This window comes from Miscanthus floridulus, chromosome 2 (assembly GCF_019320115.1).
Source record: "Miscanthus floridulus cultivar M001 chromosome 2, ASM1932011v1, whole genome shotgun sequence".
Taxonomy (NCBI): domain Eukaryota; kingdom Viridiplantae; phylum Streptophyta; class Magnoliopsida; order Poales; family Poaceae; genus Miscanthus; species Miscanthus floridulus.
This window is the reverse complement of record NC_089581.1, coordinates 181,702,931-181,774,497: the sequence shown is the minus strand read 5'-3', so window position 1 is coordinate 181,774,497 and position 71,567 is coordinate 181,702,931. Positions and strand designations below refer to the sequence as shown.

At 46.1% G+C, this 71,567-nt stretch overlaps 3 protein-coding genes and 1 long non-coding RNA gene across 8 annotated transcripts; 2 read left to right on the top strand and 2 right to left on the bottom strand.

The window, feature by feature from the left end:
* Positions 1-23,999: 23,999 nt before the first annotated feature.
* LOC136540902 (uncharacterized) lies at positions 24,000-26,958 on the bottom strand. Of its 4 annotated transcripts, none has more exons than XR_010780042.1 (4): positions 25,807-26,240; positions 25,647-25,738; positions 24,558-25,540; positions 24,000-24,432 (listed from the first exon to the last, which is right to left on the bottom strand). It is a non-coding gene; the product is annotated as an uncharacterized lncRNA (long non-coding RNA). The 4 variants fall into 4 exon arrangements; XR_010780040.1 differs by adding an exon at positions 26,259-26,958 and having other exon boundaries at positions 24,001-25,540; positions 25,807-26,100; XR_010780041.1 differs by adding an exon at positions 26,259-26,952 and having other exon boundaries at positions 24,002-25,540; positions 25,807-25,992.
* Positions 26,959-27,615: 657 nt separating this feature from the next.
* Positions 27,616-35,673, top strand: LOC136535956 (probable BOI-related E3 ubiquitin-protein ligase 3). The gene is made up of 4 exons (XM_066528407.1): positions 27,616-27,815; positions 27,921-28,018; positions 28,110-28,399; positions 34,978-35,673. The coding sequence occupies exons 1-4, from the start codon at positions 27,724-27,726 to the stop codon at positions 35,509-35,511; spliced, it is 1,014 nt and encodes a 337-aa protein (XP_066384504.1). The 5' UTR covers positions 27,616-27,723; the 3' UTR covers positions 35,512-35,673.
* A 3,578-nt stretch (positions 35,674-39,251) lies between these two features.
* Positions 39,252-50,616, bottom strand: LOC136535955 (ASC1-like protein 3). Of its 2 annotated transcripts, XR_010779061.1 has the most exons (8): positions 50,183-50,616; positions 49,237-49,445; positions 48,109-48,264; positions 47,184-47,369; positions 46,918-47,096; positions 46,188-46,568; positions 39,865-39,950; positions 39,252-39,776 (listed from the first exon to the last, which is right to left on the bottom strand). XR_010779061.1 is itself a non-coding variant. In XM_066528406.1 (6 exons), the coding sequence occupies exons 1-6, from the start codon at positions 50,279-50,281 to the stop codon at positions 46,549-46,551; spliced, it is 849 nt and encodes a 282-aa protein (XP_066384503.1). In that variant the 5' UTR covers positions 50,282-50,616; the 3' UTR covers positions 44,878-46,548. The 2 variants fall into 2 exon arrangements, 1 of the variants encoding a protein (XP_066384503.1); XM_066528406.1 differs by lacking the exons at positions 39,252-39,776; positions 39,865-39,950 and having other exon boundaries at positions 44,878-46,568.
* Positions 39,989-43,586, top strand: LOC136535954 (uncharacterized TPR repeat-containing protein At1g05150-like). The gene has a single exon (XM_066528405.1). It carries the CDS (start codon positions 40,862-40,864, stop codon positions 43,382-43,384), a length of 2,523 nt encoding a protein of 840 aa, XP_066384502.1. The 5' UTR covers positions 39,989-40,861; the 3' UTR covers positions 43,385-43,586.
* Positions 50,617-71,567: the final 20,951 nt, after the last annotated feature.

The following is a 71,567-nucleotide window of genomic DNA, read 5'->3' as shown; positions in this document are numbered from 1 at the left end:
TACTTCTATGCTACACAAGCAAGAAGGTAACTAGCAAGCTACACAAGCTAACTAATTACAAGAGCAACTACACAAGCATAATGTAAATGAAGTAAATACAAGCTTGTGTAACGAGGATGCAAACCAACGGGAATACAAGGATGACATGATGATTTTTATCTTGAGATTCACATGCTTGCCAACACGCTAGTCCCTGTTGAGACAAGCTCCAAGGTTACCGTCGGTCCTCTTGCTAGTGGTGGCCTGCAAGTCACACTCTCCCACGTGGAGTGCTTACCACAAGCTCTAGCACTTGACCTGGTCGAACCACTTGTCGCCCTTCGTGTCTCGCTCTACTAGAGTTGCTCTTCATGGCTCCCATAGGGTGAGCACAATCCCCCTCACAATCACTTCTTCGGAGCACCGCATAATCTTCTTTGCGAGCTTCAACGGAGACCACCTCCAAGTCATCTAGGAGGTGGCAACCTCCAACAGTAACAAGCACCACCAGCCTACAACTCGATCACCTAGTGTCACTTGATGCAACCTCATGATGCAATCGTACTAGAATCAATCACTCACTCGATCGGATGAACACTATCAAGCTCAAGTGAGTTAGAGGGCTCCTAAGCACACCTACACAAGCCACCAAGGCTCAAGGGTGCTCAGCTCTCATCAAAAGGCCGACCAACACTTCTATTTATAGCCCCATGGGCTAAAATAGTCGTTACTCCTTCACTGGGCAGATTTCGGGATGACCAAACATGCAGGTCGTGTGCACCGGATGCGTTCGATTGCTACGTCCGGTCACTGCTTGACCGCCACGTGCCCCATTTAAACGAAGTAGTCGTTGCCACCCAATGGCCCTCTCTAACATGCTCTGACGCAACGCATCGGATGCACTGTAGCTAAGTGATCAAACGCGGGAGGGGCAGCGTCCGGTCAAATCTAGAGAGCTCCTAGAGCCGCTCAACTACGACCGGACGTGTCTGGTGTGGCCGACTGGACACGCCCCTATGTCTAGTCCTCTCTAGACCAACACCCGTGCCCCACGTCACCACGACCTGACACTAAACAGTGATTGCTCAGCGTCCGGTCACTGCTATGAGCCAGAGTCTGGTCATCTTGGCAACTCTGCTCACGCCTAGCCAAAATACTGGATGCGTCCGATCATGTCAGGAACACTGCTGCCTGAGTCAGATACCGGACGCGTCCGGTATTCATGTCGGACGCGTCCGATCACCCCGTGACTAGCGCATTCAACTCCTTTTCTTCACCAACTTCTTCTCCTTTGCAAATATGACAACACCACCAAGTATACAACACCTTGTGTACATGTGTTAGCTTTTCACAAACATTTTTCAAGGAGTTAACCACTCAACTTGCCGCACCACTCGATTCTAGCAACGATGCAAAGTTAGATCACTCGAGTGGCACTGGATGACCAATATGCAAACAAGTTTGCCCCTCTTGACAGTATGGCCATCTATCCTAAACTCGGTCAAGCACTTCTCTATATAACCTATGACCGGTGAAATGAAATGCCCTAGGTTATACCTTTGCCTTACACATTCCATTCCAACTCCTCCATTGTTGATGCAACACATGCACCAACCAATCACCAAATGATATGATCCACTTCATATCATCATGTGACCATATTGGTTCATTGATCTTGACCTCACTTGCTTTTCACCGTTGCCTTCATCCATCGACGCCAAGTCTTGCTCAAGCTTCACCACCAAATGGTCCATCGCTCCAAAGCCTCCAACTTGCCCTTCACGCTTGCAACTGATCCATCAAGCCAAGTCTTGTCTTGATCTTCTCCGCCTTAGTCACATGACTTAATGTCATGTCTCATATGCAATGAGCTCCTTCATCACATGTATGAGCCTTGCAACATATCCAAGCCACCTTCACCGTCATGGCATATGTTGCTCACACACATGTACTTGTGGACTAATCACCTGTGTATCTCACATAAACACATATTAGTCCACCTAGGTTGTCACTCAATTACCAAAACCAAACAAGGACCTTTCACACGGCAAGGCTCAACAGTCACGTACCGCGTCGTCGAGGCGTCCTGATGGGGCAAAGCACAACTGCCACCTACCGCATTGAACGTACCTACCCATAAGGGATCGAGCGACGAAGCTCGAGTAAGTTGAGACTACGAACCCACGCTCAGTGCACATGCACCTCAGCGCTTTCACAATCACTTTGTGATTGCAAAAATGCTCGAGGGCTACTATCGGGGTTATAACCCTAGGGTGTCTCAAGGCACCAATTAGTTTGAAGGCCATGTGGCCCACAACATATCAACTAGTGAAGGCTCGAACGATCGAGGCCTAGCTAAGACAAGCAAACCAGGTTGGATGATAAGGCCAGGGTCAGCCACGACCCCTTCCTCCTGTCTTAGTTGCATGGCACTAGAAAGGCATACGACCTCTCCCTGTCATGACCCTAGGAAGGAATGGGGAGAGGTTGAACCTAGCCAAGCGTGCCTACTCTGATAGGAATAAGCACGCCGCACTAACCCTGCAAGGATTGAGGGGACAATAGTCACCTTGATCCGGTCAGATGCCATCCTTGTGCCACACTGAACAGACAAGACAACACCGCACGACGATGACAACTAGTACAGAGCCCACCGTCCAAATATGGAGTTAGTGTTGGTCAATATAACGCGGACTAGCGTGCTGGCAAGCATGTGATCCTTGGGAGAAAAATCGTGTGTCGTTCTTGTGATTGGATTTCTCCCGGTGATTGGTTGACATCATATTGTGATTGTGTCATTCCTTGCAATCTAGTTGTCAAGCTCTTTAGTGTAGTTAGTCTTTAAGAGCATGTTAGTTTGGTTAGTAGCTAGTCTTTGAGAGCACACAAGCTTAGTGAGTAGTGACCTAGCTTGTTGTGTGCTTAGTGATCATAGCAACTAGAATTATTGAGATAGGTGGCTTGCAACCCTTATAGAGCTAGAACAAAATTGCATTAAGTCATTTGTTGTACTAATCAATTGCTCTAGTGCATTGTAGACTTTTAAATTGGCTATTCACCCTCTCTAGCCATATTTGGATCTTTCATCAATGCAACACACTAGAATCACTCACTTACAATCGAATCAAGCTCTTCCAAGCACAAGTGAGTTAGAAGGCATCCAAGCACTCTCAAGCATGGACACAAAGTCCCCCAAGGTGCTCAACCTCAGCCATGCCCGAGTATCCCTTCAATTTATAGCCCAAGGGCTCAAAAGAGCTATTGCTCAAAAGTTGCTTGGGGAGGTCCGAACTTGGGCTTCATACCTAGGGTCCGGACCATGAACAATGAGGGTCCGGACCATAGGATGCTGCCACATGTCCCCATGTTCGAATGCCGACCGTTGGAGCTTCAATGGTCACTTTTGCGCGCTCAGACAACAACCAAACCATCTCATACCTCGGTCCTGCTCAGTCTAGAGAGCTCCCGAGAGCTCCCAAAGCAACCGAACTAGGTCCTGTTGCTACAACCATATCATCTCAGGGTCCTGTCTCTCCAAACACATGTAAAAACACTCAACCAGACCTAGAGAACATGGTCCAAACCCTAGAACCGAACCCAAGTGACATGGTCTGGACCTAGGTGACATGGTCTAGACTCTAGAACCAGACCCAGGTGATATGGTTTGGACCCTAGAACCGGACCCGGTCCTGAGCCAAAGTCCTGAGCGCTAAAACGACTATAACTCTTAGCTCCGAACTTTGATTTCGATGATCTTGGATATTTAGGAAAGCATATGCAGAGGGCTACACATCCCACATGCATATTTGTTCCAAAGCACACTAGATCAACACAGAATTCCCATCCAAGAACCATCAAAGTTCAACACAGACCAACATGACCATCTCACAATGGTCTTGTTGTCCTCACCACCAGGTCCTATTGACCTTCTCAACTCCAAATCAACTCAAACTTCTTATTTGCAAATGTGCCAATACCACCAAGTGCACACCATCATGTGCAAGTGTGTTAGCATTTTCACAATCATTTTTCAAAGGATTAGTCACTCAATTCACCACACCACTCGATCCTAGCAACGATGCAAAGTTAGATCACTCGTGTGACACAAGATGACCGATATGCAAACAAGTTTGCCCCTCTTGATAGTACGGCCATCTATCCTAAACCTGGTCATAAACATCTCTACATATCTATGACCGGTGAAATAAAAATGCCCTATAGGTTATACATTTGCCTTGCGCATTCCATTCCATCTCCTCCAATGTTGATGCAACACATACACCAACCATATCACAAATGGTATAGTCTACTTCATATCATCATGTGACCTTGTTGGTTCATCAATCTTGACCTCACTTGCTTTCACTATTGCCTTTGTCCATCAGCGCCAAGTCTTGCTCAAGCTTCACCACCCCGCGGTTCATCGCTCCAAAGCCTCCAACTTGCCCTTCACACTTACAACTGAAAGGCGTGATGAACGATGTCTTGATCTGGTCTTCTTCCTTGAGGGACATCTAGTGATAGCCAGAGTAATAGTCGAGGAAGGAGAGCAGTTCACAGCCGGTGGTGGAGTCTATAACCTCGTCTATCCGAGGCAGACCGAAGGGGTCTTTAGGGTAGTGTTTGTTAAGATCAATGTAATCAACGCACATTCTCCATTCTTTATTCTTTTTTTGAATGAGAACAGGGTTTGCCAACCACTCAGGATGATACACTTCTTTTATGAATCCGGCGGCTAGGAGTCATTTTATTTCTACCCTAATAGCCTCCTTCTTGCCTGGCGTGAATCGTTGGAGTTTCTGCTTGATCGGTTTGGTGATCGGTGAGACATTCAAGGAGTGCTCAATCTTTTCCCGTGGTACCCCTGGCATGTCTGCAGGTTTTCAAGCAAACACGTCGACGTTGGCACGTAGGAAGGAGATGAGCATGCTTTCCTATTTAGGGTCGAGGTGAGCCCCAATCTTCATGGTCTTGGAGGGGTCGTCGAGGCTGAGGCTGACCTCCTTAGTTTCCTTGGACTTGGCGAAGGCGTGAGGAGGCTCCAGCGATGGGATCTCCAGGTCATCGGCGGGCACCGTCTTGGCATCGATGACCACATTGGCCATCTAGATGGAGAGGTCGGTGGCTTCAGCAAGGGTGAGACTCTTTGTCTCACAGGCATAGGCGATAGAGAGGTTGGCCCGTAGGGCCAGGGCTCCTATAGGCGAAGGCATCTTCAGCACCAGATAAGCGTAGTGCGGTACAACCATGAACTTGGCCAGAGCTGGCCGACCAAGTATGGCATGGTAGGTGGTGTTGAAGTCAGCAACGTAGAAGTTGATGTGCTCGACACAGTAGTTGCTTGCCGTGCCAAACTGTACTGGTAGGGTGATCTCTCCAAGCGGTTTGGATGCCTCGCCAGGTACCACACCCCAAAAGGAGGAGTCAAAGGGTGTGAGATCTGTTAACCCGAGGCCTAGCTCCTTTAGGGCTCCAGCGAAGAGGAGGTTTAGAGTGCTCCCACCGTCGACGAGCACTTTTATAAAGAGCACTTTCTAGACGGTTGCATCGAGGACGAGGGGGAAACGTCATGTGTAAGGGATGTCCGCCCACTGATCGGCCTTGCTAAAAGTGATGGGGACCACGGACTAGGGGTGATAACTAGGGTTGGCGGCAGCGTCTTCCACGTTGACGGCGAGCACTCGGCGAGCGGTGAGCTTCTATTTTCTTCTGCTCTTGGTGGAGGCGAGGCCCCCGAAGATGGTGGCGACCACCTTGTCGTGATCCTAGAAGGCATTGTTGTTGCCCCTAGGTGGTCAGTGGCCTCCGGCTCCATCGTTGTTGTCGTCGTCTGGCTTTTTGGCCTAGAACTCCTTAGCCAAGCCAAGACAGTCCTTCACCTTATGCTTGGCATTCTTGTGGAGAAAGCACAGACCATCGAGGATCTTCTTGTACTACTCGTCATAGTTGCGCTTGGCGCGAGGTTCATCAACGGTGGTGATGATGTGGTCTGACCGGTGGTGGCGATATTGACCAGACTTGGATCCTTCTGGCCGATCACAGCCACTGTCCCGATGATGACTGTGGTTGTAGTAGCGGCGGTCGCTGTGGCGTTGGTCGTCGGGGTGAGTTGTGCGATGAGTGCCCGCATCCTTGTTGAAGCGCACCTCAGCTTGCTCAGCGTCGGCGTACTGGTTGGCGGTCGTAATCATCTCGCCAATCCCTGTTGGCGGCTTACGATTGAACTTAGAGCAGAGGTCACGGTGATGGAGTCCTCGGATGAAGGCGGTGATGACCTCAGCTTCCATGATGTTAGGAATAGAATTCCTCATCTCGGAAAAGCATCTGATGTAGCTACGGAGGAGCTTGGACGGCTTCTGGTAGATATGGTTCAGATCATGCTTGGTGCCTGATTGAGTACACGTAGCCATATAGTTGTCGGTGAAGACTTTTTTTAGCTCTTCCCAGGATCCGATGGAGTCCAGGGCAAGGCTGGTGAACTAGTTCATCGCGATTGGAGTGAGCATGATGGGAAGATAGTTCGCCATGACACTGGTATCTCTGGCGGCGCACATAGCAGTGGCGTAAGCCTATAGCCACTGTGTATGGTTCATCCTTCCCTCATAGGGCTCGACCCCAGTGATTTTGAAACCACGGGGCCACTAGAGTGTTCCGAGTGCCCTCGTGAATGCTGGGAGCCCTTTGGGGTTGTCGGTGCCATGATCTGCAGTGTTGCCAACGCTAAGCGGATCGAGAGCTGAGTCTGGGTTACCGAACTCTTGCTCGTACTCTTGACGGCGACGTACTTCTTCATGGCGACCGAAGCGGCGCTCGTCGATACGTCGTCGTGCGTCTCGAAGATTATTGAGGTGCACTCGGACGTCCTAGTCGACCTCTTGGTCATGTTGGCAAAGGTCTTCAATGCGGTTGCCCCTAGCTCCCCCCTAGAGGGGTTGTCTATCGTTGCGGTGCTGGTCGGTAAAACAACTTGGGTGGCGATCGGATTTTAGCGTGGCTGATTGGCGAATCGAGCTTGTGGAGTATGAAGGTTTCTGATCCTGGTGGATCTCGTTAACCTGATAGTGCGCTGCTTTAAGCATGGCGACGACCTTGGCGACCTCTGGTGTCTACAGGAGTCGGGCGAGCTCATTGGTGACCACAACTAGGTTGGCGCTTGGGGTCTTGTAGACGTCATGGCCATCAACATGGACAAATTCGTCGTCGAGGTTGCGGTGGAGTTGGCATGGCCTTGCTTGTGAGTCAAGCTGTGCCTCGGCCATTGCAAGGGCAGCCTCGTTTGCTCGGCGCTGCGCACGGTTGGTGTTCCTGTTAATGCAAGCGGCGTGATCCTCCTTGGTTTCCCTATTCCGAGAGGGGCTATCGACGCTGACATTAAAGATTGCGCCTCCACGGAAGGGCAGGAAAGAAGGTTGCATAGTGGTGGTTTCGACGATGGTCTCCGTAGAGCCCTAGGACTCGAAGTCCGGATTCTCCTCTAGGATGGTCTGGAGGGATGCTCTGGGGCATCGGCCGACGTGCAACATGTTGACAGCCGACGGAGGCTGGTCGGAGATTTGGTTGGCGAGAGGTTGGACATCTCCAACCTGGTCGGCGAACTTGCCCCTTAGGGCATCTTGGTAGGTGGCGGCGACATTGGTGAGCCCGAAGGGTAGGGCCATGACCCATGGAGTTTCCCAAGCAGCCTTCGATAGATCTGGATCGAAGGGTGGTCGGTGCTGAACCAGAGTGGTCAGAATCGATTCTGTGATGGAGAGGCAATCGATGAGCTTCTGACCGACCCGATCGATGGATGCGATCAGATCATCGTTCTTGATTCACCTCCTCTGTTAGTGAGGAAGCGAGCGACGAGTTGTCGATGAAGGCGACCTCGGAAGCGGTTCTGAGATTGAATCTGCAGTCACAGGTGTTGGGGTGATCGGTGTAGAATTGATCTACACCGGCTCGATGAGCTCTCTGACTCCGTCAGCGTTGATGATCCACGAAATCGATCCGACCGTGAAGATCTGGCTAGGCTGTGGGAGGGACGAAGAGCCTGTGGAACGTACCATCTTGTTCGATATAGAAACAGCACGCACACCCCTACCTGGCGCGCCAACTATTAATAGAATATCGTTGACAGTCCTCCAAGGAGTATCCCATGAAGGTAGATTGATCAGCAAAGATGCGTGTAATCGAGAACAAGACAACAAAGACACATGAGTTAGACAGGTTCAGGCCATCAGTATGACGTAATACCCTACTCCTGTGGTTTGTTGGATTGTATTGGTTATCGTATGATATTGCATGAGTTTGGAGGGGGTCCCTGCCGCCTTATATAGTCTGGGGGTAGGGTTACAAGTCGGTTAGATCTAGGAGATAACCAAAAAGTAATAACATATTACAGGAATCATGGGATCATACGTATCCTAACAGATCTTGTAGTATCTTCAAGATATCGTCCCGGAGTCTTGCGGGAGGCATCGAGCAGTGTCGTTGTGGGGGTATTAACCCCTATACCCTTACGGCTAAGCTTAGGCTGGCCCGGATCGATGGGTCCGGTCCATCCGAAAGACGACGTGCGGCCCAGCCAACCTGATGGAGTCCCACGCAAGGAGTCAAGGCGGATTTGGCGATCAAGCAGGATCCTGGTCGGTTAGAATAGGAATCCTTATCCGACCACATATGGCAATTGTAACTAACTAGGATTAGTTTCCAGATCTGTAACCCTGCCCCCCGGACTATATAAGGCGGGCAGGGGATCCCTCTAAAAAACATCTCTCATTGACATACAGCAATACCAATCAGACGCAGGACGTAGGTATTACGCCTTCTCGGCGGCTGAACCTAGATAAAACCTCGTGTCTGTCTTGCGTTACCGTCTTGTTTGTGGCTTGCGCATCTGTCTGCCGACAATCTACTACCTTGGGCATACCCCTAGGTAGATTGTCGACCATATTTCATCGACAGTGGCATGCCAGGTAGGGGGTGTGCGTATTGCTCTCCAAGCAAACAAGATGGTCATCATCTTCGGCTCCATGGCTACGCCGAACGGCCTCACGTTCACCGTCGGCCAGATCACCTGGACCACCGGCTCCGACGACGCCATCACCATGATTACGGAGGAAGCATGGATTCAGTCTGCGCCGACCACTACTTCACTTGCATCGGCTACGGCTCCGACCACTATGGATACGGCTCCGACCATAATGGATCTGGCTCCAACCATGGTACATCTGGCTCCGACCACGCCTACGTCACCTTCAGCCACACCGACAACCCGTCATCCGCTTCCCCGCTACAAAGGGAAGCAGATCGACAACACCGACCTGCTCGACTCCATCGATCAGGTCGGCACCAAACTAACTGAAACCCTAGCTCTGGTAAGTACGATTCAAAGTCAACCTGATGAGCAGGTAACCGCTACCCATAATAGATCTATCCGACTAGCTCAGACCAGTCATCCTACGTGACTCGAAACAGATCTCGTGGTCATATCTACTCCTGAGGGGCGCTCCGCTCGTCGCCAGCCGACCTTCGTAATGGGTCTCCGGCTCTCCGAATACGAAGCCTCGATGGAGAACCACCAGGTCCAACCCTACGGCCTGCGAGACGCTACTTCCATCTACGCGTACAACCTACAACGCCGCTCGGATCTATACTTTATGCACCAACCTCAGCCAAAGTCACACAACTTCGTCAATATGGTTTGGATTGAAGATTATCAAGAAGGATTCGTCCACACAGTCCGAGAGGGTGACTCTAGCTCCTCGTCTGGCATCGCATCTAATGCATCTGTCCACACCAAGCTTCAACATCACATAGATGAAGGCGTCAAATACGACCTGGGTCTGCCAGACCACGCCCCGGGTTTTCCCCAATTTCCGTCTTTCCTGCCAAGACGAGGGGATTTGATCCATGTTGTCAGCAATGACAAGCCACCAGCAGTTGGCGAAATAGAACAAGAAAGAACTGCTCGCGAAGCATGCAATATAGACCGGTTTAATCGCCGACAGATCGAAGCTGAAGCAGACCAGGAGGCACGACGCATAAGGGTCCAGCCGCGTGACCTCAACAATGCTTTCGATAGGGTGGGGGACAAACAAGTCTTCAAGACTCCAAGCGCCAACATAGCCGTCGCCATGGTGACAATACAGCGGCTACCCAACACTCCCGAGACCCAGGTAGTTCGTGACGACATACAAGCTTATCTGATGGCTGCTATGGCTTAGACTACAGAGATGATGAACCAAGCCCGGGCTCCATCCATTTCAGTCGAATCAAGCCACAGCCGCCAATACTCAAGTCGCTCACAGCCACTCAACCAGCGTGGCTCGTGCAACAATGACCCATCGGACAATCGGCAAGGCAAAAACGATGGTCATGATGGTGGTCGGGACAACAACCGCCGCCAGGAGGATAACCGCCACGACGTTCGAGATGACAACTGCCGAGAAAACCGCGACAATCATCGTGATAACCATGGTCGCAGGGCTAACCCAGATGGCAATCGAGATCGCCGCGATGGCAATAACAATCTCCGCCATTACCTCGGTGTACGTGACCTACGCGCTCGCATAAACCAGAGAGCCAACGATCGTGCATCTCATGAAAGCTATCGCCGTATGAAATATGACACTGCCCACGGCCTGCCGGGTCTAAAGTAGTTTACTCCATACCTTCGCCAAGTCATATGGCCCAAGAATTTCAAGCTCAAGAAACTCCAGAAGTACGATGGTAAGGAAAACCCTGAGTTATGGGTCATGCTCTATGAAACTACGTGCCGATCAGCCATGGCTGATGAGCACATCATGTCTAACTACTTTCCAGTCGCTGTTGGTCATGCAGGTCACCAATGGCTGGTTAGCTTGTCGGCAAACTATTTTGATTCTTGGTAGGAGCTCAAGCAAGCCTTCATCGACAATTTCATTGCTACTTGTGAACAACCCGGCAACAAGTACGATCTGCAATAGATCCAAGATCGGAAAGACGAACCACTACGCGAGTATGTTCGGCGTTTCTCGGAGATGCGCATCAAGGTCCCATCAATCTTCGACAACAAGGCAATCGAGGCTTTCGTCACCGGCCTCCGCTTCCACGACGCCCTAAGGGACAAGCTCCTCCGAAAGAGACCTGAATCAGTCACAGCGCTCCTGGCCACCGCCAAGAAATATGCGGATGCCGACGACGCTAAAAAGATAATTGTTGAAGAAGCAGCAAGGGTTCCACGTTCCGATCACCCCCCACACCACGACGATTACCGCGGCAGTCATGGTCGGAACGACAATTTTGACCACCGCAACCAGTGCAACGACTCCCACGACCACCGTGACCAATGTAATCAGCGGCGTAACTGCCATGACGATTACAGGAGCAAGCGTGCTCGGGAAGATGACGGCGAGGTCAATACCGTTAAAAAGGGGGGCGAACGTCGTAACTACGAAGATGACTACGCCAAAGCATTGAAGGGGCCCTGCCAGCTCCATCCTAAGTCAAACCATACCATGGAGAATTGCCGCATCCTCAAAACTATCTACATGCGTCAACAGGTTCCGGATACGTCCGATAAGCCTAACGATGCAGGGGAACAGCACAACGAGGATAACAACGACGACGATGCAGACCCTTGTCATAAATACGTCAAGCCAACTGATCGTGTGCACACCATCATTGGCGGCAAGGTGTCCATTGAGATCAAACAAGAACGCAAGCTGCTCGCCCGCACTTGCTTGAACAAGGCAAACACCGACAACCTTCTCACCGATCCGCGGCTCCCTCCGTGGTCTCACCGTGAAATCTACTTCAGCAGGAAGGACCAATGGGCCACCATACCTGAGCCAGGGCATTTTCCCTTGGTCCTCGATCCTTGTATCAACAAGGTTCAGTTCGATAGGGTACTTATCGACGACGGCAGCTCCATCGATATATTGTTCAGGAACAGCCTGCCCGCCCTCAAAATAGCCCAGGCGGACCTGAAGCCGTACAAGGCACAGTTCTAGGGCGTTCTCCCCGGACAGAGCTCTACACCTCTCAGGCAGATCACGCTACCTGTGCAATTTGGGACTCTGGACCACTTTCGCATCGACTACATCAATTTCGTGGTCGCCGACTTCGACGGCACCTACCATGCTATTCTCGGTCGACCGTCGCTCACCAAGTTCATGGCCATACCTCATTACAGGTATCTGGTACTCAAGATGCCTATCGAGAAAGGAGTCCTAACCCTTAAGGGCAACGTATACGCAGCTTACACCTACGAGGACGACAGCTTCAAAATAGCAAAGGCCCATGACCTCTCTATTCGCATGGCCGAGACCGTGCTCGACGCTAAGAAGGCCTCAGCCGACCACCTGGAGATCCCAGACCTCGAGACTCCATGCAAGAACATCAAGTCAAAGGAACACAAGGTGATCCAGCTGGTCGATGGCGATTCCAGCAAAACGGCCCTTATCGGGGCCAACCTAGATCCCAAATAGGAAGATGCGCTCATCGGGTTCTTGAGGAGCAACGTGGATGTGTTCGCATGGAAACCTGCCGACATGCCCGGTGTACCTTAGAACTTGATCGAGCACTCCTTAAATGTCAACAGCAAGGCCAAACCAATCAAGCAGAAGCTACGATGGTTCGCTCACGACAAAAAGGAGGCGATTAGGGTAGAAGTTACACAGCTTTTGGTAGCCGGATTTATTAAAGAAGTATATCATCCGGAGTGGTTAGCCAACCCGGTTCTTGTACGCAAAAAGAATAATGAATGGAGAATGTGCGTTGATTACACTGATCTCAACAAACACTGCCCTAAGGACCCCTTCGGCATACCTCGCATAGACGAGGTCATAGATTCAACCACTGGTTGCAAGCTGCTTTCTTTTCTCGATTGCTACTCTGGTTATCACCAGATCGCTCTCAAAAAGGACGATCAGATCAAGACGTCTTTCATCACGCCTTTCGGCGCCTACTACTACATGACTATGTCGTTTGGGCTCAAGAACGCCGGGGCTACATACCAACGCGCCATTCAGACCTACCTCGCAAATGAGATAAAAGATGACCTAGTAGAGGCCTATGTGGATGATGTAGTTGTCAAAACTAAGGAAGCACATACCCTTGTTGACAACCTAAAACGTACCTTCGTGGCCCTCAATACATTCCAATGGAAGTTAAACCCAAAGAAGTGCATCTTTGGTGTTCCTTCTGGTATATTGCTAGGCAACGTCGTCAGTTACGACGGCATACGACCTAATCCAGAGAAAGTCAAAGCTGTCTTAGACATGAAGCCCCCCAAAAAGGTGAAGGATGTCCAAAAGCTTACCGGATGCATGGCCGCTCTAAGCCGTTTCATATCAAGATTAGGAGAAAAAGGGCTACCGTTTTTCAAACTGCTTAAAGCATCTGAGAAGTTTGAGTGGTCGGAAGAAGCAGACGTTGCCTTCATGCAGCTAAAACATTACCTTACATCACCTCTAGTCCTCACTGCTCCTAGAGAAGATGAAACCCTCCTACTTTACATTGCAGCAGCCAATCGGGTGGTCTCCACTACCATGGTGGTCGAGCGCGATGAGCCGGGCCACGCCTATAAGGTACAGCGGCCAATTTATTTCGTTAGTGAGGTACTCAATGAATCTAAGACCAGGTACCCATAGATTCAGAAACTGCTCTACGCCATACTGATAACATCCCAAAAGTTGAGACATTACTTCGACGGATATCATGTGGTGGTCATGACCGAGTACCCTTTGGGGGACATCATCCGCAATAAGGATGCGAACGGGTGCATCGTCAAATGGGCAATGGAGCTATACCCCTTTTCCTTGGAATTTGCAAGCCGTACTACAATCAAGTCTCAGGCACTCGTCGATTTCGTCGTCGAGCGGATAGACTTAAGCATGCCTGCCTCCCCGGGATCTGACGAATATTGGACGATGTACTTCGACGGCTCTCTCAACATTGATGGTGCGGGAGCAGGAGTTCTTTTCGTGTCACCATCCAAGGAGCAGCTCCGGTACGTCCTCAGGATTTATTTCCCGGCATCTAATAATGCTGCCGAATATGAAGCATGCCTTCATGGTTTGCGCATCGTGGCTGAGCTTGGTGTTAAACGTCTCTACATCTACAGAGACTCGGCTCTGGTCATCAACCAACTCAACAAGGACTGGGACATGACCAGCAAAAAGATGGATGCATACTACAAATCGATAAGAAAGCTGGAGGGTAGGTTCTATGGCATCGAGTACATACATGTGGTCCGAGACAAGAACCAACCAGTGGATGCGCTGTCAAAGTTAAGATCATCCCGAGCCAAGATCCCACATGGCGTATTCGTCCAGGACCTGCTCACGCCTTCCACTGATGACGAAGATTTCGTGGTTGACCAAGCTCCAGACAAGCAATTAGTGGCTACGGTTCCGACGCCGAGCACAACTGAGTCACCTCCGACCACTCATGAGCCAGACTGGAGAACACCTTTCATCAAGTACTTAACAGATGGCAGCGGTCATACTGATCGGACAGAAAACGAGCGCCTGATGCGTCGTAGTAAACAGTATCTGCTCGTCGATGGCAAGTTATGGCGCAAAAACGCAAAGGAGGAAATCTTGATGAAGTGTATAACCCAGGAGGAAGGCGAGCATCTCTTGGACCAAATCCACTCTGGCTCCTGTGGCAACCACGCGGCCTCAAGAACACTGGTCGGTAAGGCTTTCCGAGTAGGATTCTATTGGCCGTCAGCAGTAGCCGACGCAGAGAAGCTAGTCCGCCACTGTGAGGGTTGTTAGTTCTTTGCCAAGAGAATCCATGTACTAGCACATGAGATCTAGATGATTCTAGCCTCTTGGCCCTTCACATGCTAGGGACTAGATATGATCGGGCCTTTCAAACCGGTCCCTGGGAAATTTACATGTGTCTTCGTGCTGATTGACAAATTTTCTAAGTGGATAGAATACATGCCTCTGGTACAGGCATCCTCAGAAAAGGCTACCATGTTCCTCGACCAGGTCATCCACCATTTTGGCGTACCCAACAGCATCATTACTGATCTGGGTACTCAGTTCATTGGGAACGCTTTTTGGGACTTCTGCGATGAAAGGAGCATAGTAGTAAAATACGTCTCGGTGGCGCACCCTAGAGCTAATGGACAAGTCGAGTGGGCAAATGGCATGATCTTGGACGCACTAAAGAAGAGGATGTACAGAGAAAACGACAAAGCTCCCGGAAGATGGCTCAAGGAGTTACCAGCCATGGTCTGGGGCCTCCGAACTCAGCCCAGCCGTAACACTGGCGTCTCACCATACTTTATGGTTTACGGCACTGAGGCAGTCCTCCCACTAGATATAGCTTTCAGATCAGCACAGGTAGAGAACTTCGATGAGGGCAAGGTCAATGAAGTACGGGAGCTAGAAGTCAACAGCGCAGAAGAGAAAAGGCTCGATTCTTGTGTACGTACGGCCAAATACCTTGCTGTTTTGTGCAGGTACTACAACAAGAATGTTAAAGAACGGTTCTTCATGATCGGGGACTTGGTCCTGAAGTGGAAGACGAACCAGGCTGGTGTACACAAACTCACAACTCCATGGGAGGGACCCTTCATGATCAAGGAAGTCACACGACCAACGTCTTACAGGTTAGCTCACCTGGACGGTATGGACGTACCAAACTCGTGGCACATCGACAAGCTCAGACGTTTCTATGCTTAACTACTGAGATATGTAATCCTCTTATATTTTCGATTTAATTCAATAAAGCAAATATGATTTCTCCGAGCACTCTAATGTGTCACTTCGAGTTTTATGGTTATTCTAACTTAGCCAGTAAAAGCCGACCACCACTCCTTCTACGGTTTTCGGAGCAGGCCCTGTCTCTAGTTCCTCCCAATACGTGCATGGGATCTGCTCTCTACGTTACGGGTGATCGGCAGGTCCCCGTTAGTTTAACTTGTCTACGTCTACATGTGCATAGGTCACCAGACCTCACACTCCGACCACATGGAAAACTAGGGCCGTACAAACTTTTCAGGATGATGTGTCGAGAACGATGGTACAACTAAATAGAACGTTAATATGTTCTTACTTAGTTACGCCAACATAAAGTATCAAGCTTAAATACGCTTTATACAAAGCAAACAAGCTTATAATAATATACAGTTACGTTATTACAAGCTTGCCTGAAGAGGCTCAAGTTCACAATAACACAACTATGTCCTCCTTCTACAGCTCTAAGCCTATTACATTGGCTGGTTGGGGCACATGGCACTTACTGCTCGCCGCTTCTGATACCCTACTTGAGTCTCGGGGACTCTTATGCTAGTCGAGCTAAAGGGGATGGCCCCGCCGGTGCCTAGCTGGTTGAGACCGCAGGCTTCGTTGGTTGGCTTGCAGCTAATGGCATTTCCAGCTGGCTCGTCGATGGTGTATCCTGTACAGGTGCTGTCCCACCTCCACATAGGTTAATATCGTCAATTATCTTTGATGACAAGTCTAGCTGGGCCATCCGAAGCTCCTCTGCCTTGTCTGGGTCTACCTCCTTCAGGTACCCAGCCTCCAGGCGCTTGAGATCGATCAGGGGGTAGTGGGCACGCACCATGCTTAGTACATGGGCACCCGTGTACTCACCAGCCTCCTTCACGAACTCTTGGAACCATCCCCATGCTTGTCTGCATCTCTCGACCAGTCCGAGCTGGGGCATCCTCGGCTCTTCCTCTGTGAGCACTGGGTCGATAAGGTCGAGGATGGGCACAATGCCAGTTGCCACTTCTTGGCACCGGTTCTTCCACGTGTCCCGCTCCTCCGTGGCCTTGAGGCACCGTGCTTTCCAGTCGTCGCGCTCTTTGATCACGGCCTCTAGGTGCTTCTTGGCATTGACTTTCAAAACTGAACACAGTACAAGACATCAAATGTGATAACACGGCAAGGCAAGGTGGGCAACAGAATGAGAAAGGTGATCTGGAATACTTACTTTTTAGTTCCTCCTTCATTTTGTTGGTGTGGTCTTGGAGTTGAGACTGGCTGCGCGCTAGCTTCACGTTGTCCTCCTTCAGGCGACCACACTCTGTGGTCACACGGCTATTTTCCCCTTAGAGGCGGGTCACTTCAGCTTCTAAACCTACATTACAGCCGTTATTGCTAAGAATACAACAACACAAGTCCTGCACTTGCTATGATAAGATGAAAATTTACTTGTTATCTCCAGCTCTTTGTTATTGAGCTGGCCGACCAGGTTTTGGTTCTGTGTTTCTCGCTCTGTCCTCTCCTGGTCGGCGGCTTCAAGTTGGCGCCGCAAGCATTCCACTTTGGCCGCTAGTTCTTTATTAGTCGCCGTGATCCCTTCAATCTAGTCGAAGCACCTCTTTCGGTATTTTGTGGTTTTCATCAAGTCCTTCATACAGACAAGCTAAGTCAGATAGTTTGACTACATAAGAGGGTCAAGGATTCAAGCCAAACATACCTAGACTTCTGTCACTAGACGCTTGGCCGCCCGTTCGACTCTTAAGGTCTCTTCGACCTCTAGGATTTCTTCGTGCATAACCCATTCGTCGTTCCGATAGCGCGACACATATACGTGCTGTCGCCTATCTTGGGGACGGCTCAGGACCTCTTCTACTTCTTCCTCTTTAGCCTCCTGTTCGGGAGGCGGCGCTGGTCTGGCGTCTGTAGACTCCACGACCACTAGGGCTTTTCCATGAGCCATCGTGTCAGCAAGAATGCTCTGTGCCACTTCTGGCTGCTGCTCCTCGGCTAGATCTGGTTCCCTTGGTGCTGAGGTATCCGCCTCAGCAGGGTTTGTGCTCGGAGCACTTGTACTCTGCTCGGCTGTCTTCTCGACTAGCCGCTCGAGGACTGACGTCTGGTCATCCGCCTGCTGAGGTCCCGGCGGAGTTCCTACTACAGGCTCCTCCACGGCTGGCTGCTGGGTAGTTTGTCCCGCCATTGCTGGCAAAGTTGTGCCGCACCCAGCCATCTGGTCGGGGTTCTTGGTGGACGCCAACCTAATGTATCAGACACAAGTTCAGAAGATAGTAGTATCCAATGCAAATTACAAGCTTACATCAAAGATATAGATACTTACATCTTCGATTGCGGAATGATGTGGTGAAGGAGCGTCTCCTCGATCGCCCCTGCTCCGCGTGCTCGGCAGTTTCCACTGGGTCTCTTTCCACCTCCGGTACAGGCGTCAGGGTTTGATGCTCGACGTTTCCCTCTCTTGTCCTCTGTGTCGCAGTGGTCGGTGATGCGACCACTCCTAGCATAGAGGAGCCTCCCTGCTCCAACAACCCCATTTGTCTTCTCCTCTTTCGAGGGATGAGCCGAAAGATGTCCGCATCCTCTGCTTCATCGTCCGACAGGGGGAAGATGGCTTGGCGTCGTTTGCTGGCCGCCGGACGCTTGCCAGCGGCTCTGGTCGATGCGTCCTCCACAGTCTCGAGTGCCACCCAGTGGACATCGTCGGTCCTAGCGCTGGTCTGGGCGGCTAGGCCGGCAGCTTGCGGCCAATCTACACCGGGGGGAGGCGACACAAACACTGTTGCCCGGTCACGACCATTACACTGAGGCACAAAGCAGGGACAATAGTCAATTTCTGGTCACAACACGACTCTACAGTTAAAATGAGGCATCATTTACCTTTGGGGGAGGTTGAGCCAGCTTGAAGGCGTGCTCGATGTCATTCAGCCGGACGTAATTGGGATCGGCCAGGTTGAATAGCTCCCCAATACTGGCCTTGATTTCCATCTTGTCGAGCGGCTCCTTCCTGGTCCTTGTTGGATCGGTGCTCCCCTGGTACTCGAAGCCTGGATGAACCCTCTTCTGGCAAGGCTGGATCCTTCGGCTGATGAAGTTCCCGACCACACTTGGGCCATCTAGTTTTCCCCACAGGATCATCCCGAGCAGTTCGGCGATCTGCTCCAGGTTCTTGGGCTTCTCTGTCCAGCTATTCTTCTTCTCTGGAATCAGCCCAACGTCGCACAGGGTGATGGTGTTCGGCTCTTCATGAATGTAGAACCACTTCTTGTACCACTCATCCAGCGAGGTGTTCCAGGGGCAGTGCAAGTATTGTGCTTTCATGCCGTCGTGTAGATTCAGGTAGATGCCTTCGGCTATCTTCGAGCCACCACTCCCCTTCTTCCGAAGATAGAACAGGTGGCAAAAGAGATCGAAATAGGGCTAGAAGCCACCATAAGACTCGCAGAGATGGATGAAGGTGGAGATAAGACGAATCGAGTTGGGATGCAGATTGCAAATCCCAATCTCGTAATACAAGCAGAGACCCTGAAGGAAAGGGTGCACTGGAATCCCGAAACCCCATTTGAAGAAGTCTTCGAAAACCACAATCTCACCTGGTTGTGGATCGGGGAAGCTTTCTCCTTCCGGCGCACGCCATCCCGCGAGTGCCTTGTTATGGAGCACTCCCATGGCGACGAGGTCCTCGATGGTCTGCTCATTGCTTCACGACTTCCACCATTCCTTCGCCATGACCCCGCCTTTCTTCTGGGCGTCTCTCTTCGCCATTAGTCTGTCCTTACTAAGGGGGTGGATGCGGTGGCGAGGGGATTTGCGATGATTTTCGAAGGACTAGGGTTCAGCAGGAGGAAGAAGAAGGTTGCGGCGGCGAATGACAATGGAGAACGGTGTGAGTAACTTACCAGATCTACATTATATAAAACAAAGAGCCCCGTTGTTTCGTTTGCCCGAGATTATTGGGAGTCGTGCGCACGCGCCATGGACGGTTGTTCACACAACCTCGAAATCTATGCCAATAAATGCGCTCCTTTGTTACCAGTGTACACGCCTCTTCGTTGATAGTGTAAGAGGGCCCACACTGACGCACCTTCATATAGGTGCCAAGCGACTGTTTGCCAGAAAAGAGTAAGAATACAGGATGACGTACTATACCCATTTGCTTTTTTGACCAGGCGTGTCAGACTGGACTTGGCAGAGAATAGAGATAAATAAATAAACCGAATAAATACATTAATGGCATTCGAGTTTTCGATGCCTGTTTCATGCTCAAGGATGGATCAGATTCTTACAATGCTCTGGGACCGCCTAGACCACTGCCATGCTCTGGGACTGCCCAGATCACTAAAGTGCTCGGGGACTACCCAGACCACTGCCGTGCTCGTGGACCGCCCAGACCACTGCCGTGCTCGGGGACTGCCCAGACCACTGCCGTGCTCGGGGACTGCCTAGACCACTGCTATGCTCGAGGACTGCCCAGACCACTGCCGTGCTCGTGGACCGCCTAGACCACTGAAGTGCTCAGGGACTGCTCCGACCACTAACGAGCTCGGGAACTACTCCGACCACTATCGTGCTCGGGGACTGCTCCGACAACTGATGTGCTCGGGGGCTATACCGACAAATGATCGAAGAATCGTTCTCCTCGGCTACATGTGATTTGTACTCACATATAGTTGAGAGATATTTATTTAGACCTTGCTACAAGGCTCATACTTCGCCTTTCAGCAAGCTCGGGGACTACATCGGTACGATGCACCTGCCGGTGCATCTCGTATCGCCTGTACGACGATTGGGTTCTCAACTTAACTGGGAATTCTTTTTAGACCCTGGAACCACGTGCCTACTTCACCTACTACCAGGCTCGGGGACTAAGTGGGCACACTTTACCTTGCGGTGAATGTGTTTGTTTTTCGACCACTACGCCTCTGATGATCAAAGATGCTACGCTTCAAGATGTACTTACATTTCTTTTCAGAAATACAAGTGGGCACACTTCCCGGGACGGAAATCTTTTTCTTTTTTCTTAAGAGCACCATACATTCTTCGGACAACCTATTTCTCCGGCGATGACGGTGGTTGAAAGATGTCAAGGACTCGGCCATAACTTGTTGGAGAAGGTCGAAATGGCATGTCGCAGCATAATGCATGGTGCTCGAGGACTAGCTGTGGGGGTATTAACCCCTATACCCTTACGGCTAAGCTTAGGCCAGCCCGGATCGATGGGTTCGGTCCATCCAAAAGACGACGTGCGGCCCAGCCAACCTGGTTGGAGTCCCGCGCAAGAAGTCAAGACGGATTTGGCGATCAAGCAGGATCCTGGTCGGTTAGAATAGGAATCCTTATCTAGCCACATATGGCAATTGTAACTGACTAGGATTAGTTTCCAGATCTGTAACCCTGCCCCCCGGACTATATAAGGCAGACAGGGGATCCCTCTAAAAACATCTCTCATTGACATATAGTAATACCAATCAAACGCAGGACGTAGGTATTACGCCTTCTTGGCGGCCGAACCTGGATAAAACCTCGTGTCTGTCTTGCGTTACCGTCTTGTTTGTGGCTTGCGCATCTGTCTGCCGATAATCTACTACCTTGGGCATACCCCTAGGTAGACTGCCGACCATATTTTGTCGACAGTCGTGCCCCGCAAGGCTTCGTCTTGTGAGCTGGGCTACCCCTGGGGGCACAGCCCATGTGGTCTACCGTGAGTATCCAGGGTCGTACCCCCCCCACACACATGTCTCATATACAATGAGCTCCTTCATCATATGTGTAAGCCTTGCAACAAATTCAAGCCATTTCACCTCCATGGCATGTATTGTCACACATATGTGCCTGTGGACTAATCACCTATGTATTTCACTCAATTACCAAAATCAAACAAGGACCTTTCAGTTGCCCAACTGAGAATTTGGCCCTTGCTAGAGGCTCCAACGAGTACTAGAGGAAAACGTGAGCTTCCCTATACCTTAGGCAAAACACTGTCGAGTGGGAGTCTGCATTCTTAACTCATTTACATTTTGCATTTGCCCTTTGCATTCATTAGTATGTGCTTTACCTTCCTAGTTTAGCTTGTTAAGTTAGTTGATAGAATTGGATCCTAGGGTGCAAAACTCTTTTGTGTTAGAGATAGCAACACTTAAAAAACATAATGCACATTTAAATGTAACTTACATAGGTTTTCATAAGTGTTTTTGGCCTTAGTTTTTAAGTGGCCTAATTAGACGTTATAGCCCTTTCACGTGGGACACCAAGTCACGCCGTGGGTCGAGTGAGGCAGTGGAAGGCCAAGTTACCTAAAATGTTCGTAGGTGCAACATAACAGGGTACTTTGTATCCCATGTTTAAAGAAATCGAGTCGGGAAAGTAAAGTTATTCATGATTGTAGATATATCAAAATACAATTCAAGTATAGAATCGATGTAGTTGTTCAACATTCCATGCGTTGATAGTGATGTTGCAGTGCTGATCCTCAATTCGATAAGCCCCTAGTGATGCGACAAGACGTTGTGGGTTGTCGTGGGATGCTGCGTGTCGCAGCGGGATGATGGGCTGCTAAATGTTGGCACAAGATGCTGAGTCACGCTATGTGTCATCATGGGTTGCCGAGTGCTGCAATGGCCCATCGCGTGTCGCCACGTGCCATTATGTGATGCCAAGTGATGTCGTGGGCCAATGAAGGTCATAATGGGTCTTAGCCGGCCGTCGAGTGCCATAGCAGGTCGCAACGGGCTATCATGGGCTACTGAGTGCTGTTGTGGGATGTTGAGAGACTCCACAAGACGTTGAGGACACCGTGACATGCCAATCAACGTAGTGGAAGGTGTTGGTGAAGAAACCCATCTGATCCATCTAGATGAATCTATGCGCGATGGCCCCTACTCTACTAGTAATCGATGTATCATGTGTAATAGATCAGAGGGGTAACACACGAGAAAAAGATTTATACCAAAGTATGGGGTACTCTATGTCCAACGTATTGTGGGTGTTTTGTGATGCTTATGTGCCTTATGTTGGTCTCGACTGCGAGTAGGGGATCACAACTAACGTCTATTGGGTGTCACTATGGGCTACGGTGCCGATCAGGGTGTCTAGGAGGTAGGGTTACATATAGAGCGTTGATTGGTTTACAAGTTGGTTTCTTACTCCACTACAACAAATGAAGTCAGATTCTACGTATGTTTCACCTATGCGTTGTCTACTAAGTTGGTGAGGCATTCCGGGTTAGATTCGACTTAGCTAGTCAGCCTGGTTTACCCCTTCTTGTGGGGCTAGTTATAGCTCAAGTTATAGCTCAGGAGGGTATCTGAGGCCTATATTGTCGACAATGGTTGTGTCATCAACGTTGAGGTGGTGGTACTCTATCTTATCTAGTTCCGTTTATGCGTCTAGTGAGCATTGAACTCTTTTGACAAGCGCAATGCTTCTTTATCAATCAGTTAGACGCTTTATACAAGGTTAAAGTTGAAAGCAACGATGCCAGTGCCTGCCGATCTTCCAAGCCCTCAAATATCGAGAATAGGGTGTCATGTTGCCTCATTTCTGGTCTAGGTGTAATAAAAGGCTCTCCCCAACTAGAAGGATCCATGGACAACGACTATTTCCTCCTGAAATATTGGCGGTAACCGAAATGATCGGAAACCCAGATAGCAGTCCTACTGTTCCGTTCCTTGGTGGCAACGTCAATGGCTTCGGTGACCCTTCTGATTGTGGCGCTAACACCAACTGTTCTATGCATTGGGAAAAAATAACTAGGACATTACGCGCGCGGACGTGAAGTGAAACGGTGATTGCTGTGATGGAAGCAAGCGGTGTCAGTGCTTGGAAGGATGAGGTGCTTGCAAAGTGACTTTTTTTTTTGAAACAACTGCAATGTGACTCCATGAGCATGTCAAGCTGCTGACCTTGTTGAGTCTGTTCGCTCATAGTTGGATGATGGCCTAGAGGCTCGAAATCCTTTGGTGCCAGATGAAGCGGATATTTCACAGCCCTAATAAAAGCACACTTAACGTGCAATTACAGTGTACAAACGCATGATATGACATTTTAGGCTGTGGAACCAGAGATGAAGGAGAAAGAACGCAGGCAATATTAACTCGGCAACCGGGGGTTCACACACACAAGTGCAACTACAACGGCGCAAATACGGCTAGAATCACACTACTTCAATAGTGTTTTAGTTACACTGATTCCGTGAACATCAGTGGAACAATGCAGTAATCGGTGCAAGATAGTCTAATTCAACATAAAAGTAGATTGACATTTCAAGTATAATATAAATAAACAATCAACTAATTTTGGTACAATGAAGAAACAATTTGTAACTATCTTTTCACTATGAAAGGATAATAAACAAACTCATCTTTGACTGGTGTCGACATAATCTAACAGGAACAAACAATTTACATATTATTGTAAATCATCCGTTCGTCAATAATTATAGCAACTTGAAAGGTCACATCTGAAAACATTAGCAGCATTGATTCTGACAATCAAAGAGAAAAATATCTTATCAAACATTAAGAGTGAAGGTACAGATATCTGAAGCACTGAGCTAGACACAGAACAAAGAAGCTTTGAATTGAACAGCATGGATGTTTTCTTTTCTTTTGAGGTGAAATGACATAATGTAAAGTTAACTTGGAAGCACATAGCACAATTGGCTTTCTAGCACAGAATACAGTTGTTTCTTCATTCTTACAAATCTTTAGTTTCAGAGCCTTAGACAACATGTTCAGAGTTCAAGAGCCTGAGAGCAACATTCAGAATTTCAGAGTTCGAAGCCTAAGCTAGAGGAAATGGAAGATTGTACTAATATGTATCTAGAGCAAAGGCACCACATATTGAATTTGAGAATGCCTAAATCAAACTTACATGCACAAGAATCAGCTTGCATCCATGGCGTTTATCACGTCAGTACTAATCCACCTCCATCGTGGGTAGAAAGATTGTGCAGATTGTGCCTGTAATCATGTGCTGCACATCGCAGCCAACCATCAAGTTCAGGTTCTTTAAAAATATGATGGATAAAACAATTATAGATTAATACTGGCCAAACAAAGCCATAGACCATATGTATGGTGTAATCCATAGAGCATCAGAAGTAAACAAACCTGTAAATCTGAAAAAGGACACTGTCATCACAGAACTTGCATACTGGATTGGGCATGTACAGAACTATCTTAGGATTATCACTTAAATGTGCTGCTCCAGCAGGAAGGAGATTGCCATTAACAGAACTTGCATAGTTGAGTTGGCTAATAACACTGAAATAATCAAAGCAAAGGACAGAACTAAAGGAAGCAAGAATAATTCTGGACAGCTTAGCCTATGATCATACTCTGCACCTATGAATCTATGATCATCAGCCTATATTCGCAAGGTATTTGGGATGTGACTTTAATGACAGGCTATACATCACCCTGCATCGTTGCCACCTGTGAGTATCATATCAGTACATAGCACATCTGGAATAACATGGTTGGACCCTGTCACTTTGAAGTCTAAGCTGCAGTGCAGTCAAATATGCAAGGGTTGTAAAGTATAAAGAAGCATATAGAACAAAGCTCCTGATCGGTAAATGCACACATCAAAATCAGCAAAGTAATAATATAGTTGCGGTCGTAATAAGCATATCTAAGTTTCATCAAACAAGGGATAAAAGAATTGCATACTGGTTGGCTAGTGGACTACTGTCACAATACCAATACCAATGGACATGGTTATTTGCTTAATTACTGTGACCGACAGTGTATCACCTTGGTAGTGTCATGCAAGGCGATGATAGCGTGGTGCAGCAGTGTGTGACCAACACTCCAGCCAGCTAGCACCAAGCAATGCGTCCGGAAAATGCCTCACTGCCAATGAATACAATAAAATTTAGTAGGAACCAGTCTATTGGTTGGTCAAGGGAAGCAAAAGACCAAACAGGTGGTGTGCATGAACAAAATGAAAGAGAAGCACCTGTTCGTGATGCGGTGCCTCACGTAGCGAGGTGGAATTCTTGGATTTGCTTCGGTCCAGCTCTGTAGAGCAGGCCGTGCAACTGTTTGACCCTAAGATTTGCAAAGATGGGTGAAGCAAGGTAACCGAACCAAATCAAAGGCGAGCGTTGGGTACGTACCTAGGCTTTGGTTCTAAGCCTGGGCTCCAATTGCCTGGATGGACAGCTGCCTGGTCCTTGCCTGTGTACCATTTGGTTGCAGCCTGGAACCTTGCCTGCTCCAGGCAACAGATTCCCCAACCAGGCAGACGATATCGAGCGCCTGGGTCGAGCACACTTGCCTGGGCTAACGGAAGTACGTGTGGCCTGCTAATCACATGGTTTCATCGTCTTTTTTTTTCATAATCAAGGCATGGTTTTGCGGACTTGACAAACTAGCAAAACAATTATTTCCTTCAATCTCTCGTGCTCCCTCTAATTAATATAGAAAAAAATAATTATTGTAAATAATATTACGAGCTTAGGAAAAGACTAATACAAATAGTTTATCTTGATACGAATAATACAAATAATATTATGTATGTTTTAAAGATGGTATTATATCTTTATTAGTCTATTCCAACCAAACGTACCTTCTTCAAACTTGCCCGGCCTGACAAAAATCAACCACTTTTCAGACAACTCTCGGGCAACCCTTTTTCCCCCTAGTGCCTGGCCGCCTTGGGTCGTCGCTGCCGCCACCCTGGCTCTGCCCCCGGCCGTGCCTGCCTCCGTCCCGTGTTCGAGCGTAGCCCCGCCTCCCAGATCTAGGAGAAGGATAGAGAGCGGGTGGGAGAGAAAGCAAGGTTCGGAGGCGAAGGCGGATGAAGGCGCAGTGGCAGCGCCGCCGATGTGGATTACGGCAACCGCGGGCTTGGCACGAGGAGCTGGAGGAGAGGGAGCCCGGTGAAAGAAGGGGGAGAAGCGGAGGACGCGGCGGCGTGGAGAAAGGAAGGTGGCGGCAGCCGCCGGCCGGGATCTCGGTCGGAGTCTGCGAGGGCCGAGGGAGGTGGAGCGCATGGAGAGCGACCGGCGGAGGCAGCAAGAGAAGGACCCACGTGTGCGCAGTGATTTTTCGGCGCCGACTAGTGGGCCCTATGGCTAAGCGGTTGACAGCCTCGGTTAGCACGGGCGTGCCTGGGCCGCAACCGGGTAAGGCCGCCCGCATGCACAGCAGCACCGGCACTAGCCGGTCCCTGGCAGACACGTGCGAGGCGGCCATACGCAGACGGGCAGGAGAGGCCCTCGCTCGTGGAGCGTTTCATTACGCGTTGAGGGATCAACTATTCCTTTCCTTCTTATGGCTGAAATGTACCTGAGGTTTCTTTTTTGTTTCTCGTTGTGATTATATATATTCAATATATATGGTTAGCTTTTAGTTCAAAATTATTGCTTAAGTTTAGCTTTTTGCTACATTGTGGATGCCCGTATGCCATCTCCTTAACTACTCATGTTCGAATCTTGGATTCAACATGATGCTCATACTTAAAAGCTTAGGGCTAATTGTTGTCCCAGTAATAGGCAATGAGATGTTATTGATGACTTTGTCAATCGTAAAATTTAACCATTTATTTCCTTATAGGATTAGGCATGGTTACATACGTACACTTACACGTGAGCGTCTACGTGTGGGCTCCATTTGGCAAACAAAAGAGCTGTATTGGGGATTTGGGGACAAATATTGCGAAATAAATAGGCAAAATCTTGGAAGTATCTCATTTGTCATATGTATTTTGACGAAAGTACAGGGGTGTTAGCAAAAATCAGTAAACCACCCATGTAGTACCTAGTGCATAGTCAGAGACGACTATTTCCTACTGACCTGTGGGGTCACTAAACATGGCCCAGCATGTCAGTCACAGATCTAATAAGTTATGTAATGCCTAACTCTGTATTCCTAATTCTTCCTCTCTCTCTCTCTCTCTCTCTTTTCCATTTGCCACCCCCAACTCCTGAAGGCCCATTTCGTCGTCTCTCGTCTCTGCTCCCTCGGTCCCTCCCCCCTTCTCCCCCGGCCCTTTCCCCTCACCTCGCCATCTCCTTCCTCCTCACCTCGCCATGTCGTTCTTCTCTCACCACCATCTCCAGCAGCCACACCCGCAGCAGGCGCCGCCGCCGCATCAGCAGCAGCCGGTGCTTCCTTCCTTCAGGTGAATGCTCGACCTCAATTTTATTTGCACCCGTTCTCTCGAGAATTGCTGTTTAAGGTGAGAATTGCGCTGAATTTCCTCTTCGGATGCCGTAATTCTGGGCAGGAACGCGCTACCGGTGCCTGTGGATGGCCAGATCCCAGCGCCCCTCACCTTCTTCAACCCGCCGCCTGCCTTCCCGGAGCAGCCCGCGCAGGCACCGCGTGAGTTTTCTCCGCGAATCCTCTCTCCGCTTCTTGGAATTCCGCTTAAATTGGCGCTGATTTCGGAGGAGTTTCGCTCTGTTCTGGGCAGTGGTGGATGCGATGGGGCTGACGGCAGCTGCGGGGCTCGGGTGGAGGCAGCCGAGGGAGCAGGAACTGCTTGGGGAAAACTCCCAGATGTCATCCATCGATTTTCTGCAAACGGGCTCGGCAGTGTCGACGGGGCTGGCGCTGTCTCTGGAGGACCGGCGCCACGGCAGTGGCGGGGCTGGGAACTCCTCCGGCGATTCACCGCTGCTCCTGCTGCCTATGCTGGACGATGACATCTCACGCGAGGTCCAGCGGCTTGACGCTGATATGGACCGCTTCATTAAAGCTCAGGTGACCCGCTCATCTTTCTTGCTAACAAACGTAATTGTTGATGCATTGCAGTGCCGGTGTGCAACTGTGTGCTGTGTGCTGTGTGCTTTGTGTGGGCGTCCTCAATCTAGTCATGTAACTGTTTTGGGAACTTATCGAAGGCCTAGTGTTTGCATGCCGTGTTCACTAATCTGGGTGTACATAGATAGTATTTGGTAAGGTTGCCAAGGGAGCACATAGATAGTCTCTAGATCGAGCTTTGACATCATTTCCTCTTTTATGTCTGATTTAGCATCCAGGTTCCCTTCTCGCTCATTTCCATGTTTTGGTATTTAGTCTTTGTTCAGCGTCACAATTAATATCAGGTTAAACTTGATGCCAGCAGAATAGGAGTGCAATTTGATAACACTAATATCTATGAATGAAGCATGCTGGGGTAGATTTTGCAGTTTCAAGTATAAGACAGTAACACATCAGGAAACTGAAGTGCAAAAGGAGCATCCCCCCCCCCCCCCCCCCCCCCCCCCCCCCCCCACCCAGAACAACGCAGTTTGTGTCATTTCATTAAGAAGAGAAAATATATATATAGGATGATTCTCAGTAGAAATGAATCTGGATATTCTTCACGTATGTTGCACAGGTGTAGGGACCCTCCGTGATCCATGACCAAAAGTGCAAGATATTTGTATTTACCTAATAACTACAAAACAAAGTCTTATCTGTGCCATTATGTATTTTTAGGCCTTATGCTTGATATGGTTGTATTATTATTGATGCATAAATAAAATTTTTATTAGTGCAAGACATCTTTCATGTGCGTTGGGTTTCTTAGTTCATATCTAACTACATCATAGCCGCACATTGCTGCAAGAATTTTATAGACTTTTTAGGATGAGAATTCATGGAGTTAGAAATAAAGGGATTTGTGGTAGAAAATCATTTTGTAATATAGTTGTGCAATCGTCTAAACTGGTAGGACAAAAAAATGTTGATTGTTTAAAGAATGTTTGAGGGCAAAAATTAATTGGAAAAGTATCGTCAATGCATAAACCACAGTTGCACTTATGCCTCAAAAGTACTAATTAGTAAGTGGCATCAAAAGATGTTAAACAAAGCTGCATGTCAGCACTCAGCAGTCATGTCTGCCCAAATGAACACGCTAATGCAGATGGAAATGATGCTACTTGCCTGCATGCCATTGTCATTCGTCATCATGCTCCACACGATCGGATCAACCCTGCAGATGAGCCTTCAGGCACTGAATCTCAGCACCAGCCACTTCTCTGGCCCTAGGACCTCATCTCCCGCATGTGCCATAGCCGCGCTCTGGCCCAGGCACCAGCATAACCACACACCAGCTCCCAGCCGACATGGCACTGCCGCATCTGCACCGCACCACCTCCAGCTCACCATGCACTTCCACCATGGCCTGCAGAACTGTCGATGCAATTACTAGTTTCACGCCGAGGATGCCCACTTGCGCACAGGCCACAATGACGATGAAAATCCCGTTCAGCTTGCACGCGCTCCATGTGAATTGCGACCAACAGATGCACGGGTGGAGGAAGTGTTCAGGGAGAGCTGAGGATGTTGACAGAAAGCTCGGGGAGGCTGCGCTGGGGGTGCCAGGCCTCCTGCTCCATCATGCCCATGCGGTGGAAGGCGTGCTGCTATCGGAGGCTTTGGTTGATGACGCGCAGCTGTGGGATCTCACCCTTGGTGAGCCCTGAGATGGTGCCAGGCTGCCGGCACCCTTCTCGCCCAGCAGCTCGCCCATGTTTTGCAGCTGCGACACGATGGTATCCTTGAGGCACCGGAAGTGCCGTGACATGGCTTTCTGCGCCAGCGCTCTGTATAGGGTCATCGCGCCAAACCCCATCACTGAGTTGAAGAAGTTCACCGCCATCTGCATCTGGATCATGCATATCAAACCAAACAAATAAAAATTACTTCTTCCATCCATCAGATAATTTATTTACGATTCATCCTTAGTAAAGCAAAGTAATTGAGACATGAAAAGGAAACCTTGGAAAGGGGAGATGAATGGCTCAGGCCATGTGAATTGCGACCAACAGATGCATGAAGGAATATAAATACCATCATCAGTCGACCGCTCAATTGCCTGGCAGCTCCTGATGCATCAATTGCTGGGAGTGGGAGTGGTTTCCTCATGCATCAGTTGCTGGGAGTCGGTGCGCCCGTGTCTCTTCTAAGTCCGAGGAACGAAATATGCTAGTGGGGGTCTCCTATTTAGGTATAGTAGATTACAGATTGCAGTTACATGATCATAGGATAATTGATCAATTAATGAGTTATATATATAACGTAACATGAGGCCATTGTAGCGTATCTTCACCAATTTCCCTAATGACCTAATGATGTGTCCGACTATGATTTTGCTCCTGAGTTGTCATTTTGGTGTGTGACTTCTTGGTGTTCAGGTTTCAGAAGAAGTCATTGTTGTAAATGATATTAACCTTGTGGGTTGCAATTCTTCCCGATAGTGTTTAACATCTTCATATTGAAAGGTCTTTTTTCTATTCGTTTTAAGAAGGATGACAAATGTTATGAATGTGGTTGCTGTGGCGACAACCCTGCCACCCCTTTTATGATTGAGGAACAGCAGTTAAAAAAGGAGAGGCTGTACCCAGTTCTAAAACCTCCCACATATTGTGGGACTGGAGGAGGGAAATTTCTAGGCAGACTTACCCTCAATTTTTTTTAACAAGGAGGCTGATTTGAACCAAGACCTCCAGGACATAAGTAGAGAAACTATTGTACAATTTGGTGCCCAAATTCTCCATGATCTCCCCCTTACTATATCTCTGGATTTCCTCCTGAAATGTTAATTTTATCTAAGTAGACACTGTATAAACTCCATATTACTTGATGGCACTTATTTCTAGCTGAACTACCTCCAAGTGAATTGTTTCCAATGATTTTCTTGAGTACAGATTACTTGCTTGTTGAGTTGCACGCACCCCTAATCTGCACCACTGAGGATGCAATGAGATTCATGCTACTGCTAGTACACATCCTGACAGGGGCAGACCCAGAATTTTTCCATGGGGTATGCCGCACCAAAATTTTCACATGCAACTTGATAAAATACATTTAGCGATTCGATAATCAATCTTAAAATTGCTGTGCAATTTGGCATACAAGTACTAAATAACACAATAAATCTCAAATTGAACAGTTAAATTAACTTCATCGATTACAATAAAATAGTTCAAACAACATACTAATGGTTCGAAATGTGTATAAATATATCTACATCTAGATATCTAGTCATCTACTGTCACCTAGGGGCTAGGGTTTGCATATATGTTGGGGAGTTGCCAAGTTGGGGACTTGGGGCAGCCGCACAGGGGCTGCTGCGGTGATGCTGCCAGCAGGATTTGGTGTGGAGAAGTGCACCGGTCTCCAGTCAATCCACCACCTCCGATTGCGCTTCAACTGGATTTGGTGAGGAGAAAAGTTAGGGACTGGAGTTTGGAGAGGAGGCTTGTGGGGGATTTACAAAGGGCGGGCAGAGGATCCTCACTGGCAGGAGGCACTTTGATTCTGGCGGTGGCCGGCGATGGGCGGAAGCTCTGGGTCGCCCACTCGGCCTTCGCTTCCAGCGTTGCGGGCAGTGGAGGGGACATAGCGCTGTGTTGAGCGGAGGAGACGAGCGGCTGAGCGTGCGGTAGATGTTTTTTGTACCAAGTGATAGATGGGCCTGCTGCGCTTTCTTAGGGTATGCTGGGCCATGCCCGGATAGCCCACTGGATCTGTCCATGCATCCTGATGCAGCTTCAGTGGTGTATGGATGCGCATGCCCCTGGGGAGACATGATTTTCCTGACTTAATGGAAGTTATATGTTTGAATCCTGCTTGGTATGAAAAAAAAAATCTGTTTTTTCGGCAAAAAAAAAGTTATTAGTACAATGGTGTTGCATGGGCTTCACTTTTGGATGATAGCTTGTGGGGATTTGGTCATCAGCCTTCACCATTGAAACAAGCAAGCCAATGCTATATCATGATTGTTTGTGCATTTCGTTGAGGATTTCATATGTTATTGCAAGCATTAGTTGTGAATGCTTGTGATTAGTGATCTAGCTGTCCATATTTTAATATTAGAGATAACCTTGTAGCCTCCCTAGTGCTTAGACTGATGGCTAAAGGATGAGTATAAAGCCAATCCCAGTTTTATTTCTCATGTTACTGTCCTTTGCCTGTAATGCTGACGCTGAATGCATTAGGCATGGATGGGCCAAATGAACTGGTGTATGCAACATGATTTAAAAATCTAATGAATCCTCATTGATGGTAGAATACTTAGTCTTTGAGCAGATCTGGACTTCTGGAGATGGAGGTGTGTTCATGTACTTGTACATTGGCTGGTGTGAACTATTTTTTAAAAAGTTTGCACAATTGGTCATGATGGTTTCATTTGAAGTAGGTACTTAGCAATGGAAAAAATGCTTTATGGTGGAAATACATGTGTTGATTTTACTTTAAAACCACAGCATAGAGTTCAATAATTGAAGGGGAGGGGATAAATAAAAAGAGGGTATGGGCAATAGTGTGGAAACCAGGAAAGTTGGGAAGCTTGGTTGCATGTACTTCAGTTGAGGCGTCAAACTTTACATCTCGTAGCAATGCACTCAGAGCACACGCGTCTGTATGTGGCAATAGAGTTTCTCAGGCCAGTAGGCAGACCAGTAAAACACACTCAGGCCCTGTTTGGATGTTGCAGTATTATAAAACTATAGTATCTAGAAACCACAGTTTTAAAGACCACAGCCATGTAATACCATAGTATTTAGAAACTAGAGTTTTTCTCTGTTTTAGAAAAAAACTATGACGCGTAATGTGTTTGGCTGTTGTAGTATTGTTGCCGGCAATTTCAAATGGTCCGGCTGCCGGCGACGTACAAATATAAGAGCATCTGCTCTTTATACAGCAAGAGAAATCTATTATTTAAAAATAATGATACTATGAGTAGTCAAACTTGATCCTTAATGCATGCATCTGGCTTAACTGCAACTGCCATGCAAGGTTATCCACGGATCACAATTATTTCTATTCCTACTAGTCATGCCGTCCTTGTCTCCACTTGCCATGGAAGCGTGGGCGATTTGTTCCCTGGTTCGAAGAAAGGGAAACATGGAAACAAAAGGACTGTGCGCATGGAAAGAAAAAGGGCGCGAAGTGAAAATGAGACACACGCGGTGGACGCCCGTCGCGCGCGCAGAACCTCCGTCAAAAATAAAGAGGTCTGGGACGGAGTTTTGTGGACTTCAAAAAAACTGCGGTTTTGTTAATACTGTAGTTTGTAAAACTCCAAATTATTTACATCCAAACACCTTCTTTCTTTCAGATACCTGGGTATTTTAAAAAACCACGGTATTGATCTAAAACTCCAAAAAAAAATGAACATCCAAACAGGGCCTCAGTGACATATTCTTATGCTTTCTACATTCTGAGAATGATGTTGTTATTTTGAAAGTTTTCCAAATCCTTCAAAGGAACTAGAGTAGGAGAGGACTTTGTGAAACTTTGAAAGAAATGAGATACACTGGCAGAGGAGCAAGTATTACAGATGCCAATATATGTCACTTCAACATTCTATTCTCATTTGCAGCATTCCAGTTTTATTATTTAGTTCTACCTTTTGATACAGTATTTGGTTAATTGTTCTATCCAAAGTCCGAACTTGGCTATCAATGCCTAGAGTACTGGATGCCTGAACTATCTTGCTTTTAGGAAGCAATGCAAGATTTTTAAGCCTTGATGAATTAGTTATGCACTGCTTTATTTCTTAATTCTTGCAGTTTGGTCCCCAGTAAGGTATTTTAGGTCATAGCACTGAGGTTACTTTAGGTCGTAGCACTAAGGTTTGTTGCTAAATAGGATTCTGTATCAGTTTGTTTGGGTTGAACACTTATGTGCAGCGTTCACTTAAACTTGTTTAAACCGCCCTCTACACACTAGACACTAAACTGTGGGTATACGTGTAGTTTATGCTTTAAACGGTGAATTAAACAAAAAATCTTTAAATGGTCAAAGCATTAAAAACAGTTTAAACAGTGTGTTTAAATGTGATTTAAACGTTTGAAGCGTCTAAATGACTGTCTTGGTGATAGAGAACTGACTCGTTAAAACTATTTGATATATTTGATTCTTGTTAGAACTTAATGTCTAATGTAATGTTATTGTGTAATGACACCTAACCATTAACTAGTGAGAACTACATGTGTACTATCTATGTCATTATCCTGTCTAATGTCGATGTCTTATTATGTAACTGTGTGCATGTCTCAAGCCACATTTAAAAAATTTACTATATGGAATTATAGTTTTTTTATGCATATTTATTACTAAAGTGCAAATTGTTTAAACCATCTAATTTATCGTCCACATTGACTAAACGCTAAACGAAGGGTTACCTACCGACTAGCATTTTGCGTCTAGGAAAGCACTGCTTATGCAGATGTCTAGATCTCATGTCAAACCTTACCTGGGTGATTATTACTGTTAAAAAATAAGCTTGACATTCTTTGTTTGATACTTGTTTTAGAGTTCTACTTCTAACGTTCTTTAATTTTCAGAGTGAACGGCTGAGGCAATCTATACTGGAGAAAGTTCAGGCAAAGCAATTTGAGGCACTGGCCTCAGTTGAGGACAAGATACTCAGAAAAATACGGGATAAAGAGGCGGAAGTGGAGACCATCAACAAAAGGAACTCTGAACTAGAGGACCAGATTAAGCATTTGGGAGTAGAAGTTGGTGCTTGGCAGCAAAGGGCCAAGTACAACGAGAGCATGATCAATGCACTCAAGTACAACTTGGAACAGGTATGTGCTCATCAGAGCAAGGATTTCAAGGAAGGCTGTGGCGATAGTGAGGTAGATGACACGGCGTCCTGTCGCAATGGTGGTGCTGTCAATTTGCAACTGACGCCGAAGGAGAACAGACAACAGAAGGATTTGACGGCTTGCAGGGTCTGTAAATCAAGTGAGGCATGCATGCTCTTGCTGCCTTGTCGGCATCTTTGTCTATGCAAGGAGTGCGAGAGCAAGCTGAGCTTATGCCCCCTGTGCCAGTCATCCAAGATACTTGGCATGGAGATATATTATGCGTAGAATAGAATTTATGTATCACATGAGTATCTTACGAGATACTGCTATGTTAATACGTCAATGTATTTCAAACTTTAGAACCTATGTACCACTATGACTTGCCACTGGATCTAAAAAGACTGCCGTTTATGGTAGATTTACCGCAGCAAATTTCTTTGAGAAGCTCATCCTTGATTTCTGCTCCTAGTAAACTTCTTGGCAGAGTCTGTCTTGCGCGACTAGTTGTTACCATCTATGTATTTCCATCAGGGGACCTTTTCAGGAAGACCCTGTTTTCCGGAAATTTCCCCGATTCCTGTGTTTTCGCTGCTAAATTGAATTGATTTCTGTTAAATTTCTATATGATTTTTGTGAAATCCCTATAGTCCAAACATGACCCCAAAGTGCGGCTGTCCTCTCCTCTCTTTCTATGGGGTTAGTGCTATATAACTCGAAAGTAAGCGAAGTTGTCTTATGCCATAAGGTTTTGTAAATTTTTAAATACCTGTAAAATAAGAAGTCTAAGTGCTGTGTGAAATGCAAAGCATCTTCCATTGAATTGATCATTTGGATATTGAACAGACCAATCTCTTAAAAAGAGTACGCTGCAGCTGCTGCTTTCAGATCTCGGGTCCCTGGCAATGACTTGTACTTGCAAGCTCATTCTACCAAAAAGAACTCGAAAATTTTGTTTGCCGTACACGCATAAACTATGCCATTTGATTACCTATCTTGGGGCGGATTCCGGCAATTATGACCTGGTAGTTAGCAGAAAGCACCAATAGCCTTGTCTTTCAAGCCCAGCAAATCAATTGCTTAGCCACTCAGACCCTCCTCCCCTGGTGCCTGTTGACCCGGCTATCTCATCATAGGTTAGGGTAATGGCATGGGTGTATTCAGTAGAGGAGAAATGCATAGTGCTTGCTAGCTCGAGAGAACTCGATTCTTCAGATACGCCCTACCAATATATCTTTTGTTTAGATTCTGACTCTAGCTCTACACGGACTATAAAAAACCACAGACAGTCAGACATAAATCAACACAAATCGCCCCCGTGCCCCAGATGAGATGGTATTGTTATTCGCCCACAATCCCACAAAAATAGTGGTAGACGGCGATGCCTTGGACAGCTGTACTCCCGCCCAGCTTGTCCAGTTGCGCTTTGACGCATCAGAAATCCAAATCAACGGTCCCAACAAAGGTACCGGGGCCCGGACCACGCCAGCTTTGCCGGCACCACCCCCCCAGCTCGGGCGCCCCCCTGCCGCTGTCGCCGCAGCTGTACCATACCGCCACTCGCCCACTCTTCCACCAGTCCACAGCAGCACAGCGACGCGCCCCGGGCGCCATCGGCGAGCTGCTAACGTATCTTGTGTGGCTCCAGCCCAAACCCTATATATGGCCATGCAGCCTGAGCTCGTCGGCCCGGCCTAAGGCCTGTTTTTTTTTTTTGCCCGGACCAAGCACGGCCCGGCCCAGCGGCGAGTGGGCCCGGGCTGGCATGGCCCATAGGAACAGGCCGTGCCTGGGCCTTACCCTAGGCACGTGGGCCGACACGGCACGGCCCGCTCCTCAATGGTAGGCCCGCCGGCCCTGTCCCTGCGCCCCCGCTCGAGTATATAAGCGGGGAGTGTCGGCTGAGCCACTCGCCCGCTCCCAACCCTAACACTAATCTCCACTCGGTCTCTCTCGCTCGCCGCGACGCAATCTCTGCTCTTTCACCCGCATCGGCCGCATCCACAGTCTGGTAAATCTGAGCTCTCTCTCGTTCGTCGTCCCCGACTCCGGTGACCTCGATCTGTCTGTTTGACCCTGTCTCCACTCTCCTCCCTTCTCCCTCTCTCTCCTCTCGACCTCTCGCTCTCGGTGAACTATGTGAGTTCGTGACCGTGTTCCCGTCCGTCCCCCCTTCGCCGTTCGTCGTCGTTTTCTAATCGGTGTCTTTCCTCTGGGTGGCCCTTGTCATCTCCGGCACCAGGCTCCGGTTTCGCAGGTAGTCCATGAACCCTAACATTAACCCTAGATCTGTCTTCTTGTGTCTCTGAGACTGAGTGACTGACCCTGGATCTCTATCTCTCTGTTTTTTCCTCCGCGCAGGTCGGTTGTCGATGCCTCGTCCTCTTCCTGTGGCATAGACCAGGCACGGCGGTCGCTCGCACCGTTGAGGAACGGTGCTGGAGATCAATCGCCCGCGGTCAAGGTCACCATGGCGGATGATGACGATGTCGTCTATCCACTCATCGGTAGCGATGACCTGATCGCGGCAGGTCTAGCCCCCGAGGACGACAACGACATCCATGACGACGTTGTTGCGTTGTTGGGTATTGATGTCAGTAGCGGCTCTGCTCCGGTCGATCCGGACAGCGGCGACGATGGTGGAGAGGCGGCGCCGGCGCCATTAGCAACGGCGACAAGGACGTCGGTCGTCTCCAACAGCACAGATGGTATCTCATCTATTGATAAGCGTAAATCTGGTGTCTGGGTTGATTTTGACGAGATCTATGAGATTGTGAATGGTTCACAGATTTAAAATGCTGCTATCTATAAAATGTGTAAGAGTAAATTGTCTACTAGATCTTCTGCTGGCACTAGCCATTTGATTTGGAACCAGAAATCTTGTAGGAAAAAGGTTGATCACGCTGATAGGGTTCAGTCTAGGCTTTCTTTCAATCCTAATGGATCTATACATAACTGGGACTACAATCCTATTGTTGCTCGATCTGAGTTGTGTCAGTTATTGCTAGGCTTGACCTTTCATTAGGTATAGGTGAGACACAGGCCTAGGAGGATTACATTGTTCTTGCTCATAATCCTAGGTTTGCCAAGGTTTCTAGACAGACCACCACTAGAGATTTTGGTAAGCTGTTTACTGAACATCGTGATATGCTTAAGATTTTTGTGTTGCCTGCTGCTTCTTCTGTTGCTTTGACTTCAGACATTTGGTCTGGTAATGCTAAGGAGGACTATATTAGTGTTGTTGCTCACTATGTGAATACTGATTGAGAGTTACAGAAAAAGGGTTATTGGTCTTAGGCTGATTGAGGTTAAACATTCAGGTGAAAACATTGCTGAAAGAATTGCTGCTGTGGTTGAGAAGTATTGTCTTATTAACAAGATTTTCTCTGTCGCTCTAGACAATGCTTCTTCTAATGCTAAGGCTATGAACACTTTGACACCTCTATTTGCTGGTTACTTGGGTCCTGATCCTTCACCTGATCCTTTGGATCCTAGTAACTATAAGTACAGTCTTGTACATCAACGTTGTGTTTGTCATATCATTAATCTCATTGTAAAATCTGGATTAAAGAGATTGAAACCTTACACAGAAGATTTTAGAACTACAATTAACTTCTTAAATTCCTCTAATCAAAGAATTACATTGTTTAAGGAATACTATAATGCTAAGGATGTTAGACCTAGAAAGTTTGGCTTTAATATGGATGTTAGATAAAATTCTACTTACCTGATGCTTAAACACTTGCTTCCATACAAGAATGTCTTTTCTGTGTTCATTAATTCAAATTATGGTTCACAATTGTTGACGATAAATCATTGGTATGTTGTTGAGAAGTTATTGGAGTTTCTGGAACTCTTCTATGACTCCACTGTTGTTCTATCTGGTGTTTATTATCCTACAAGTTCACTTGTTCTGCACCATATCCTATAGATTGCTTCTCATTTGCATGCATATGAAAAAGATCAAAATCTGAGAGCTATTGTATATCCTATGAAGCTTAAATTCCTTAAATATTGGCAGGACTTACCTCTGTTATATTCATTAAGATGAGAGGTTTCTTTAATGTGCTGCAATTACTTGGTGAATACACTGGTTCTGAGTACAGTTCATACTATGTTGATGTCAAAACTAAATTGTATAAACTGTTTAATAAATATGAGAGCAAGTTTGGTGCAGCTAGGTCTCAAAGGGTTGCACAACCATTAAATCATACAGGTGAGAAAAAGCAGGCATGGGGAAGAATCTTTGGCCGTGGATCAGGTGTTGTTGGTCCTTCCTCTCTCCCTGCCACTTTATTTTCATCTACTTCTGCTGTTTGTGAGCTCTCAGCTTAGTTAGGCAGTGACAATGTCATTTCTTATGAGGATGATTTTGACCTACTTCTGTGGTGGCGTGACCACAAGCTAAACTTTCCAATCCTGTCTATAATGATTAGAGATACCATTTCAGTTTCTGTATGTACTGTCTCTTCGGAGTCTTGTTTCAGTTTGACAGGCAGGATAATTAAGGAACGGCGGCGACGCTTGTCACTAGAGACTATGGAGATGCTGACCTGCATAAAGGACCGGGAGTTAGAAGAAAAAAAGGAACAACATGTTGTTGACAACCGAGAGCTGGAAGACTCATTCTAGAACTTGTACCTCGATGAAGATGAAGCTGCTGGTGGTGCTCCTGGTACTTAGTGAGGTTGAGACTTGACTCTTGAGAGTGTGAATGTGATCTATGACTGTGGAAGAGTAAGTGTGAGTGTGATCTGTGATCTGAGACTTGTCTATCATTTGAACAATGATTTATAAGACTTAATTAAGAGCTGACTGCACTCTTTTTTTTCTTTTTTAGGGTTTCTCACAAGGATGAGTTTTACCTAAAAAGATTTTTAATGAGGCAACATTGCACTAAGCAGCTCATTTTGGTTATTTCTGTTATCTATTGGCTTTGGAATTTGATATCTCTATTGAACTCTGAATGTATTGGACTTTAATTATGTATCTCTATGATTATGGGAATGAAATGAAAGTATGAAACTATAAATGTATTGGACTTTGATTATGTGAATGCAAGGGTAACGGACTGTGGGCTGTCACGGTCCATAATTCTGGTCGTGCTTAGCGGACCGACACGGCACGAAAAATAGCCCATAGTACCGTGTCTGGACCGAAGACCAAGCCCGTAGCCCTAAAAAACACGGCCTGGGAGGCCTGACGTGTCGTGCCATGCTTTTACAGGCCCGTGCCGTGCCAGGCCGGGCCGGACCGTTGGCTATCTATACCAAACCCGCGCCGATGTTGACCAGTGGCGGGCGGTGAGCTAACGAACGTTGCGAGCCAGGCTTGCCAACGCTGCGGTGCCACCCCTCGTGCCGCCCCATCCACCGTCATCATTACCATCGCTCCCCTCGTTAGCAATAGCAAAGTAGCCAGCCGAGCCAGCACACGGCTCCGCCGCCCCCTCCGCTCTGCCATCCCCTCCTCTGAGTCCTCTCCATCCTGGCCGGGCCCACCCGGCATTCCTGAACTCCCCCTCCCCGCATCCATCAAAATCCCCCCACCCGTGTCGTCGCTGCGCCCGCCCCGCGTGCCCAAATTTCGCCGTAATCCGGCTGGTTTTTCTCGTGCGCAGCAGCGGGCCGTACCCGTAATGGCGCTGTCCGCGTCGGCGGCGTCGGCCGGCCGGGGGTCGCGGGCGGAGAAGGTGAGGAGGATCTTCGAGCGCTTCGACACCAACGGGGACGGCGGGCTGGACCGCAACGAGATGTCCGCGCTCGTCGTCGCCGTCAACCCGCGGGTCAAGTTCAGCGAGGACCAGATCTCCGCCATCCTCGACGAGGTGTTCCGCACCTACGCCGAGTTCATCCTCCCCGACGGCAGGGGCCTCTCCCTGCCGGGGCTGCTCCGCACCTACGACGACGGCGCCGGAGACGTCGACCGTGACTTCCTCGCGCTCTCCCTGCCCGCCGTCGACTCTGACGCCTCATCCCCGGAGATCGCGGCGGGGGACGCCACCGCCCACTCCTCCCCGCCCCCCGGCGCTGCCGCCGCCGCGTCGCTGCTCGACGACCACACCAAGCCGCTCGGCGCCGGCGCCGCTCGGCCGTCGGTCAGCTCCCGCGCCGCGGCCGCCGCGCCGGCGTGGGCGACCTCGCCCAACCATGGCATCGCCTTCGACTCCTCCTGGGGTCTCCTCGACGACCTGGAGATACTTGTCAAGCGCCTCCGCTCAAAGCAGCTGCGGAAGGGCTCCATCGACGGAAGCGGCGGCGCCGGCAACAGCAACTTCGACTCCTTCTCCGAGGCCGGGTGGTCCAGGGAGATCTCCGGCGCGGCGGATTCGGCATCCACCGCCGCTCCGTGGGACGAGACGAGCCGCGACTACCTCACCTTCGTCAAGGAACTCGCCGTGCTCCGCACGCGCGCCGACGCCTCCCGCTCGCGCGAGGAGGCCTTCGACAACCACATGGTCATCGGCCGGGCGCTTTCTGAGCACCGCCTCTTCCGAGACGCCCTAGCCAGCTTCCGCCGCGCCTGTGAGCTGCAGCCCACTGACGTCCGTCCCCACTTCCGCGCGGGGAACTGCCTGTACGCCCTCGGTCGCCATGCAGAAGCCAAGGAGGAGTACCTCCTTGCCCTTGAGGCCGCGGAGGCTGGCGGCTCACAGTCCGCAGACATCCTCCCGCAGATCCATGTCAACCTTGGTATTGCCATGGAGGCCGAGGGGATGGTTCTTGGTGCCTGTGAGCATTACCGAGAAGCCGCCATATTGTGTCCATCTCATGCCAGGGCACTCAAGCTCCTGGGGAGCGCTCTCTATGGCGTTGGGGAGTACCGAGCTGCTGAGAAGGCACTGGAGGAGGCCATCTTCTTGAAGGAAGACTATGCTGATGCGCACTGTGACCTTGGGTCGGCCCTGCATGCAGTAGGGGAGGATGACCGTGCAATCCAGGAGTTTCAGACAGCAATTGATATCAAACCTGGCCATGTTGATGCCTTGTACAATCTTGGTGGATTGAACATGGATGCAGGACGCTTCGTACGGGCTGCAGAGATGTATACTCGTGTGCTGAGCATCCGACCAAACCATTGGCGTGCACAGCTAAACAAGGCAGTGGCTTTGCTTGGGCAGGGTGAATCTGAGGAGGCCAAGAAGGCACTCAAGGAGGCGTTTAAGATGACACAGAGGGTGGAAGTGTATGATGCCATCTCACATTTGAAGACATTGCAAAAGAAGAAGCCAAAAGGAAAAGATGATGGTCAAGGGGAGCAGGCTTATGTTGTTGTGGAGGCATCCAAGTTCAAGAGGGTTGGCAGGAAGACTACCTTGCGGCAGGATTTGGCCAATGCTCTAGATATAAGGGCCTTCGAGAGGATGACGAAGCTAGGCCATTGTGATGTGGAGCTTCTTAGAAAAGAGATGAATGAGACTGATGTCCCTGTATCTTACTCAGGCACCGGCATCCCTGAGAAGTCAATACGCAAAGCAGCTCTTGAGGTTATTCTCCGCAGGCTCCTCTCTTTTCTCAAGCCAGATACCTTTCAGGGTGCTATCAAGGCAATCAACGAAAGAATTCTCTCTGTCCTTGATGCTCCTGGCTCTGGTCGTGTTGATCTGGGTATGTTCTTCGCCATCATTGCTCCAATCTGTTCTGGCCCTGTGGATAGGCGCAAGCGTATTGTCTTTGATGCGCTTCTTTGGCGTCCTGCTAGCGAAGGCAGCAATGGTCAGATAAGGAGGAGTGATGCGTTAACCTACATTAAGCTTCTTCGGGCTGTTTATATACCCACCCATGGGGCTAGTGACATGCTCGAAATGCATGGGGAGTCTGACCCTACCATGGTATCATACACGGAATTCTTAGAGATGTTCAATGACCCAGATTGGGGATTTGGGATCCTGAGCACTCTGGTGAAACTTGAAGAGAGTGATCACATACGTCATGGTGGTCACACATGCTCCATCTGCCGGTACCCTATCATTGGATCACGGTTTAAGGAAACAAAACACTCATTCAGCCTGTGCAACCGGTGCTACAGTGAAGGGAAGGTTCCGTCAGCGTTCAAGTTGGAGGAGTACAGGTTCAAAGAATACGGTAACGAGTCGGAGGCCCTTATCGATAAGTGCATGTGCTTCAATTTACATTCTAAGAAGCTGGAAACTGATGCTTGATCATTCAAACTTTGATCTCAAGTGCTCAAGCATGAATCTGTGTATTTCCTAGGTACAAAGATGTCTAGTTAGCTCTCCCACTCTCTTGTAAACTAAGGTGCCTCGTTCGGAGTTTCTCTAAATGTGTCCCGGTTACTAATAACCCTAATGTGTTAGCTGCTGTTTTAAGTGTACGGGAACGAGTAAATGTGAATTCCATACACTCTGTTGCCCCAGTCCAATACACCCTTGCTGACCCTTGCATATTTTTGTTCGAGCAGAACAATTTTGGGATTCTCTTTAATGTTTTTCTTCTTTCGTCTCATATTTTGTGGAGTACTTCAACTTACTGCCATCGTTATGTCTCGTTTTCATTTCTATATATAAGCCAGCTATGGTGTAATTGTTTGCGTGGCACTGGTGAGTTCGCCGTGAGCAAAAGAATTCGAACTTTCCCAATTATGCTTCCTCAATCTGAGCACCTGTAGATTGGTATAATGAGCTGAGCCATGTAAATGTAAGAGAAAGGGCTGGTTTGGTATAACGAACTGAGACAGGTAAGAGGAAGGGCTGAACGGATGGGGCGTTTGGGTGGCCTGCGTTATCAGTATATCAGGAAGAAATAACGCAGGACCTCGCTACTGCAGTCGACATGTATCAATTCAGAATCGCAACCCCCTGAACCCCTGGCTGATAGGAGTCATGACGGTAATCCGGGGTTTAGATAACCCCTCTGTTAGGCACTTAACAAGCTACATCGTCTCGATCACATACTAGTAAGGGCCCAGATTGTCCGAGTCGCGAATAAACCGAAGAACGCAGATAACCAACACACTTTAACGGTGCAAAGCGTCAAGATTTACAAGCAAACCAGCAAAAGATAGCTACCATTGCTTACATGACAAAGAATGACAAGAAAAGGAAGTAGTAGATTAGTCTTTTTTGTTGATTTTGTAGTTGATTACTTCAATGATTCTCTAGCATATATACAGGGGTGGTCTTATCTCAGGAACCCTCTTCGAAGGAAATCCTCAAGTTCCCCACGAAATTGGGCAAGTTCCCATCGAAATAGATTTGAATTGGACTCAGAATTGGAAAACTAGCTTGCCTATTTCAGACACCGGCTTAGCCGATTTCCTCAAGGAAGCCTAGCCAAACTCCGAAAGCTGACTAAGCATGTTTTGCTGCTTTCATCTCCAATTTGTTGTCAATGCACAATTCCTTCACCCGAGCTCCAAATTATACAATCCGCATGTGTTTTTTTGATCGCCTCGACGAACGAAACACAATGGTGAAATTCATTCCTCATTTTGGATAGCTTCACAAAACCGATTTAGCCTGTTTGGAAAACATGCTAAGCCTGCTGCTGGATAATTTTTCTAATGTTGCACTTTCTTTTTCCGTGCCCTAAATTGGGCAATCTATATATGTTTTTCTACCGTCTCGACAAGAGAAACACAACAGTGGAGTCTATTTTGCATTTTCAGAGTGCAAAAACCGACTTAGCTTGTCACCTGTTTCTACTGGAAATTCTGGATTCAACGTCCTTTGACAATTTTGGTTGTCAACAAGTTTATTTGTACCTCCAACAAACCATCCAAATACATATTAGTGAACGAATCCAAACAGCTACTACTAATAATTAGGTAGCAAATACGTCAAATTTACATCACTAGAGCATTTCCAACAAATTACATATCCTTATCTTCTAAAAGTCTATAGGCGATATTTTATTGTTGGTAGTGTAGTTTTTTCTCCTCCAACAAATTACTTCCTGCGTTCCAAATTATAAGTCGCTTTAACTTTTTTTGGTTCATCTATTTTACTATGTATCTAGACATACTATTATATCTAGATGCATAGCAAAATAGATGTACCAAAAAAAATCAAAGCAACTTATAATTTGGAACGGAGGGAGTAATTACCAATACCCTTTACAAGTGGATACAGAGGATTGGATGGATCTCCTACATTTGAGGGAGAGAGGGGTTAAGTAGTTCCTTAAAACTTCTAAGAGCAACCCCAAGAGAGTTAGCTAGAAAAAAGATTCCAAATTTCCATTTGAAGGGGAGAGAGGGTGGGTTTTAAGCAGTTCCTTAAAACTTGTAAGAGCAACTCCAAGAGATTTAGCTAAAAAATATTCCAAATTTTCTGGGAACAGCTTGGGTATATTCCCATAAGGGGATGACCTCAACCCATGACTCCAAAGTTCAAACCAAATATTCACAAAATTAAGATCGCCCCATCCCATCCCATCCCTATTCGCCCCTGGAACCAAAACACATGCTTATATTTTAGAACGAAGGTTGTAGTCATTGGTTCCGTTATTAGCACCAGTGGATCCAAATTGGGGTTTAGTCAGTGCCCATCCGTACACATCATTGTTAAAAGTAGCATCCATATTGATTCAATACATTTTAGCCTCCTTGCATTTATAGGAGTATAAGATTGTAAAAATATTGATTCAGCCCTGAAGAAACACAAGTCACGGTAAATTTAAAAGATAACCAAAACATAAGTCACGTTAAATTTAAAACATACCCGATCATATGAATATTGTTCCATTGAATTTGAGTAGTTCAGAGTACATTTCATTTTTTTTATTTGACTAGTATTGAAGTCTAATTTGAGATAATATCATAACCAAATTGGATCTAAACTATACCTGTATCATATGCATAGAATAGGGATAACACTATTCAAAAAATTATATAGCTGCATAAAGCTCAATGCACATCACATGAGATCATTAAGATACAGGTGAGATTTACTCCCAATCAAAAGAATCAATTTATTACCATCAATTAGAACTAAATCTACTCACAGGTGAAGTATATTGAACATGGTACAGAGGGGGTTCTTCAAGCTTCAGGAAAAAGCCCGTACGCCCTCTCATGTCTTTCCCCATATCAAAAAAGGTGAACCAAAATTTTTTGAAGGAACCTTCAAGTAAGCTTGCTAGCTATACCCGTCATGTATAGGACCTGCTCCACTCTCGGTCTAGCCATGTTTGATATCATAAGGCAATATACAGAGATTAAACTTTTATATCCATGCCCAAGACTTACCAAGATCAAAACAATAAATTCTGGAAGCAGGCATAGAAAAGTATTGGCGAAGAAATGACACGTTGATGTCAAAGAATGAATCTCCCATTACTCCTCATCCTCGGAATCAATCTCCCATTACTCCTCATCCTCGGAATCTGCATTGTAGCAAAATAAAATAAGTTGAACTCACACAGATGCCTTCGCCACTAGGGTTTCTATCCAACGAAAGTTCACATATCTATGCTATTATATTATTATGACATGACAGCTCGTAAAAATGTGCGTCAATCCATTTTGCCAGAAGAGAATCTGAAATAGAAATGCTGGGCCTGTCAATAACACAGATGCCATAAGGATCCTCTACTTCTTTTACCTAAATATAAATACTGTAATAACGTAAATGTCTCTTGTTTCAAGAAAGATGTGCCAAAAATAACCTCTTATGATTCATGGCTCAATGCAAACCAACCATTTAAGTAATTCCACCAAAGAAAATTCTCTTACCAGATCGAACATCATCTGTAACTTGTCCTTTATTATTCAATTGTCTCATTATCATCAAACATATGAGTTTCCACCAGTACATATGGAATACAAGCAACGTGAGAAGCATTGTGTTCAAGATGTAGTACAAAGCTGTCGGGTATTCATCCAGCTTCCTCAAGAATGCGATGGAATGATAGCTGGCATTGCAACGGCAACAACAGTAAGTCTAAAACTACAAGACTACAGAAACAGAAAGTTATCACAAAGAGAAGTAGCAAACAAACCTCGAGGCTTTGATTATCCAAAATGGGAAGTAAATTAGACGCAATAGCAGCCAGGAGATAGCGAAGAGACCGAAAAACAAGCTAGCCCCCAGCTCTTTTTCTGTGTACTTGCACAATTTGGCAGTCTCAAGAAACACATCACTTGCATCATGAAGAGCGAGAACGATGGTCCCAATTCGGAAAAATCTGAAAGTGAGCATAACTTTCATTATCTTAAAATAGCAATACCCTAGGCCAACCGGAAGCACATAATACCCAAAAAAAATGAGGTGGAAGCAAAACTGGTAATACCATGCTAGCTAAGCACACAGATTATCAGAAAAGTAATGTACTCTTTAGGCCAGTCTCAGTGGGGTTTCATGTCTCAGTTTCCAGCACACCCATATTTTGGAAACAGTGCAGAAGAGTTTCATCCCCATGAAACTCTCTCTACTCCCATAAAACTTTTATTGTCTCTCTCTTTATCAATACAGTGCCATGTCAGCATATTTAATGCCCATGAAATTCTCATGAAACCCCGCCGGACATAATTACACTTCAAGGGAGAAAGGCAAATTAAGGACTAGAACTAAAACATCAAGATCAACTGATGCCAATACTTACCTTTACATCTCATTGCCATTGAGAGTTCGCTTTTCTATTGTATACATATAATCTTAGATCCAACTGTTTATAGATACGTTTTGAGGAATCAAACTACCACGCTTTTCTCACTCTAGAAAATATTGACTACTCAAAAGATCTGAACAATTATCTAAGTTTAGCATATCCTTGAATTCTTGTGTAAGTTATGGACTAATTGATTACTCTGTAGCCTCATAAATTCACAATATGATCAGTTGAACCCAAATAGACAGCACCAGAATATGAGAGAATGAAGTTGTGAAGTGCAAATACATCATTAAGTGCACGGAAAAAGATTTACCCGGTCAGATATGAAACTCCAATTAGAGTAGATGTTATTACATGATGAGACATCATTACAGCAAAATCTTTTCTGCGGGTTTCCCAAGCAACAAGAGCACCGATGCTGTAGATATAAAATCCACACTGGCACATGTAGAAAAGCATCAATGAGGACCTGAGAGAAAGCAGAATATACATTAGAGGGAGCAAAAATCACCACTTTGCTCCAGAGAACATGTTAAGTGGTCACAAGTAATATGCCTGGGTGTCTTTCACTTGTGGAAATAAGTTTAGAAGGATGACAGCCCCCAATATAAGCCATTCAGTCAGCATGGGTACAAGTACAAGGTGTTTGGTGGTGCTGGCATTGAATGGCACAGAGCAAAAATTTGTATAGCCCATTTTTATCAGAAGGCCACAAGACGTGCCCCTGCCGTTTGTAGGAAAAATGGCAAACAGAAGTAAACTTGAAGCTGTTACATTCATGATTTATATGGTTACAGCTGGTAGCGGTTTAGCAGTAAAAAATTCAAGATGCATAAGCTATGAAAACAACCATGCTGAAGAACTGAAGAAAAGGCAGTAGCATGTTTACAGACTTTGTTTGTAAATTGTATGCATGTGGCATGCCCCCAATATCACCTTTGACTACATCAAAAATGGAAGACTAAATAACAACAGTGTATGAATAGAGCTATACAAGTAAGCTACTCCGTATTGTTCTTACTTTCAACTTTTCAGGTGCAACTATCAAAATGGAAGAGTAAGAACACACAGGTGTTGCAGTGTGAAATCCTAAATAGGTATGGTTGCATGAAAAAAGTGTTTTTTTTGTAACATTCAATCCTTAACAAATAACAAGGAAAATGTTGATAACAAGCAAATGATGATTTCCACAGTAATCGCACCATGCACTTAAATGCCCTTGAAAATTCCAAGGGCTACACTTCGAAGAACATTCAAAGGATAATCTGTCCTAATGATATAGTCAAGTGCTGTCTCTTCAACTTCAAAGAGACTGGATATAGGACATGTCAAATAGTCTGCAATACCTATACAGCGAAACCTAGAAACCGAAAGTAAGGGAAAACGCTCCGGCAGGACTAGTATATTTAAATAATTTATTGAGGAAACAGTATGCACTCACGCGATGGGTTGATTTGGCCAGCCATCAAAGTATTGCATCATATCCAATGACCATGGTTCCTGCTTTATTATCATGAGGACCCATGCTTGAACAGAAGCATAGTAGGTAAGTTTCCAACTGGACTCTGAGAACTTGACAATCTTTGCTTGCCTGGCCTCATCATTCATCAACTTAGAAGCTTTGGTGTTGAAAAGGTAGACTGCCAATGGCTGGAAAACATAGCAAAATGTTAAGATGTGTAGTTAAACTGCCATGTAATGTCAAAAGGTACTGTTCACACTGAAATTTAGAAAAACGATCTGATGCCAAGATAATCAAGAGGTTTACATATGGGCACAGCTATATGAGTAGCATTGTCCTTATATAGAAAAAAAAAACTTGTAAATACAGCACCTAGCCACCATATTTACATCATCACCTCTATTGGGCACAAACCTTCTAGACAAAGAGAAGACATATAGCTAACTTGCAGCAATTCAGGAAAATATCATGCAATTGGCAAGCCATGTCAGATGTAGATTTGTTAGGTGCAAGGTTCTATTGCAAGCAATCCTTGCATAAGGACAAAGTTATTGATCCACGCTCTACTGCGAGCACATAATAATGCTGCTTAAACCGCACCCAGGGCATGAGAACGAAAACGCAAGCTCTTATTAAGCCAGCACCGTTGATCCTAAACAGAGTAGCAGCCACCAGTAACACAATTAACGACCGGTTTCCAGTTTGGAAACAGGCACGTCACCCGCATTCGGATGATCCCCCGTCGGACGAGCGGGATCAACTGATCGGTTACGAAGATGCAACGAGCAGCGGCGGAGACCACGCCCCGCGCCCGCGTCGCGACTCGCGACGGGGAGCATTGGGGCGCGGGAGCGAAACCGGGGAGACCAGAGATCTCGCGGAACCCGGCGCGAATCTGGCGGTGTCGGGACGGGGGAGATTATACCTTGTAGACGAGGCGGTCGAGCAGGAGGCGGGCGCAGAAGAAGGCGAGGGAGAAGAGGAGCGCGACGGAGACCGCCTCTCCGCCGCGGACCGCCGCCATCGTCGGCGCGGGCCAACCAACCAACCGAACGACCTCCTCCCCGCACCGGCACCAGGAGACCGTCCGCACGGCGACGCCACCCACACGCTACGGCCGCTCGCGCGCGCGCGGATAATTGAAGGGCTGGCTGCGAGTCGTGGCGTAGCGAAGGGGGATTAACCGGAGGAGGAGCGAGCGGCAGAGGCGGCACGCGCGCCTATTTCTACTAGTCGCTCGCGCAGGCAGGCGGAGACGGGGGAGGGGGGGCGCACGCACGTGCGGGGGGGCCAGCCGGGAAGGGAGGAGGACGATGATGTGCGTGAGCGTAGCTGCGGGATGGAGATTTGGATCTCTCTCACACACACAACACACCCCAGTCGCTCTCCCCGGCTTCCGTTGCGTTTCCTCGTTTTGGATCGGCTAGAGCCTTGAGCGGATTCGATTCTGGAGTTAATTGAAGAATGTTGTTGGCTTTTCCTTCACGGCCTTATTTAAATTCTGGATGTAAAGTTTTGGGTATTGCATTGGGTGTTATATAAGGTGTCACATATGATGTTTGTATACTAATAAAAAATAAATTACTGAATCCGTCAGTAATCTGTGAGACGAATTTATTAAGCCTAATTAATCTGTCATTAGCACATGTGTTACTGTAGTACCACATTGTCAAATCATAGACTAATTAGGCTTAAAAGATTCGTCTCGTAAATTAGTCATAAATTATGCAATTAGTTATTTTTTAGTCCATATTTAATACTCTATACATGTGTCCAAACATTCGCTAGGATAGGGAGTAAACTTTAGGAGAAGAAACTAAACATGAGATAAGATACTCTAAAAGGAATAGGTATACTTCCTCCGTTCTATAATATAGTGCATTCTAACATTTAAAATTTATCATCGAATATAATACATTCTAGAGGATAAAAATCAATTTAACATTAAATAATTTCTATTTATCAACCAATCATCATTAATCATGTTAATAATAACCAGCCTGTTCGTTTGTCGGTTTCAGCCGGCCCAAACCAACCAGACAACAGTGTTTTTCTCTCACAACAAATCAGCACCAGCCAGCCTAAACCAATCCAGAAACCAACCAACGAATAGAGTGAATATCTGATTAGAAAATAAAATGAGGATACATGTGTCTCTTAATTTGTCTTAAAATTTCTAAAATGCACGTATCGAGTCACTTGCCAAATGATTTTGGTTGCGCTGTCTTATTATTAATTATTAATCGGATCTAAAAAAACTACACTGTAGAATGTCGGCTGGACAGATCTGGCCGTATTGCTTAAGGACATTCTGTTCATTTTGTTTATCGTGACTGCTGCCTTAAAAACGAATAGAGCCACTCTGTTTTCAAATTTTTTTCCTCCTTTGCTTTGCTGCTGCCACTTGGCATTTAAAACCATCTGGGACCGTTTCCAATAGTAGCGACCCAAACCCAAAATGCATCACGCATACGGAAAAAACGGTGTCCAAGAGAATAGGCATACCAAACACCTATTTTGCGTAGGAGAGAGAACCCAAATGTGCGTCCTCCCTCTGTCTTCTCTCTCCTTGAAAGTGCAATCAAACCTTAATTGTGGGCTTTGATGATAATGACCACGCAATTAGAGAACTAATGAGATTTATCGAGATATCAAGCAAGGAATTCATGTTCGAAGATAATACACGAAATAGAGAAACCTCCAATTACAAATGTTACTGAACCAAACATTACTCGGATATCATGAGTAATGTTATTGAACCAATCATTACTGGAACAATTCTCACTAACTTGGGTGCTGCTAAATCAAACATTCTTATTGTATGCCCCATGATGATGTAAGAGAAGCACATGGAAAATTAATTTTGCAATTTCAGTAGCACAGAGCTACATGGGGATATCTCAAAAAAAACTACTAATGGTTAGGGCATTTCATGAATGAATAGTTTCTGGAGAAGATAGAAGCAAGCTTTGGTGATTGATGAATAATGAACAATACTGGAATATAAAGATGATCTTGGGAAAAGTGACACGTTTTAGAAGCAGAGGGGACAAGACATGCTGGTGAAATTGATCAGATTCTGCTAGCTGTTTTGACTTGATGTATGGACGCAACTGTACATGACTTGTACTGTTGACTAGTGCAAAGACGTTTTAGTGTTTCACCTGTCAATTCTAGGAAATTGCATCTAGGCGATTCTTTGGTATGTCACCCAACAATTTTCTATCAGCGTCATGCAAAGAAAGAGAATATAACTGGCCGGAGGAATTCTTCTGAGAGGAGATTCCTCTTGACCGTGCCCTTAAATTCGGTTTGATCCACTTTTTTTTATTCGAAACAGTATTTTTCTCTGACAAATTCTTCCATCATTCCTTCAAACCATCCAAATTTCTCCAGAATTCCTCGAAGCGAACAGGCCCCTTGTGACTTCAAAGGCTTTGTAGTTGGAGCTACTTTCTCGAGCACCCTTTCTTTTGGCCTGAATAATTGCTCAATTATTTGATATCTTCAAAATCAAAAAAGGTTTAAATTCTTTTATATTTTGAATTTGAGTATAGGAAAAGCTATACTATAAAGGGGGACACAATACTTAAGCTAACATGTACTACCAAGTGCTCAAACATATATATGCATCCTCAGATTCACAGCCAAGACAACCTAAACTTCACTCTTACCCTTGCTGTCTTAGACTGGTGCGGCACTGCCGCACTTGAAGAGAGGCACTACCGCAGTGCGGCACTGCCGCACTTAAGTGACCGTTGGGGCTGAGGGGGTATTTATACCCATCCTCTTCCTCCCCAACGGACATCTTCTTTCTCCTGCTCATTTTAGCTCGTCCAAAACAGAAAAGGAGCTCTCTCTCCCTCCATTAGTGACATTGAGCCATCAAGTAAATACATTGATTTCTTCATCAATCCTTGAGAAAAAGGGTCCAAAACTCGATTAGAGAGCAGCTCCATTGATTCTTCAACTCAAAAGAGTACTTGGTTCACATTTTAGTCAACGGTTGTGTTTGTTACTCTTGGAGCTTAGCTCCTAGCCGGCTAGAGCGTCGCCCGTGGAGCTTGTCAACTTGTGTGGCAGCCCCAGAAGGTTTGTAACCATCTCTTGAAGCTAGTATGCCCACCCCTCATCTCAAGAGTTAAGTCTCTTGACTTGAGAACAAGGAAGGATTGGAAAGCCCTAAGCCTTAGTGGCTAACCTCAACAACATGGAGGTAGGCAAGCCTTGGTGGTGAGCCGAACCACGGGATAAATCATTGTATCACTTGTGCTTGATTTGCATTACTTGCATTTCATATTGTTGGTTGAGGTGATTTCTAGGGTTTCTAGCTGATCTACTTATGTGTGGTATTCCTACAACTTCTAGCTCTTGATCTGTGACTATCATACCTGCAGTAGGCTAAGAAATTTCTCCGATCTAAGTTTCCGTTCACTGATTTTGAACTGTGACTTAAAGTTGTCTACAGGTGCGATAGTGTCATCCTCCAGAGCGACAGTGCCATAGGTGAATTTAATAAAAGTTTCAGTGTTTGTTTTGACAGACCTATTCACCCCCCCCCTCTAGGCCAACCAGAGATCCTACAAGTGGTATCAAAGCAAGGTTACCTCATATACGCTTCCCCGCGTGAGGTATGAAGCCCGGAGGAGGTGTTAGTGGTGTGAAGCCGGTGGATGTCGACATGAACAGCAGCGAGTTAAGCGTGTCGACAACAAGCAACACCACACTACCACATCTTGAGGCTATCGATGCCGAAAAAGCTCTCAATGATAATGAGAGAATAAGAAGAAGGAAGGAGGCAAGAAAGCTAAAAAGAGAAGCAAGAGAGAAGAAGGAGGAGCAGTTAGAGGAGAAGAAGCAAAGGAAATAAGAAAGAAGGCTCAAGAGAGAAGTAAGAAGAAAAAGAAGAGAAGCTAGGAAGAAGGAAGAAGAAGAGAAGGCAACAAGTGCATCATCAAGCATATCAAGTAGTTCCAAAGATAGAGATGATGATGAGTCATACCAAGTGTCGAAGGGGAATAAGAAGGAGAAGAAAGGAAAGGGCAAGACAAATATGCCGCCATATCCTTTAACTACTCTTCTATTCATATGACTAACCATGATCAGAGGTCTTTCATCAATGTGCCCGCGGACAAGTTACCTCATTTCAATGGGACTAATTTTGCCAAGTGGAAGCACTTGATGAGAGCCTATCTTATAGGCCTTCACCCTGGCATTTGGGAGATTATTTGCAATGGATTTGAGTCTCTGGTTGATCCCAAGAACCCAACACTAGAAGAGATGAGAATCATTCATCTTAATGGTCAAGCCACAAGTGTGTTGCTTAGTGCCTTGGATGGTGATAAGTACAATAGAGTGATTGGAGTTAATGTTGCCAAGCAAATATGGAATACTTTGCACCTAGCACACGAAGGGGTTGATAAAGTGAGAAAGGCAATGATTGATTTATTGATGTCAAAGCTCAACCGGTTTGTAATCTTAGATGAAGAGGGGCCACAAGAGATGTTTGATAGGTTGATGACAACGGTGGGCAAGATTAGAGGTTATGGTTGCGATGAGCTAGATGATCACAAAGTTGTCAAAATTATGTTGGAAGCTTATTCACCTAAAAATAAGACCATAGTCACTCTAATTAGAGACAAGAAGAAGTTTGAGTATTTCACACCAAATGATGTACTTTGGAGGATCTTGACCTTTGACATGCAAAGAGAAGAAGCGAATAAGAGGAAGAAACTTGGAGAATTACAAGCAAAGCTAGAGGGCATCAAGATCAAATATGTAGCTCTCAAGGCTAACAAATCAAGCAACCAAGGCTCTACAAGCAAGTCTAAGATCAACCAACAAGCTTCAACTAGGAAGCCCAAAGCAACCAAGCAAGTTTAAGAAAGAGTAGAGACCACATCATCTTTAAGTGAAAGTGAAAATGATGATGATCATTATGAGAAGATTGATGATGTTGCTCTCTTTATGAAGAGATTTCACAAGGGGCTAAAGAAGCAAGGCTACAAGGTAGTGAAGAGAAACTTTCCAAACAAGAAAAGAGGATATGCTATAATTATGGTAGCACCGATCACTTCATTGCCAAGTGTCCATATGAGATCAAGGACAACAAATACAAGAAAGAGGACAAGGCCGATCAGAGGAAGAGCAAGAAGAACATGGGAGAGGCTCACATTGGGCATGAATGGGACTCAACTAAGGAGAGTACAAGTGAAGAGGATGAGAATATTACAACAGTTGCCATTCACAAGTCATCCCCTACACCAAGGCTCTTTAACAACATATCCGATGATGACTACTACTCTCCTCACATTTGTCTCATGGCAAAGTGTGAGAAGGTAAAATTCAAATCAAAGGCCAAATCTCTTCCACCTCCTAGTGATATCTGTAATAGTGATATTAGTGATAGCTCTAGGGATGATGAATCTAGTGATGAAAAATAAACATGATAATTAAAAATTTAGATGGAAAGACTAAATTATTCATCACTAAGCTAATGGAGGATCTAGAGAGTGTCCAAGCCGAGCTAGAATCTAGAGAAGAGACTCTTATCCAACAAGAGGATCTCTATATTGCTAGCAAAGAAGCTCTTGCATTAGAGAGAAGTGAGGTGGAATAATTGCGCAAGGCCTTGGCCAAAGAGCAAGAGGACCATGCTATCACAAAGAAAGCAAATAAAGCTCTCAAGAAAAAGTATTGTGACTTGGATAAAAGCACAAAGAACTTGAGATGCAATATGACATTCTTTGGGATAGCAACTCATATCTCTCTAAGGCAAAGGAAACCTCTACTTCCTCCAGTAGTCAAGGTTGTGGAAAATATTTTAATCTTAATTTAAATTCCTATTCCACTAATCTTGCAAACATGGAGGCTATGAGAAAGAAGATTGCTGGGCTCAATGAAATCATTGGAAAAGAATGGATGGGTGAGATCTAATCAAATGACAAGAAGGTTGATGAATCAAAAAGACCATAATTCAAGCAAGGAAGGCATCCCTCAATCAAGCATGGGCTCGGCCACACAAAAGGAGCCAAGACAAATGGAAGAAGGATAGTGAATGGCTTTGAGTGTGTAGTTTGAGAGGAAGGGCAAAATTTGTACAGATCAGCCTAGATAGACCATGGCAGTGTAGCATCCCAGAGAGGTAGTGCCACAGCGAAGGGCGATAGTGTTGCGCCCCACAAAAATGGGAAGGCTACCAATTCTGCTCCTGATCAAAGTAAGCCCAAGAAGAAGGTGTACTAGCAGAAACAGGTTTTCCAGAAGCCTAAGGAATCATTGTGGGCCACCAAGAACAAGTATGCCTATCAACCAAAGACTTATGCACCTCGACAAAGCTTGACATCATGCTTTGTTTTGAAGAACAACAGCAGTGGGAAAGTGGTTGCAAAATATATTAGAAAGGAAACCAACATATATAGGAATACTTCTATTTGGGTTCCTAAGATCCTTGTGACTAACATGCAAGGCCCCAAGTCAAATTGGAGACCTAAATCTAGCAACTAAACTTGTTTTGTAGGCATACTCCTCCAGTGGATCAAGTTGGGTGCTTGATAGTGGATGTACAAATCATATGACCGGAGAAAGGAGTACGTTCTTATCATATTCACCGATGACGCACTCAAATGAAAATATTGTCTTTGGGGACAATTCAAATGTGGATGTGATTGGTCTCGGTAAAGTTGCTATAACTCTTGAGCATTCAATTACAAATGTATTACATATTGATTCATTGAGTTACAATTTGTTGTCCATTTATCAATTGTGTGAGATGGGCTATAATTGTCTCTTTATGAATAAGGGCGTGGAAGTCTTTGGAAGGGATGATTCCTCTATTATCTTTATGGGTCAATTAAAGAACAAGCTATACTTAGTTGATTTCAACAAAAGTAAAGCTAAGCTTGAGACTTGTTTAGTGGCAAAATCTAGCATGGGTTGGCTTTGGCATCGCTGACTAGCCCATGTTGGGATGAGAAACTTGGCCAAACTTCTAAAAGATGAACACATCCTTGGACTAACAAATGTTTACTTTGAGAAAGATAGGATTTGTAGCACTTGTCAAGCTAAAAAGCAAGTTGGCGTACCTCACCCACCAAAGAGTATCATGATCACCAAGCAACCATTAGAGCTAATACATATGGATCTCTTTGGACCAATCACCTACCTAAGTATCAGGGATAACAAATATGGTCTTGTTATTATTAATGATTATTCCTGTTTCACTTTGGTATTTTTCTTGCATGACAAGTGCCAAGTTCAAGAGAAGGTGAAGATATTTGTTAGAAGAGCTCAAAAGGAGTTCGGTCTTCCCATCAAGAAAGTAAGAAGTGACAATGAGACCGAATTCAAGAATACTGTAGTTGAAGAGTTTCTTGATGAAGAGGCAATCAAGCATGAGTTTTCAACTCCATACACCCCTCAACAAAATGGTGTAGTAGAGAGGAAGAATCGTACACTCATTGACATGGCAAGGACAATGCTAGATGAGTACAAGACACCAGACATCTTTTGGTGCCAGGCCATCAACCCCGCTTGCCATGCCATCAACCGCCTCTACCTACACAAGAAGTAGAAGAAAGCTTCATATGAGCTTCTAACCGGTAACAAGCCTAAAGTGTCTTACTTTAGAGTGTTTGAGTGCAAGTGTTTCATACTTAACAAGAAACCCAAAACCTCTAAGTTTGCACCTAAAGTTGATGAAGGTGTTCTTGGTTATGGATCAAATGAGCATGCCTACCGTGTCTTCAACAAAACCTCTAGGAGAGTTGAGATTGTGGTAGACATGATATTTGATGAATCTAATGGCTCTCAAATGGAGCAAGTTGATTCAAGTGTTGTAGAAAAGGAGGATCTACCATGTGAAGCAATCAAGCAATTGGCCATTGGTGATATTAGACCACAAGAAGATGAAGTCACTGAAGTGGAGGTTCCTCAAGTTGCTGCTGCACCTATTTCCACTGACGTACCTGATGCTAAACAATAGCAGACACCTGTTGCAACACCTGCACATGGTAGTGCCGCACTTGAGAGCGGCAGTGCCATACCTACACAGCCAGCAACAGCTGATTCGACTCTAGCTCATAGACAAGACCTACAACCCAAATTTGAGCAAGAAAATGATGAAGGTCCAGAAGATGAACAAGAGGCCTTTGAGCATCCAAGGCTAAGGCAAATAATACAACGAGATCATCCCATTAACAACATCCTTAGGAGTCTTCAAAAGGGGGTAACAACTCATTCACATTTAGCAAAATTTTGCCAATATTACTCATTTGTTTCCTCTTTGGAACCTCTTAAGGTAGAACAAGCACTTGGAGACTCAGATCGAGTGATGGCCATGCAAGAAGAGCTCAACAACTTCGAAAGAAATTAAGTGTGGACCTTGGTGGAACAACCTAATACCAATGTCATTGGCACCAAGTGGGTCTTCTGCAATAAGCAAGATAAGAATGGAGTTGTCGGGGACCAATACTAGGTACCCAAAGAGGAAGAGCTAATGACCATCAACATTGACTTATCCGAGCAGTCAAGAGCGCGACTATGGCTTGAACCGACCCCTAGGCAAGTAAGCTCCACCTTGTCCGACCTCTAGGGGCGAACTCTACCTCGCCTGACCTCTAGGGGAGAGCTCCGCCTTGCTTGACCCCAAGGCCAGGGGCTCTACCTTGTCCAACCCTTGGGTTTGTGCTCCACCTCACTTGACCACAAGGCCATGGGCTTCGCCTTGCTCGATCATTGGGTTTGCGCTCCACCTCGCCTAGCCCTTGGGTTCGTGCTCCACCTCGCTCGACTTCGAGGCCATGGGCTCTGCCTCGTCTGACCTCTGGGGGAGAGCTCCACCTTGAATCGACCCCTAGGCAAGCAAGCTCCGCCTTGCCTAACCTCTGGGGGTGAACTCCACCTCGCCCAACCTCTAGGGGAGGGCTTCACCTTGCTCGACCCTAAGGCCATAGGCTCTGCCTCACCTGACCCTAAGGCCACGGGCTTTGCCTCTTTCGACCCTTGGGTTTACGCTCTGCCTCGCTTGACCCCAAGGCCATGGGCTCCGCCTCGCCTAACCATTGGGTTTGCGCTCCACCTCGCCCGGCCCTTGGGTTCATGCTCCACCTTGCCCGATCCCGAGGCCATGGGCTCTACCTCGTCCGCCCTCTAGGAGCAGGCTCCGCCTCGCCCAACCCTGAGGCCATGGGCTCCACTTCTCCTGACCTTGAGGCCACGTGCTCTGCCTCATCCGACCTCTAGGGGTAGGCTCTGCCTCACCCGATGGGGTCCCATACCGTCGCCAAGCACTTCGGGTCCAAGCGTATGGGCCTGGGTCAAAACTTTAATGCCAAGGAAGAAATCGGCATGCCCCGATGTAACCCATGGCCACGACGGGCCATACCTAAGGATTCACATCAAGAACAGCGTCAGGCATACCGGTACTATTCTGCCTACCCTTGTACAAACATTGATCGACACGTTAGTTCACCACGACATCCACTAGGACAGAGTGGAGCGCCATGACCGATAGACGACACCTGCGCATGATGCCAGTGACGGATAAGACCACGACATGGCGTCGTCCCTGTTGACATCTACAATGTCGGTAGGACCGCATGAAGGAGAAGAAGGACCCAGCGATCCTGAAGGCCTTCGGCTCTTTCTCTCTCGTTCTTCTCTTTCCCTCTACTATAACTCGTGCTTTCCCCTGGTCTATAAAAGGGAATGCAGGGTGCTCCATTGAGGGCATCTGATAACCGATTGGATCGATTCAAGCCTGGTCTAAACCAACCCGTCGAACCCCAAACACACAGCTAAGCAACAATCGAGCTCTCTTAGCACCCGTTCACTCCTTTCACCAGAGACTTGGGACATATTTCTCTTTTGCCCATTTATAACCCCTACTATAAACTTTCAGTGCTAGTAATATGAGCAACAATAACAAACTGGACATAGGGACATTCTGCCCGAACCAGTATGAACCTCGTGTCCTCTAAGCACACCATCCAAGTCAGACGTGCAATATTAGAAATTTACTTGTTGGTGATGACTCAAAACACCGATAGGAGTGGTGACAAGGAATAAGGCAAGGTTGGTTGCTCAAGGTTTCACTCAAGTAGAGGGCATGGACTTTGAAGAAACATATTCATCGATGGCATGACTTGAAGCAATTCGAATGCTTCTAGCCTATGCCGCTCATCATGACTTCAAGCTATATCAAATGGATGTGAAGAGTATATTTCTCAATGGCCCTATTTAAGAACTTGTCTATGTTAAGCAACCACCGGGCTTTGAAGCTCACAAGTTTCCCAACCATGTCTCTAAAAGGTGCTCTATGGGCTTAAGCAAGCACCAAGAGCATGGTATGAATGCCTTAAGGAATTCTTGCTTAAACAAGGCTTTGAAATAGGCAAAGCCGATCCTACCCTTTTCACTCACAAAGTTGGCAAACATATATTTGTGTGCCAAATATATGTCGATGACATAATATTTGGTAGTACTAATCATTCTTTTTGTGAGGAATTTAGTAGGATCATGACCAAGAGATTTGAGATGTCTATGATGGGTGAATTGAAGTTTTTCCTTGGATTTCAAATCAAGCAAGTGAAGGATGGAACTTTTATTAGCCAAACGAAGTACACCCATGATATTCTCAAAAAGTTTATCATGGTGAATGCCATGCCTATCAAAACTCCTATGCCAACCAATGGATATCTAGATCTCAATGATGAAGGGAAAGTCATAGATACTAAGGTATATCGCTCCATGATTGGCTCCCTACTTTATTTATGCGCATCTAGGCCCGATATTATGCTTAGTGTGTGCATATGTGCTAGATTTCAAGCTAACCTAAAAGAGTGTCACTCAGTGGCCGTTAAGAGAATCTTGAGATATTTAGTACACACTCCTAACCTTAACTTGTGGTATCCTAAGGGATCTAGGTTTGATCTACTTAGGTATTTAGATTCCGATTACGCCATTGCAAAGTAGATCGAAAAAGCACTTCGGGGACATGTCAATTCCTTAGATAGTCCCTAGTGTCTTAGAGTTCTAAAAAGCAAAATTGTGTAGCCCTTTCCACCGCCGAGGCTGAGTATGTTGCAGCGGGTGCATGTTGTGCTCAACTACCTTGGATGAGGCAAACCCTTCAAGATTTCATACGTCACTTCACCAAAATCCAACTCTTGTGTGGCAACAAAAGTGCCATAAAGCTCGCCAATAATACTGTAAGCCACTCAAGAACTAAGCACATTAACATTCGACATCATTTCTTGAGAGACCACGAAGCCAAAGGAGGTATCGAAAAGCAACTAGCCGATATCTTCACTAAGCCTCTCGATGAGTCAAGGTTTTGTGCTTTGCGTAGTGAGCTAAATATACTTAATTCTTGTAACGTGGTTTGAACTATAGCACACCTTGATTGATGAACTAGCATGGATAGGAGAAATGAATTGGAAAGGTTTAAATATTGTGCTTCAAAATGATTTTTCATAAGAAACAAGTGCATTATGATCATTGTTTGTATTGATTATTTGCTGATGATCATGGTGTCTTTGAGATATGTGTCCATATTCTATATGTATATAGCTATTTAGTTAGTAGCTAAATCTTGCTGTTCTGGGGACTACGGCTGTGCCGCGCCTACCTTGCGACAGTGTCGCGTGTGGCAAGAGGTAGTGCTGCACTTTGAATTCTAATTAGAATTCGGCCCACAACAGCCAGTTACTATGGGGCCCATCTTACCTCCTTTTACCAACTGGCCTGTGGTAACTCTCTCTCCCTCATTCTGCCCGACGCCGATGTCTCCCTCTCTCTCACGCATCTCGCACGTCCGTTGTTGTCGCACCATCATCTAGTGTCACTGCTACTGTCTGTCAGTGCCGTGCTAGTTGTTGGCACTCTTCCTCGTCGTCACCAGCAGTAGCCGAAGTTCATGGATAGAGCCATTCTCTTCCATTCCTCCTCAATCCATGTAAATCAAGGTGAAACCCTAATCTAGTCTTGATCTATGCCATGGAGCTCTATCTTTGTTGAATGATGGTTTCTAGTGACTGCATGATTGGAGTAGAAACTAGTTTGATAAATGGATTGAATCAAAACAAAGATTCATTGGTTGAGCCTCATCTGTCCCCGCAGCAGTGCCACATATTGGGTGTAGTAGTGCCGCACTCAACAGAATGAATATGTAAATACATATGTTATTCCATCGATGACTCTCTGTTTTGGTTAGATCTGTGCACCAGATGTATTTCTATCTTAAACATGTAGCTACTTTACATACATTGTAGACAACTCCATGTATTTATTTAGGTCTACTCATTTTGAGATTGTCTAGTGGTTTAGGAGAATGGTTGAGAAATAGTCTGAATAGTTGAGAAAAAATGAATCATGGGAGAGGTGAAGCACTAGGTGTGGTAGTGTCGCTCCTATGGTGCGGCAGTGTCGTACCCTCTGACTAGATTGGTTCAGGGTGCTTTTCTAACCTGAGATTTAAATCATCTCATCTATCCAGAGTGTTTTATAAGTGTTCTATATCCCTTATGTACAGTTTCTTATTTAGACATATATTTGTTTGCATAGATGGCCTCTGGAGGTGATGATAATCGAAGGGGGAAGAGGAAGATGACCGAGCCTCGGGATAAGCAGATGTCTCATCGTGGTCATGGCAAGACTATAGGGGGCAGCAACAGTGCAACGGGCAGAGATATTGCTAAAGACAGGGGGAGGAGAGATCAGATGATCCAAGATGAGGAGAACCTGGAGAGGGCTGGTGTAGCACCCCTAGTGTTATGAGCTTGCTTAGCACCGAAATTAAGGCCCAAGAGGGATTAGCCAATCAAGTTTTTGGGTTTTAAAATTTTAAAACGCACATAAAATGATAAATGAATCCTATGTGACTCACTTTTGGGACTCAACTAAATATCCCAAGTTAACTTACTTAGTGCATAAAAGTGCTAATGAAAATCCTAATAAGAAAAATGGGATAGATCGTTTTAATTGTTTGGCACGAAAAACAATTTTTATAAACAAAAATAAAATACGACTTGTATATAGTACTTAAATAAAATTCGAAGTGTAAGTTTAGTAGATCAAAATGCAACTTGGATTTTTGAGAATAAATATTGTTAACTAATATTTTTGGGAGTTCAAAAATCCTAATTTGAAATTAAGATAAACTCTTTTCGTTAAGTCGACAAACATTTCAACTTATGTTTAAAGTGTGAATTTTGCCCAATTATATTAAGCAAACTAATTAAATAGTGCCTAAATATTTTGTTTCCATAAGATTAGTATAAAGTATGGACTATTGCATGAGATGCTTGTTGGGAGAAATGAATAGGGTTTAGACCTTTTTAAAAGTTTTGGCAAAAGTGTTAAGAATTGTTAGTTCAAACTGAACCCTAGATTTCTCTCAAGGCTAAAATTATAATGATAATGTCATTTTGGCATTCAAATCCTAAAAATGGAATTAAAAACTAGTGTCATGTTTTGGCCTAGTGATTTGCATCTTGACGAGTGCTTTGCAATGGTATAAGGGTTAGTTGTGTTAGTAATGGTTTTAGTCGTTAATTAGAAGTTTTAAATAGTCTAAATTGCGTTTAGGCGCAGCTGTAGGGCCTTCTGGCCACGGTCACCACGCCCTGGCTCGATAACGCCGTGCTCGACCATGCGCTGGCCGGCCCCGGCCCGGCTAATCGCCGTCGCTGTTGCCACGCTGTAGCGCTCTGTGCCGATGCCGCTATCGCCACTATGACGCTGTTGCGCTGCTCTCTCTCTCTCTCTCCCTTCATCGTAGCCTGCGCTATTCGCTGCACGCATCGTTGTGCTACCGTGCCATGGCCTTAGGACCATGAAACTATTACAGCTACTACTACCGCATCACTGTCGTCCTCGACATCTGAACCGTCATACACCAAGTGGCAAGAGGCCATACGGTCGTCTGATCGTACCACCACCAGCCAAGCGCCACAGCGCAAGCATGCCACCGCTCGTCATTTGGTCACATTGCTCACGCTGCTTCCAGCCAAGCACACGTCTCGTGCCAGTGTGCATGCTCGCTGTTGCATGTGTGCTTGACCTCGCTAGTAGCCAGCCATGCATCGCCGAGGCAAGGACGAGCCATGTAAAAGCCTGACCCCTCTGTTGTCTCTTTCACCCGATGCGAGTCGCGTCTAGCTAGAGAATCAAGGCAGCCACTATGGCATTTCCCTGCCCATGCTCTGCCCTCCCTGTGTGCCCATTTATGGAGACCATCGCACCAACAGGACTTGTCGCAAGCCATCACCGCCATCATGGACGATAGGCCGATGTCCCCTCCCACAGAGGATTCAAAATTCGCGCACCTTAGTTCATTATAGCTCGATTCATCGCACTTATAGCTCTGCCATAGAGTTGTCTAGCTGAGCCACCCACCTCGAGCCACAACCAAGCTCCATTGCCAACCAATTTCATGTTTTTCCTTAGCGCTGGTCGCCTCCACCACCGTGCCTTAACTCAGTCGGGGGTAAGCCGGCATGCTTCGGTAGCTATTCGATTACTTCCTCCTACGAGCCTGCCTTGGCCCCATCATCCTCATGCACATGCTAGTTCCACCGAAGGCACTGTTAGCAATGTGCTGATGCAGAGGTGCCACGCTCAGAGTGCTATCGCACCGCCTGCTCGTATGTGGCCAACGCGGCTCTGCCTTCCTCGGCCCCGACCATCACCTTGGCTAGAACTGTGGTAAGCTCCTGGTGCTCCCACGCCTCCCCATTTGTCTTACCACCGCTCTAGCTTACCAGAGTAGCCGCGCCAATGCCATGAACGGCGTTGTTCCACCTACCATCATGGCCTAGCCGCTGTAGGGCCCCGCTAGTCACCAAACCACCTTCTAGGGCCCCCTTTGTTTAGGTTTAGGTATTCGACCCCTTTTGGCCGCCGGCTAACCCTACCATTGACTGACATAACCGTTGTATGCCATCGATGTGCCATGCCATCATGCACGCATGCCTAGGGGCATGCCTGTTACAAAGATGAGTCTTTGTAGGGTGCTGAGCGCAAATCCTCTCTCTATTGGAACAAGGACATGTTGCGTTGCGTAGTTCTTCTAGTATCTGGGGGCCTTTTTGCAAGATTACCAGCGTGCGCTGGCTCCCTGCCTTGGGCTATTGCTGGGCCAGTGATGCCGTGTGCGGCCACACCCAGCCCTAGGCCAAGTGGGCCGCGGTGCCCTTTTCTTTCTCCAGTGAATTAGTAAAGATTTTCTAAAATAAATTCTAGGCTAATTTTGTTATTTAAATATAAAATCATTTAGGAGTTCAAAAAAATTGTGAAACAATTTTTGTTAGGTTCCTAAAATTGTGATCTACCTTATAGTATATTTTGTTCACATAGTTTTGTAATATTTCTTAGAGTTATCTAATTAATTTAAAATGCTTAATATTGTAAGATATAAACTTGTAGGAATTTTTGTGAGGAATTGGTGATAGTGTTGGCTATGAAACTTTTACAGTAAATCCCTAACATTATTAGGTGCTCACTATAATTTTTGTAGCTCCATAATAATTAGTTTGCTAAGGTAGCTGAATGAGCCCTAGTTCAAAAATATATATTTAATCAATAAAATGCCAAAGCACCTTGAGATTTTTAAACTAGAATATTTTTCTAGAGACAAAGCCTTACTATACAACATGGATACATAGACCAGTATGTTACTCATTAAATCTGGCTCGTTAGCTTGTGGAGCGTAATCGTATATTTAAGAGTTGCAGTTACCGTTGATTAATTGCACCTCTGCGTTGTATCCATGTATATCATAATAGGAACAACAATGGATCATGGAGTCGACTGAAGTAGCAGAAAAGATGTTGCCTTGATGATCGTGTCACTATGATGGAATGCAAACTTTTGGTTATATCTTACCCAAGCAATCCCTGGTGCATAACCCCTATTATTCTGCACTTTATCTTATGCTTGTGCATTAAGTTTTAAGGAGTTGAATGAAAACCACTTGCATATATATCCTTATCCTATGAGTCCTACTAGTATGTCAGGATCATGTAGATTGCTATGCTATAGGATCCGATAGAAGTTGAGTGATTACCTATCACTCGTGAGAGATAAGAAAGATATTATTGTTACTGTCACATAGAATATATATGAATGATAATTGGAGATCGGGCGGAATGGTACTTTAGATCTAGACTTGGTTAGGCATTCGAGCGAGGCTTGGGTTGCACTTGTTTCGCCTATATTGATTGAGGCCTGTCCGTTGCTGTGGATGGTAGTTAGGTCACAAACTTATTATCCTGAGCGCATACTTGCTTATGGGAGCGAGAAGACTCGTTACGCTCTTATCGTGGGTTCTGTCTCTTTCTGGACCGACTGATTGGAGGCGGGGAAAGGTAGAGGTCTAAGCACTATACTGAGATTAGGTCTCAAGTATGGGGGCTTAGAGTCCAAGTTTGGACAGGGACCTAGACCCCACGACAGGAGTGGAATGGGTTGGTCTTGTTTGTGCCTGGGGTATAAATGGGGCATGTGTTTCTGGGTACCCAGCTAGGATACATTGGTTCGCAAATCATTGTTTCTGTAAGATGGTACCGACTTGGCTATGGTCTAGCATCATAGTAAGAATTGGAATATGAAAGATGGTAAAATGGTTCTGATTGCTTACCACCTGCTTGAAAGCAGCATAGGTGCTTACATAGAATGGTTAGTTAATGAACTAATGATGACTGCTAATGAAGTTAAATATAAGGATGCATGTTTAGTAATGCTTCCGCAGATGCAATAACTCACAAACTAGATAGCCTTGTATATCCTTGGAGTCTTTTATTTCCCTCCTATAGGGTAAGTCTTGCTAAGTACAATCAAGTACTCAGGGTTTTATTCCCCTATTGCAGGTGATTGGAGTATACTAAGAGCTGACTCTTGTGTGTGGAAACCTCCTGGTGGGCTCAGAGAGGATTCCTTTCACGCTATGATCGTAGTATTTATTTATAACCCTCATGAAAGGTTTTTATAAGAAAAGATGTAAAATCTGCTAGCATCTCTTGTATAAAAATGTTCACTATGTTAATGCTCCACCATGTCCTTAAATTAATCCTGCTTCCTCTGTAACTCTGATAATATTGTTATATTCTATTGTTATAATAAATTGAGGTAATATTATGGTACTCTAATAAAGTGATGTAAGAAATGACTTAAAAATGTTGTAAGCTTTATTCTCTCATTTATGATCCTGATGGAAAAATGTGGATTTTTGAGTTCTTCCTTGGGGTGTGCTCGATGGAACTGCGTAGTTTAGTGTCCTCTCTTGTGAACTTAGTGTCTAAGGGAAGACAAGTACTCCTAGGAGGCATTAGATTAGGCGGTTCTGCCATAGCTGGCTGCACCATTCCTTTAGGTGCTTGCCCAGATACTCCACCTCATCTTGAGGAGTTTGATAGGAGCTACATCAGAGAGTATTATGAGGATGTAGTTATGAGGTGTCTTATTGACACACGTCCTCATCCCATGCTCAATTATACGGGAAAGCTAAAGATAGTGGAAGAAGCATGGGAAAACAATCCCTATGAGCAGCCAAAGAATTTGGGGATTGACTACAGGTTTTGGAATGAGTTTCATTCTAACTTCTATGCATATGTGAACTTTAACTCTAAGAAATCCAAGGTTGTCAAGATGCAGTATATTGATTGAGAGGAGATGAAGGAAAAGAATGAGCTTGAGTTCAAAAAGGTGATCAAGGCTTGTGAGTTGTTTGGCCTCAATGATATTATGAGCTTCAGATATAATTAGAATGAAGAAGTGCTAGCCCCGTTCCATGCCACTTTCTTCTATAGCATCTACATTGATGAGATTCACTGGATGACTGAGGGATGACATTATAGAGTTGATTTTGTGACTTTCAACCAGATCCTTTATTTTGGAGAGGAGGAGCGGGGTTTCACTTACATTCATGATGAGGCTAGAGCTGAGATCCGTGATATTGCCTATATGTCGATTGATAGGAGAAGTGTAGATGGGAAGGTTAGTGGCTTGAAGAGCTATTATTACATTCTAAACAATTTGATCAGGCACACTATCAATCCCAATGATGGAGCAGCGTCTGATCTTAATGGATATGTGAGGAATGTGCATGCTAGATTTGCTCCTGGAGGTGACAAGTTTAATGTCCCTCGCTTCATGTGGTGTGAGCTGAGGAATGCTATGGAGGATGGGAGAAAGGGGATACCCTATGCCCCCTATCTCATGTTTATGATTGAGAGGGTCATTGGTTACATATTTGAGAAAGATGGTTTTCACACCATCTACAAGATTGAGAAGACCTGAGGAGCAGGTGCTAGCAGGGCAGTGAGATGCTCTCCATTAGTTGTGGATGTGCCTGAGTCATCCCACTCTAGTCCTCGCAAGGAAAAGAAGATGGAGAAGTTTGAGAAGTGGATCAAGGCTATTTTCACCACATGCACCTATGCAACGAGGACCGCATATCAGGACCGGTTAGAGAACTGTGAAGCCAACTAGGAGGCTAGGGAGCATGCAGGACTGCCACCTCTTTCTCTAGTTTAGTCACCGCCGAGGTTTGATGACCTCCCTAGTCTTTCTGAGACAGATTCAGAGGATGAGGAGGAGGAGGAGGAGCAGGCGTAGCCAGAGCTTGATCCTCACATGAGTTTGAGGTCCACCTTGCAGTCCATGAGGAGGAGCACCAGGCGTAAGCACCACACTTCAACCACTCATTGCCAAGGGAGGTGAAAGGTCCTAATGGCTAGAGGGGGATGAATAGCCTATTAAAAATTTCTACAACAACACTAAGACAAATGATTAGTCAATAAGATGGCAAAGCGAATTTTGTGCTAGCACTATACTTGGGGTTGCAAGCCACCTACCTAATTCTATTTTCTATGATCTCTAGTGTATCACAACAAAGCTATGTCACTAATATACACCTAGGTGATCAACCTAGTGAGAGTAATACAATTAAATGATACACTATCTAGTCTTAACTACCACTAGCTCTATCCAAGTGAATGTATAATGAAATACAAGAGAGTGTTAGAGAGGTATACCGTTGTGGTAAGTGACCAATGAGTGAATACCAATGAATACCAAGGAGACAATCAAGACAATGTTTTTTTCCTCCGAGGTTCACTTGCTTGCCGGCAAGCTAGTCCATGTTGTGGCGATTCACTCACTTGGAGGTTCACACGCTAATTGGCATCACACGCCAAACACTCAATAGGCTACCATACAACCAACATAAGATGAGGATCTCACAAGCCATGAGCAATTTACTAGAGTACCTTTTGGCTCTCCACCGAGGAAAGGTCAAGAATCCCTCACAATCACTACGATCGGAGTTAGAGACAATCACCAACCTCCGCTCAACGATCCTTACTGCTCAAGCCATCTAGGTGGCGGCAACCACCAAGAGTAACAAGCCAAACCCATAGCGAAACACGAATACTAAGTGCCTGTAGATGCAAACACTCAAGCAATGCACTTGATTTCTCTCCTAATCTCATAAAGATGATGAATCAAAGATAGAGATGAGTGGGAGGGCTTTGGCTAAGCTCACAAGGTTGCTATGTCAATGCAAATGGTGAAGAGAGTGAGCTAGAGCCAGCCAAACAATATTTATAGACACCCCAAACAATAGAGTCGTTGGCTCAATTATTGGGCTGACTGTGGGACGACCGGACATGCAGGTCGTGTGCACCAGACGTGTCTGGTGTGGTGACCGGACGTGTCTGGTCGCTGCGTCCGGTCGTAGCCTGACCGCCACATGTCCCTTTTCAAATTGTTTAGCCATTGGCACCGAATGGCTATCTCTACACATAGTAACACTATGTGATTGGACACGCTGTTAGAAAACGATCGAACCTAGGAGGCGCAGCGTCAGGTCGAGTCTAGAGAGCTCCCAGAGCCACTCTGGGATGACCGGACGCGTCCGATCACACCAGACTGGACACTCCCAGCATCCGATGAATTATTGCGCCAAAAACACGAGACTTGTTGGTTCACACCGGATGCGTTCGGTGTGGCGAACGGATGCATCCAGTCACTCTCTGTAATCCTATATTAGGCTATATCACTTTGACCTGACATTGAAGAGTAACTCATTAGCGTACGGTCACTCCACTGAGCTAGAGTCCAGTCACTTTCACTTAGTCGCTCACCTCGGATCCAAATATCGGACGCATCCGGTCCTAATTCCAAACATGTCCGATCACTTCTATCTGACTACCCCAAGACTGGATAAAATACCGAACGCGTCTGGTCCCAATTTTGGACGTGTCCGGTCACTTTGTGACCAGCACGACTAGCTCCTTTTCAACTCTATCTTTTTTACCATTGCTCAAATGTGCCAACCACAAAGTGTATCACCTTGTGCACATGTGTTAGCATATTTTCACAAATGTTTTCAAAGGTGTTAGCACTCCACTAGATCCTAAATGCATATGCAATGAGTTAGTGCATCTAGTGGCACTTTGATAACCGCATTTCGATATGAGTTTCACCCCTCTTAATAGTATGTTTATCGATCCTAAATGTGATCACACTTACTAAGTGTCTCGATCACCAAAACAAAAAAGCTCCTATCAAGTTTCACCTTTGCCTTAAGCTTTTTGTTTTTCTCTTTCTTCTTTTCTAAGTCCAAGCATTTGATCATCACCATGCCATCACCATCATCATGATTTTTACCATTGCTTCATCACTTGGAGTAGTGCTACCTATCTCATAATCACTTTGATAAACTAGGTTAGCACTTAGGGTTTCATCAATTCACCAAAACCAAACTAGAGCTTTCAATCTCCCCCTTTTTAGTAATTGATAACAACCCTTTCACAAAGATATGAATTGAAATTCATTTGAATCCATGTTGCTTGCCCAAGCATATTTACCATGTGTAAAAGGATATGGCCAAGTTTCATGAATCTCAAATGGTAGCAATTGCTCCCCCTACATATGTGCTAAGAGTTTAGATTATAGCTTGCATATATGCTTAGATAGGAAATATAGGAGACAATGTCTACCAAATGATGCTAAGGTATAAGAGATGGACCTTTGAAGCATGATACCAATCGGAGTGCACCAATATACCATCCTTAGCACCATTAGTAACTAGACCTACACAAAAACTAGAATATCCTATGAGATTAACATTAGAAGCAAGGGTCTAGTTTCCATAAAATGAACATAAGTCTAGTTTTCTAACCTATGCATACTAGTTTTTCATTTCATCATTCAATCCTATAACTAACATATACCACACAAGCATAAATATTGAAATTTAAGACTTGTGCCATGCAAGCAAACATATGAAAAACACATTCAAATGCATC

What these genes read in the sequence shown, in the direction of transcription:
- LOC136535954 (XM_066528405.1), top strand. Translation starts at nt 40,862, where the DNA reads ATGGCGCTGTCCGCGTCGGCGGCGTCGGCCGGCCGGGGGTCGCGGGCG.
- LOC136535955 (XM_066528406.1), bottom strand. Translation starts at nt 50,281, where the DNA reads ATGGCGGCGGTCCGCGGCGGAGAGGCGGTCTCCGTCGCGCTCCTCTTC. An exon ending in TGGCCAAATCAACCCATCGC is followed by an intron (nt 48,265 to 49,236) that starts GTGAGTGCATAC and finishes GCTTTCTCTCAG; the next exon opens with GTCCTCATTGATGCTTTTCT. An exon ending in TGGATAATCAAAGCCTCGAG is followed by an intron (nt 47,097 to 47,183) that starts GTTTGTTTGCTA and finishes TTGCAATGCCAG; the next exon opens with CTATCATTCCATCGCATTCT.
- LOC136535956 (XM_066528407.1), top strand. Translation starts at nt 27,724, where the DNA reads ATGTCGTTCTTCTCTCACCACCATCTCCAGCAGCCACACCCGCAGCAG. An exon ending in GCAGCCCGCGCAGGCACCGC is followed by an intron (nt 28,019 to 28,109) that starts GTGAGTTTTCTC and finishes TGTTCTGGGCAG; the next exon opens with TGGTGGATGCGATGGGGCTG. An exon ending in ACCGCTTCATTAAAGCTCAG is followed by an intron (nt 28,400 to 34,977) that starts GTGACCCGCTCA and finishes TTTAATTTTCAG; the next exon opens with AGTGAACGGCTGAGGCAATC.